Source organism: Chelonia mydas, chromosome 27, assembly GCF_015237465.2.
Source record: "Chelonia mydas isolate rCheMyd1 chromosome 27, rCheMyd1.pri.v2, whole genome shotgun sequence".
In the NCBI taxonomy this organism is placed as follows: domain Eukaryota; kingdom Metazoa; phylum Chordata; order Testudines; family Cheloniidae; genus Chelonia; species Chelonia mydas.
Window position 1 is genome coordinate 1,683,974 of NC_057860.1, and position 70,300 is coordinate 1,754,273.

Consider the following 70,300-nt stretch of genomic DNA (forward strand, 5'->3'; position numbering starts at 1 on the left):
GGGCGGAGGAGCAGTTTGGCAGAACGGCGATTGTGAAATGAGACAATGTGGCAGGGCCATGCCCAGGTGAGGGGTGCCCCTCTCCCTGACCCTGTGCGTGTGATCATAGGAAAGAAGGGAGCCTGAGCCTCAGCAGAGCCAGCTTGCCCCTGTCCAGAGCTGCGCTGTGTGGGGCAGGTCAGCAGGGGGGCACAGGGATTTTCTTGCCATGGGGCTTGTCAGCAGTGCGGTGGGAGAAGCGTGAGGTCTGTGGGGTTAATGGAGGGCAAGTGGCAGTACAGTGTTCGTGGCCATTGTGTGCAGGAGGGCAAAGGAGTAGCAGGAGGTGTCCAATGTAGCAGCTGTGGTGTGCAGGGCGGGGGCTGTAGGTAGCCCCTGTTCAATACAAAGACAGCGGGAGTATGTGTGGGTCACATTGGAGCAGATCTCAAAGCAGGCGGGGGGCTTGGGATACCAGGGCGTCAGAGGCAGGCGCAAACTGGAGATTGGAACCACAAGTCAGACACCAGGAGGCAGCCAGGTCAGGCTACCCAGAGATCAGAGCAGGAGCAGGGTCAATCCCAGCTGCAAGGACGTCTTCCTGGTCCTGTGCTGGGTTTATAGAGACGCTGCGAACCAGTCTGGCCCCCCAGCATCCTGCCAATCAGGCTCCAGGAGTGGAGTGCTCCCTCACGGTTCAGCTCCTGCTCTAGCGGCTGCTAGCAGGTCACTGGGTGGCAGGCTGGAGCTGACTGGTACTTAAGCACCCTGTGGCCTACGGTTCAAGACCTGTGGGTCCTGGCAGGAGCAGCAAAAGCTTCTTAAAAGGGGGGAAAGAGGCTACCAGCAATCAAACTGTGACCCTGCATCACCCCTGCCCTTGTACTGCCTTTATGGCAGGTAAAAAGTGGTGGGGCCGTGGCCGCTGTTCTGGCTCCTGGCATGTGGGCTGCCTGGTTTGGCCAGAGGCGTCATCCTAAATCTGGTCATTGCCAAAATTGTCCACTCAATCGCGAAGCGTCCCAAGGAAGCAAGGGGAGTTTCCGTTGAGCTGAAGAGTGGCTGAGTATTTTCTTCCCCAGCTTGCAGGGAGGGGAGGATGAGAGGGGTCAGTGACCTGGGACAAGTCTGCTAACTTCCTCTTCCTCGAATGTGCTTGTCTTGCTCTTCTCCCTTCTCATAAAGACACCAAGGGTGGAGGTGGGAGAACTGCTTCGCTGAGAGAATGGCTCTGAATCGTTTTCCTTTGCTCCTTCCCATCTCTACCATGGCAGACGGGCGGGATGGGCCCCAGAGCAGGACCTCAGATCCGAACAGCCTGCACTTTGGCACAGCTGAATCGGTGTTCAAAGTGCCCAGGCCTGCTCTGTTTGAGAGGACAGCTTCTGTCCTGCGGACAAAGGGAGGGGTTTGCCCTGGACACGTAATTCTCCTGCCTGTGTTTGTGTGTGGAAAGTTTGGAAGTAAGGAACAGGTAGGGCTCTTCGGCTTCAGGTTTTGATGATTTTTTTTTAATTGAAAATTTCCCAGGTTTTACAAAAGCTATTATTCCGGGGTGGGCGGGGGTGGCAATTTTCACCCAAATTGTGGCCCCCTGAAATACATGAAAATACTGATTGCTGAGGAAATCCAATGCATTCCATTAGGTGACGGTGTGTATGTTAATAAATTAGTCTGTCAGGGATTTCCCTAGACCCCTCCCCTGAATTCCCCCCCTGCAGTTACATGCAGTGTTGCCAATTTAGTTGTTGGTTGGAAATTTGAATTGAAATTGAAACATTAATCCACACTTTGAAAGCAGTTACAGTGTATGAGAAAATATTTGTACCTGAGACAGCAGAATGGATTTGAAAAGTGTGAACAAAGACTGGCTTCCTCACACAGCTGTTATTTACAACAATGTTGGCACACTTGTTTTGGCTATATTGGCCTACCTAATAATTTCACATTATGATTTGTAAGCAAGGTCTGAATCAGCTCTCCCGTGACAGCCGGTGATGAGCCAGTGGAGGGTGGAAAGGCTTCAGGACCAGACCGTATTTACATGAACACACCTACTCTGCCTAGGTGTCAGTGGACAGAGCTGTGCTGCCCAAGGGATCAGTTTTGGCTGGTGTTGGGTTACAAATCCCTGTAGCATTCAATGTGGGGGTCATGAACTGTTGTTCTCCTGATTGCAGGAGTAAAGGGCAGCAGACCTGGGCTTAGCCTGACGGAATGAGGGGGTCTCCCTCCATGCTTAATTTGTGCCAGGGCTTGCCAGGGCTGAACCCCGGCACCTCTAGGCTTGGCCGTTCAGAGCCCTGGGACCTCTGGACTTGTCACGTCAGTTATGAAAGTAACTTGCCTGAGCCCCGGCACCTCTTTCCTTACAGATTAAGCCCTGGTCACCCGCAACTGAACTGCACTTGCTAAGCAGGAGGTTTGGATGCCAGATCCGAGCAAAGAGAGAGAGGATGGGGACAGGTGGTTTGCTTGGTGGGCTGGGCTCTGCCTAACAGTCACAGGCACTAGTTGACCTGCCCCTCTCTCCTGTTTAGAGAGAGAGCGGATTAGGCTCCATAGAGAGTCTTTTGGTTGAAGTGACACTAGAGCTGAAATCACTGAGAATCAGGTCAAAGTGCTCAGACCTGCTGCAGGACAGTGTTTCTGTGGAAGAGACAGCCCAGCCTGCATAGCAGCGAGCTTGCCCAACTGCGAGCTGAACTCACTGAGAGCTGGGTGGAACCATGAGAGACCAACTCGCAGAGGTCACAGTGGCAGGAGAACGTGACAGTGCAGGGCCATGGGGGATGGAGTGGTAGAGTGAACAGTGGCATAACAAACCTCGGCCAGAGCATTGGACCACGTTTTAGTGGCTTTGCTACAGAATGCTAGATTTGTGACTGGGAAATTTATATAAATATATGTTTCCTAGTAGGCCAAGATTTTAAAAATGTATTATTTGCCAAGGTCGTTATTTCACATCATCGCTATCTCAAGAGGTCATTATCTTGGAGATTTTGTACTAAACTTTTTTATTATTATAAATATTTTTATGTGAGAACGGCCATATTGGGTCTTATCAATGGTCCATCTATCCCAATATCCTGTCTTCCGACAGTGACTATTCCAGAGGCTTCAGAGGGAATGAACAGAACAGGGAATTATCAAGTGATCCATCCCCTGTCACCCATTCCCAGCTTCTGGCAAACAGAAGCTAGGGACACTCAGAGCATTGTGTTGCATCCCGGGCCATCCTGGCTAATAGCCATTGATGGACCTATGCTCCATGAAGTTATCTAGTTCTTTTTTTTGAACCCTGTTTGAACCCTGTTTTGGCCTTCACAACTTCCCTGGCAAAAAGTTCCATGGGTAACCGTGTGTTGTGTGAAGAAATACTTCCTTTTGTTTGTTTTAAACTTGCTGCCTATTAATTTCATTGGGTGACCCCTGGTTCTTGTGTTAAGTGAAGGGGTAAATAACACTTCCTTATTCATTTTCTCCACACCAGTCATGATTTTATAAGCCTCTATCATATCCCCCCTTAGTCGTCTCTTTTCCCAACTGAAAAGTCCCAGTCTTTTTAATCTCTCCTCCTATGGAATCTGTTCCATACCTCTAATAATTTTTGTTGCCCTTCTCTGTACCATTTCCAATTCCAATATATCTTTTTTTGAGATGGGGTGACCAGAACTGCACGCAGTATTCAAGCTAAGCCAATTCAAGCTAAGCCGATCAACTAAGCCAATACTGGCAACCTATATGAAAAGGCTGCAAAACACCATGCCTCTGGACTCCATCAACATGCAGAAAGCCTTATAAGCTAGTCACTGTCAAAGCCAATTTTAGAAGAACGTAATGAGGCTGTTAAGAATGCTGGAGACACAACTCAGTTTATGTGAACCAACATGGCTGTTGCATTATACTTTCTATTTAAGCAAGAGATACCACACACTGCAAACTGGAGGCCAATGTTAAGTGGAAGTTGGACACTGGTTTCGAACAAGACTGGCAAATGCTCGCTATCTTTCTGAAAAAACTCAGCTGACTCTCTAGAAGCATGTGCTGCAAGAATGAAAGACTCCACAGTTGGAAAAGTGAAGAACTCTCTCACCATATTCAAAATATGTGCATACATGGCTGATGAAGCACCAATGCAATGCAAACAGGCATCAAGTATTAAGTCATTGCGTATGCTATCTTGAAGTCCGTGGTAGACCGGTAGATGCATTCTAGATGCTCAGGTTATAGAAGACACATCAGCTGCATCTTTGACATCTTAGAAGAGTTAAATACTTGTCAAATGGACCCCAAACAGATGGCTGCTTGTGCATTTGATGGAGCTATAAACTTGTGTGGAAAACATAGTGGAGTACAAGCTTTGCTCAGAGAACAGTGTAACCCTAATCTCTCCTATACACACTGCAGAAGCCATCTACTCCAGCTAGCACCAGTACAAGCTGCAGAATCTTAAAGAGACATTAAAAAGCCACACATTGAATGGCTTTTTTTATACTCTCTTTTTTCAGCAAGAGTCCAAAAGGACTGAATGTCTTGGAAACAAATAGAAGATACACTGGGATTGAAATTCAAATTAGTCCAACCTGGGAAAACCTGCTACCTTTCTCATGAGCGATTCTTGGCTGTTGTCTTAAAATTACTGCAACCATTATTACTGGCTTTGGAAAGTATCCACCAAGATAGGACGGATCTAAGTAGCGAGGCTGGTGGATTACGTATGTTACTAAGTTCAGAGAAGACTATCGCCCTTCTCTCTCTTGTAAGTCTACTGTTGAAACCACTTGGGTCATTAAACAATGTCATCTAGGCATCTGCTACAACAGTAATAGATCTTTGTCCAGCAATAGAAGCTACCCTTGGATCAATCAGAGATATCCATTGAAAATGTACTGGAAGAAGCAAAGACTTCAGTCTAGAAGTTGACTAATGAAGGTCCTTAAGTGAAGAGGGTAAGAAGTGGTTGTTAAGCCAGCTGAAAAAGTACCCAGACTTGATTCTTACAAATCTACAACAGCGATTTCTGGATTCTACTCAGCCTCCATGTAGCTTTCACAGATGCCTGTCTTGTAAAACACCGACAGTTGAGTGGAGTGAGGCACTCACTACCAGCAATGGGGCTGCCATGTGCTCAGGACAGAATAGAGAATTTTGAACACAGAGTGGAATATCAGATGATGAACGAATGAAGATTTAACTTCAGCTTCTTTATCATCGCTCGTGGTTCGACACAATTTTTGTGCTATGTTTCCTGGGATGAAAGAAGTAGGTATACATCTCTTGCTACTCCCAGTCACAACAGCTACATTTGAGCATTCTTCTTCCTCTTTGAATAGGATTTTGTGTGCTGAAAGAAGTCACCTTCTGTCTGATCATGAGCATATCATGAAGGACTGGAAGTAACGGACACACAAGAAGACACCAAAGAGTTGTGCAAAATTACAAGAAACCAAGAAGGACGTAGTTGTCGTGCTTCGTAGTAGGCTTGAGTAGCCAACTTTAATTTTTGTGATGATTTTAAAACATGAGTTAAATCTAATAAAATGATTGTGAAACATTTTTCAGTTTTTACTATGGTGCCATACATCCCACCTTCATCCTCATGGTCTCACCCCTCATCGGCCCTCATCCCCCCGATTATTCCAACACCCCCCCTAATTTCAATTCCTGGGGAAAACACTGCTCTGTGTAACTGTGAAGTGGTCCGCTAAAGTAAGGCCGGGTAGTGGAAGATGCGCATGTATGTGTACATCAATAGTCAAGGCCTCAAATAAGGTGTGTGGAGCTCCCCAGACCCGGCTCCCTGCTCCAGAAGGAGAGCTGGTGGTTCAGGAACCCAGGCAGATCTGGTTACCAAGCTGCCACCTCTCATTCCAGAGGTGGGAGCTGGGTCTGGATGCCAGGGGGATCTCCCTGGAACGGGAGTTGGTGGCTCAGGAACCTGAGCAGACCACAGGTGGACCCTCCCCCAAGACCCCGCTCCTCGCTCTGGAAGGAGAGGTGGCAGCCCAGGAAACCGAGCTGCCAGGTCTCCTTCCGGAGTCGGTCCAGAGCAGGAGAGGTGGAGGAGGCAGCATGAGGAGATGGCGCCCTCGCTTTCTCCATCTCTTCCACTTCTGAGCCCACTCCAGGAGGAGAGACGGTGGCTCAGTGAGCTGGGCCCTCCAGGTTACTGAGCCGTTTGCTCCTCCAGTGGGAGGGAGCCTTGCCTGGGTGTTAGCACCCTAACACCACCAGCCCATCAGCCCTCCAAGCCCCCTCCGCTGGGCTAGGCCAGCCCTGTCGTGAAGAAACGCACACCAGTCCCTTTGAATCGCTGCCCTGTGGTATCCCTGACACTGGCTACTCTCAGAAATCCCAGCTCCTCGGCTCCCAAAGGAGCAGTGGGCCCCAGTTGACAGCTTTACCTTGAACTCCCCCCCGCCGCTCCTACGTCACACACAGCACGTCTAAGAACACAAAAGGTGGTGTATTTATTTAAGAAAGAATGGAGAGTTAACTAGAAACAAGGAGGTGTGGTGGAAACAAATGGTTACGATACAAAACAAAATGCACTCCCACTTTTTGTGCCAAGGTCATTAATAAAAATGTTAAATAAGGTTGGTCCCAGGACTGATTCCTGAGTAACTCCACTAGTAACTACCCTCCAGCCTGACAGTTCACCTTTCAGTATGACCCACTGTAGTCTCCCCTTTAATCAGTTCCTTATCCACCTTTCAGTTCTCATATTAATCCCCATCGTCTCCAATTTAATTAATTTCCCATGTGGAACTGTATCAAACGCCTTCCTGAAATGAAGGTAGATTAGTTCTACTGCGTTTCCTTTGTCTAAAAAATCAATTATTGTCTCAAAGAAGGCGAGCCGGTTGGTCTAGCAAGATCTACCTTTTGTAAAACCCTCTTTTATTTTATCCCAATTACCGTTTACCTCTATGGCCTTAACAATTTTCTCTTTCAAAATTTGTTCCAAGACCTTGCATACAATTCAGGTCAAACTAACAAGCCTGTAATCTCCTGGATCACTTTTTTCCTTTCCCTTTCTTAAAAATAGGAACTATATTAGCAATTCTCCAGTCATAGGGTACAACCCCCAAGTTTACAGGTTCATTAAAAATCACACAATCTCAGGGTTGGAATGGACCTCAGGAGGTATCTAGTCCAACCCCTTGCTCAAAGCAGAGCCAATCCCCAATTTTTGCCCCAGATTCCTAAATGGCCCCCTCAAGGATTGAACTCACAACCCTGGGTTTAGTAGGCCAATGGTCAAACCACTGAGCTATCCCTCCTTGCTATTGGGCTTGCACTTCCATGTGCCAGGTCTGTTAGTTAATATTTTTGGGTGGCGATTATCTGGGTCCCCCAAATTTAGTCCCATTAAGCTGTTTGAGTTTGACTGCCACCTCCCATGTGGTAATTTCTACTGCCATGTCCTCGTTTCCATTACCAACCCTGCCGCTAATCCTCAGCTCCTCATTACCCTTATTAAAAACGGAGGCAAAGTATGTGTTGAGGTGTTGGGCCAGGCCTAGATTATCTTTAATCTCACTGTTTAGCAGCCCCACGTTTTCTTTCCTTGATTTCTTTTTATTTACATGGCGAAAGAACATTTTACTGTTGGTTTTAATTCCATTTGCAAGGCTCAGCTCTTCTTGGCTTTTGGCCTTTCTCATTTTTCCCTGCGCTTTCTGACAGCCAAGGGGTAGCTTTCCTTGCTGATCCCGCCCATCTTCTGTTGAGACGGATAAATACCCTGCAAGCTGTATGTGTTGTAGTGAGCGTGGCACATCGGAGATGAGTGAGTTGTTTGCAAAGACCAAGGGAGCGTCTGCTAAGGAGCCTGGGTCACAGCTGCCACCTCTCTAGCTGGGGCAGGGAGCCGGGGCAGAAGCTCTTGTACTTTTTTCGATTTGTTACTCTGTTTTTTCTGTTCTCCCATCCCCCAAGGTCAACCCTGAAATGTAGCCAGCAAACTGTGACGCTAATTTTTGCATCAATTTTCACCCTTTTTTTTAAAATGGTAATAAACACTGAGACATTCCTGAGAAAAACCAAAGCTAATGGGCCATGTGAACAGCCCATGGAGCCCTTGGGGTGTAAAGTTAATAGATCCCAAGGCCAGAAGGAACCACGGTGACCATCCAGTCTGACCCCCTGTATAACAGAGGCTGGAGCCCTGCCCCGAAATAACCCCGAGAGCAGATCTGCTAGAAAAAACATCCAGTCTGGATTTAAAAAATTGTCAGGGATGGCAAATCCACCACAATGCTTGAGAAACTGCTCCAGTGGTCTATGACTCTGTTAAAAATTTACATCTTATTTCCCGTTTGAATTTCTCAAGCTTCAGCTTCTAGCCCCTGGATCGTGTTACACTTTTTCTCCTAGACTAAAGAGCCCATTATTAAATATCTGTTCCCCACGCAGGTACTTATAGACTGGGATCGAGTTACCCCAAAATCTTCTCTTCATTAAACTGAACTGGAAATCCGGGGGGGGCTGCAGTGCGGGTCAGTGGCGGGGCGTGTGGGGTTCATGAATCCCATAGACCAGCCTGTAGCTCCCTGCTTCAGACACAGGCAGGCTGCTCGTTGCAAGGGCTGTTTGAAAGGAGCCCTGGCCCAGAAGTATTGTTCTTTCTCTGTTTCTGTCTTATTGCTGGAGCAGGCCTTGCTGGCTGGTTATGATCTCCTGGGCAGCGGGCGAGCGTAGCTGGGGGGAAGGGGAGTGAATGGTGTGACAGGCAGGGTGCTGGAACAAGCTGGACTTGACGTGTTGGCCCTAGTCACACGATGTGGGCCAGGGTGACGAGGGTTTGTCATCTGATGGGGCCAATGATTGCTGATTCCAGCGGCACTGCCAGCTCCTACAAGCATGTGACACACGGAGCGTGTCCCCGCCTCAGCTGCAGCAGGGTAGCGGTCGTGTTTTCTGCACTGAGCACTGACCCAGGCTGTTGCCTCCTGAGACAAGCATCAGAGAGGGGCAGAGGGCAGGGGACGGACTCAGAGCTGAAGGGGAAATGAGGCAAAGGGGCATGGAACCAACGGGCCCTGATTTCCACAGAGCTGGCCGAGGATCTGGCCTGTCACTCTGATGGGAGGAGGGGATGCGGGGGGGGGACGGACACTGTCCTTTAATCAGCAGCTCAGCCTGAGAGATCCAGCCAGGGAGAGAATATTTGCCCCTTCCCCCCCACCCTGAGACAGAACTGTGGGAAGACACATCCCCTGAGGCCCACCCCAAAGGGTGTGAGGAGGCTGAGAAAGGGCCAGGAGGGGGTGCTCTACTCTTCAAAGGGAAGGACACCCTTGTAGGACAGACAGCGAGAGGGGGAAATGCCCCCTCCCCCCCAGAGATGGCAATAAGAGAGCAGTGGGGGGCAAACATTCCCTAAGGGCACCATCTGCCTCTCAGCACAGGAGGCTGAGGGAGGGGGATGCCTACCGCTGAGACCCCCAGCCAGAGCTGTGTGCTGTGAGAGGGGACAATGATCCCGCAGCCCTCCCCCCCCCCCCCCGCCTGCTGGGGCCAAGAGCAACGCGCTGCAGGGAGAGCGGGGGATGGAGTGATTCTTCTCTCCCGTCGCCCCTCACTCCTGCCTGAGACGCTCACAGCAGGGAGTCGCCCTGGCAGAGGCACGTGAGCTGTTGCACCAGCAGCACCCCAGAGCCCAGCCAGCATCACCCCCCAACCCCCGCCTGCTGGAGCTGTGGGGGTCCTGGGCTCCGGGTGTGGGCGGCAGGGGCCTGGAGCCCACCCTGGGACTCAGACTGCCAAGGGAGACAGAGCCCTCCTTAGGCGGGCAGCACCAGCCCCCCACCCACTGCCTCCCCCGCTCCTGCTCCCCAGGGCACCGTGTGGGGCTGAGGGCGGGGACGGGGTGTCCTCCAGAGGGCAGCTCAGCCCTGGGGGTGTCCACGCTGCAGCTGGGAGTTCCCAGCCTGGCAGAGAGGAAGTGGAAGCAGAGAAGCTGGTCTAGGCACTTCAGGCTCGATCCTGCCGTCCTCACAGGCCAGACTCCCTGCACACTGAAATGGATTGACTGGGGATTTGCCTGTTTGGGGACTGCAGGATTGGGCCCTTCTTGTCCACTCTGTGGCTGCCTGCCATGTCCTGGCCCAGTGGGAAGCAGAGCGCAGCAAGGTTCACTCCCGGAGCCCAGCAATGCAGTTAAAAGTAACGAGGGATGAGGGAAAGAGCCAGCCTGGAAGCAAAGCGCCTCCTGTAAGCCATGCCGCCAATGCCGGGCAGAGAGCCCAGGGCCTGCTGCTCTCACGGCTGGTCAGTGCCAGGGCCCTCCTCTGCATTTGGCGTCTGCGTGTTGCTGCCTCTCTGTACAGTCAGCCTGGCACTGCATTCTGTCTGCCCTAGGGCACTGGTGGCCCTGCACACGTAGTGCCCCGTGTCCTCCACCGAGAGCCTCGCAATGGCAAGGGAGCAGCTTCCATCCTCCTCCTCCTCTATGCGGAGCCGGGGAGATTCCTGGATAGGGGCATTGTTCCAGAGCCACGTCACCTCCGGGTGGGGAAAACCTGCCAGGGAAGAAGGCCACAGTGATGGGTCAAAGGTCCACCAGGCCACCCAGAATTTTGGGACATTTATTTGACCCTACTGGGTCTCCCAAGTTGGTGTCACATCACAGCCTCTCAGGTCCCTAACCACCCTGCAAACCAGTGCCACACTGCTGTGTCCTCTACCGGGGACAGACACATTCAGCAGCATGGCGCCTAGCACCATGCCAGGTGTTAGTCCAGTACAAGATAACCACCTAGTGCATCAACGCCCCCTTTCCTAGGGTACCAAGGTATCCCAAGAAAGTCTCATCCAAGCAGCGATGCTGCTTAGCTTGTGAGAGTTCAAAGCACACAGCTGTGCAGCCCCCATTCGTGCACAAGAGTGATTTAGGCCCTGCAGAGCCTGTCCCTGAGGGTGAGCACCCTGCCAGGGGACATGCTCCAAGGTCATTCCAAGGACTTCAGTCATTGAGGGGGGGAGCAGCCTTGCAGGCTTTCATAGGAAGTTACCTTCAACGTGACACTGGAGGCAGGTACTGCTGCCTTCCGCTGCTACTTGGTCCTTCAGTGGCTCCAAGAAGCTGGGCCCCTGCTCCACCTGCTGTGGCAGGAAGGTGAAGATCTGATCCTCTTCCTGGCTGTGGCCCAGCTCTGGGGACCGGGGACGGTGGTGGGGGGAAGCGACATGTTAATAGGCGAAGGTTCATATGCAGAGCAGATGGCTGCAGCAAAATCTGAGTCTACTGATTATAAAACTAGAATGATCCAGAATGAACATGGCCCACACGGATCAAAGAGTTCACCGACTGACAAACTGATAGGTCTCAAGGGCAGAAAGGACCATGGTGATCAGCGCAATCCTATGGCGGCCTGTGTTATACAGGAGATCAGACTAGCTGAATTAATTCCCGTTTGAACTAGAGCAAGTCAACAAAACGTCCAGTCTTGTTTAAAAATCTCCAGCGATGGAGAATCCGCCACGACCCTGGGAAAGTTGTTCCAATGGTTAATTACCCTCACTGTTAATAATGTACATCTTATTTCCAGCCTGAATTTGGCCAGTTTCAACTTCCAGCCATTGGCTCTTGTCATAGCTTTGTCTGCTCGACTGAAGAGCCCGTTACCAAATATTTGTTCCCCAGGCAGGTACTTATAGGCTGCGATCAAGTCACCCCGTAACCTTCTCTGTGTTAAAACAGGTTGAGCTCCTTAAGTCTATCACTACAAGGCATGTTTTATCAATATCCTTCTTGAATTGTTGACACCAGAACTGGACACCGTATCAGCTCGACAAGCCAGTCAATTGATCAGTCAAATAATGTCAACTGACTGCCTATTATTTGACCATGGCCAAATATTACAGCAAGAATGCCCTGATGTAGGTAATGGCCTATCTTCTTTCATTGCATCATGGTGCTCTCTGTTGGCAAGCCTACTTAAAATGTCTTGACCACACACTTCAATACATGTTATTGCCCCTTTTTGGGAAAAAGCCGAACTAACTGAAAGTTGAGCATCTTGACTGGCTGGAATCTTCTAGAGCAGACACCCTAGGTCTATCTTTATTTGTATACCAGGCCATCAGTGTACATGGTGGTTAACAAAGCACATTAAATATGGAAAAAGACACGGTCCCTGCCTCGAAGAGTCTACAGTCTACCCTGACTAGACAAACACGTAGAGCTCAACTCCCAAGGGAGTGGGGGAGGGAGAGGAGGGGTCACAGTCACTAACCCTCCTCCCCCAACATAAAGAGAACAGATGCACGGCCATTAAGTAGCTTGAAGAGTCTTTTATAGCAGGGGGTTGGACTAGATGACCTCCTGAGGTCCCTTCCAACCCTGATATTCTATGATTCTAGTTGCTCTGGGTGTTTTATTTCTGTTTAATTTCATTCCTCTTTTGTAACTACAGCTGGTAATTATTTTCCTTTTTAAAGCTTCATTTCATTGTTTCACATTTTTCTGAGTTAAAAATCTTGGTTTTTGGAATTAGGTCCAAGTATCTGAGGACAGGTCTGCATGACCGCGTTACCCTGGCACACCTGCTCTGATGCAGCTGCGCCACTGTCGTGCACCTGGTGAAGACACGCTCTCCCGTCGGCTACTCCACCTCCGGGAGAGGCAGAAGCTATGTGGGCGGGAGAGCATCTCCCGCCAACATGTGGACACCGCTTTAAGTCGATGTAACTTACGTTGCTCAGGGGGGTGTCGTTTTCACACCCCTGAGTGACGTAAGTTACATCGACTTAAGCAGCAGTGGAGACCAGCCCTAAGTCTCACAGATTGGGGGCCATAAATTCTTACTCTATTTTGTTACTGTTCTAATAATTAGCGCTTTAAAATATTTTACCATTTTTGAGACTATTTGACCAATGAGTCAAACATCTAACCCTAACATCTTCCAGCAGCGGTTGTACTAAATGCAATTGAACAGGACATAGTTACCAAGCGGGTATGTTTCTCCTGGGGTTCCACAGGGATTAGTTCTTGGCCGTACACTATTTAATATTTGTATCAATGTCCTAGAAGATAAAATCCTCACTGATAAAGTTTGCATGTCACACAAAGATTGGAGGAATGGTAAATAAGGAAGAGGACAGGTCACTGAGAGCGAGATCAACAACATGCATTTCAATATAGCTAGATGAACACAGGCCACACTTACAGGACAGGGGACTGTATCCTGGGAAGGAGGGACTCTGAAAAGACTCAGAGGTCATAGTGAATAATCAGCTTAACATGGGCTCCCAGTGCGACGCTATGGCCAAAAGGGCAAATGCCATCCTGGGAAACATGAACAAGGTTATATTACCTTTGTATTTGGCACTGGTGTGATGCCACTGGTGTGTCCAGCTCTGGTGTCCCCAGTTCCAGAAGGATGTTGGTAAATTGGAGAGGGTTCAGAGAAGAACCATGAAAATGAATAAAGAATTAGAACACCTGCCTTACAGTGAGAGACTGGAGGAGCCCCATCTAGGACATGAGGGAGATTCACACACCCAAGCCATTCTTTTTAGGTGAAAAATCTAAGGAACTGTCTCAGACTGAGGGGTAAACAGAGGAAATTTTGGAACAAACGGATCAATTAGACAGTAATAAGTCACCAGGCCCAGATGGTGTCACCCAAGGGTTCTGAAGGAACTCAAATGTGAAACTGCAGAACTAGTAACTGTTGTATGTGTCCTATTGCTTAACTCAGCCTCTGCACCAGATGACTAGAGGATAGCTAATGTGATGCCAATTTTTAACAAAGGCTCCAGAGGTGATCCTGGTACTTACAGGATGGTAAGCCTGACTTCAGTACCAGGAAAATTGGCTGAAACTATACTAAAGAACAGAATTATCAGACAGGTGATGAACACGATATGTTGGGGAAGAGGCAATGTGGCTTTTGAAAAGAGAAATCATGCCTCAGTCTCTTACAATTCTTTGAGGGGGTCAACAAGCACGTGGACAAGGGTGATCCAGTGGATATAGTGTACTTGGACTTTCAGAAAGCCTTTAACAAAGTCTCTCACCGAAGACTTAAGCAGTCATGGGATAAGAAGGAAGATCTTCTCATGGATCAGTAATGGTTAAAAGATAGAAAACAAAAGGGCAGGAATAAATGTCACAGTGGAGACAGATAAATAGCAGGGTCCCCCGCAGTGTTCCCTCTAATTTTTTACATCCCTGTGTGGAATGAATTTTGTTATGTGCACCAATATGGAGGTGATGTGTGGCGGGGGTGGGGCCAAGGGGTTTGGAGTGTGAGAGGGGGCTCAGGGCTGGGGCAGAGGGCTCTGGCTGGGAGTGAGGGCTCCGCGCTGGGGCCAGGGATGAGGGGTTTTGGGTGCAGGCTGCCCTGGGGCTGCAGCGGGGAGAGAGGACTGCCCCCCAGCTCTCTCTTGCTGCAGCAGCCTGGGGCTGGGGGAGTGGTGTGTTTCCAGCCCAGGCCCTGTGGCTGCGCACCTGTGCGGCCCTTGATAGCCTGTTGTGTGGCCGCATGGCCACGCAGCTTAGAGGGATCTTAGGTCCCTCAGGAATCTGTACTGGGACCAGTGCTGTTCAACCTAGTCATAAATGATCTGGAAAAGGGGGTGAGGTGGCAACGTTTGCAGATGATCCTAAACTGCTCAAAAAAGTTAAGTCCAAAGCAGATTGCGAAGTGTTACAAAAGGATCTCACAAAACTGGGTGACTGGGCAAGAAAATGGGAGAAGAAATTTAATGCTGATAAATGCAAAGTAATACACGTTGGAAAACATAATCCCAACTCTACATATAAAATGATGGGGGCTAAATTAGCTGTTACCACTCAAAGAGATCTTGGAGTCTTTATGGAGAGCTCTCTGAAAACATCTGCTCAATGTGAAGCGGCAGTCAAAAAAGCGAACAGGATGTTAAGAACCATTAGGAAAGGAACAGCTGAGAAGATAGAAAATATCATAATGCCAAAATATACATTCATGGTCCTCCCATCTCAAAAGAGATATTAGAATTGGTAAAAATACAGAGAGGGCCCCCAAAATGATTAGGGGCCATAAATAGCTTCCATATGAGGAGAGATTAATAAGACTAGGATTTTTCAGCTTGGAAAAGAGACGACTAAGGGGGGCGGAATATAATAGAGGTCTATAAAATCATGACTGTTGTGGAGAAATTAATGGGGAAGTGTTATTTACCCCTTCACAGAACACAAGAACCAGGGGTCACCAATGAAGTTAACAGGCAGCAGGTTTAAAAACAAACATAAGGAAATATTTCTTCACACAACGGACAGTCAACCTGGGGAACTCGTTGGCAGGGGATTTTGCGAAGGCCAAAAGTATAACTGGGTTCAAAAAAGAACAAGATAAGTTCATGGAGGACAGGTCCATCAATGGCTATTAGCCAAGACGGTCAGGGATGCAACCCCATGCTCCGGGTGTCCCTAGGCCTCTGACTGCCAGATGCTGGGACTGGAGGACAGGGGATGGATCACTCAGTGAATTTCCCTATTCTGTTCATTCCCTCTAAAGCATCTGGCACTGATCACTATCAGAGACCAGATACTGGGCTAGATGGACCACGGGTCTGACCCAGCGTGGCCGTTCTTAAGTTCTTATTTACCTTATCAAAGAGAAGATTAAGGGGTGACTTGATGACAGCATGCAGGTACCTACCTAGGGAGGAGATTTCTAAATCAGAGAGGGCTCTTCAATCTAGCAGACAAAGTGCTAACAAGATCCAATGGCTGGAAGATGAAGCTGGACACAAGCACAGCATAAATAAGGCACGCATTGCTAACAGTGAAGGTAATTAACCCCTGAAACAACCGTACCGAGGGCTGTGATGGATTCTCCATCACTGCAAGTTTTTAATTAAGATTCGATACCTTTTCTGAAAGATCCGCAATGGCAGCTAGTGGACTCTAAGCGGGAATCAATTCAAGGAAGTCCTATGCTGTGTCATGCAGGGGGGCTGACTAGATGATCACAGGGGTCCCTTCTGGTCTTAAAACAAAAACCTATGAATCCATGAAAACTCAGGCAAGATGGCAGTGAAGTCAATGGGTCAAGGAAAAATCATTTTGAACAACTAGCCAGCCCCACAACATCCCCTTCCCTTGAGGGCATCTGCCTTAGCTTGCCAAGATGGACCTCCGTCCTAGAGTTCTTCCAGACTGCTCAACAAACTAGATATCTAACGAGCGACAGACAGCCCAAATGCTGCTAAACTGCCTTCTCCCAGCTCTAGCTAGCAACAGACTGAGGGATATGGGCTTGGCCCCACTGGTCCATGCACTGAGGCTGGATTACTGTGGTTCTCTATGTACCAGGAGGAAATGCAGCCATGCAAGACCTCCAGCTGGTTCTGCAGACACCAGCTCACCAGTTAAGTGGCATATGTTTAACAAACCCCATCACTCCAGGACTCCTTGTCAACAGCCTGATCCTCCAAGCCTGCAGTAGATGGGCTTGGACTGCTCCAGAGACGACCTCTCTCCATGATGAGGCTCCACCGGGATGGTGATGTTCCCCAGGCACAACGGGATTGTTAACACAGCAGGCGTTGGGCAGGACATGTCATCCAGAGCTTTCCCACAATTAAACTAAACCCAGACTGGTCGGCCTGCCTGTGGTCAGAGAACCCTGGGGGAACTAAGCCTCTTCTGTCTCTCAGCACCGAGCTGCCATTTCACAAGTGTGAATGTGGGAACGATGAAGCCAGGAGTGGAGCAGGGGTCAGCTGGGTGGGGAAATTGGGGGATCGCAGCAGGTGGGCTCTGAGGCAGAGGCTGGCATGGTGGGTGGGGGGGGGGGGGGACAGCCTGGGGGCTGGAGGAGATGGTGGGTGGGCAGGCGAGGCTGCTGGTCGCGTGGAGGTAGGAGCCGTGGTTGGGTGAGCTGGTAGATGTCACAGGGAGGGCAGGGCTAACTGAGTCAAAGGGCCCCGGGGCGCAGACCAGGAGCCTGTGCCAGTTGTGTGTGTGGGGGGGGGGGGGAGGGGGTTAACACATTCTGACAGGCTGGGCCATTACCTCCCTTCTCCTGGGCACTGGGGGTGGTCACCGGGTCATCCAGCTTGTGGGCCAGCCGGGACATTCTCCGCAGGGCCAGCACGGCGTTGCCTGTTTTCTAGAGAGGAAAGCAGTAGTGAAGGTTCCTAGAGGAAAAATCCCAGCTGGCTGGGAATGAGCGACCACTCCCCTACCCCCTCAGGTCCCAAGCACAGGCTGGCCAGTGCCGAAGGGCAGGAGACCTCTCTGCCCCCAGGGGACAGCGGCATGGGCATCCCCGGCAGAGGGGAGCTCTCTCCTGAAGCCCCTTTCCCAACCAGGCCATTGCATGGCCCCCCGCAGAGCACGGGCCACACCCTGTCCAGCAGGCAGAGTGCAGCCCCAATGCCAGCAGAGCCGGCACCAAAACCTGGCACCAAGCGCACCTGCCACTTCTGGCGGGCCAGGAATCGCCTCATCCTCTCCTTGGACAGAACCTTCCTGTCGCTCTGCTCAGTCTTCCGCAGCCAGGGGTGCGCGAGGGCCTGGTCGCTGGGCAGCCGGCAACTGGGGGCAACAGCATTGAGGGGGATTAGTGCAGCTCCGTCGCTCAGGAGATGGGCAGTGATCTCCGCATTGGGCTCCAGGCTCTGTGCCCTGGCAGGAGGTCAAGTCAGTGACAGCTCAGCCCTCACAGACCCCATTGCCTGGGCTCCAATCCTGGGAAGCAGGATGCTCTGGTCTTGGTGTGAGCTGAGGGGGCCAAAGAGCAAGGGGGTGGCAATGCCTCTTTGGCTCCTGCTCCCACAGGCATGCTGCCCTCCACAGAGGCTCCATGGGCACGGGGCCCTATGTGCCTTCTGGGATTTCCATTTATCCCAGTGTTGCCAACTCTTGATGTTCTGCAGTGACCACGGTACATGGCCATTGCAGAGCCCATTTGGAGATGCCAAGAGAAACTCTAGCCTCTCACAAAGCTCAGCAGTACCAGAAGCCAGCAGAGTTTGTCCCCTCCACTCACTGCCCCACAAGGAGGGTGGGGAGGGGAGCAAAAAGCCCAGCAGCTCAGTAAGCCCCCGCACCACTGGGAGCAATGGGGACAGGATGGTGCCTCTGCTGCTCTCTCTTGCCCCCAGCACCTGCCTGGATAGTGATAGAGCAGGGTGAGGAGCTCCTGGAGCTGCCCCCCAGGTCCTGGAAAGGGGGTGAAGAACAGGAGGAGCAGCAGAGGTGATGCTGGAGGGTGGGGGGAGGAAAGAATAATTAAAAATTGAAGTGAATTATATTTAGCTATTGGGACAATTATGAGATTTTATTAAAAACTAAAAAATTTATTGCAATTGCTAGATAATGCATATAGGTATTGTGACAAAGCTCTGTCCTTGTCTCCGTGGGTCCCGTGTTTCCTGGTGGATTTCACTGTGACCCTCCACATAGCCCTTCTCTCTCTAGAGGCAAGGGTCTCAGCTTACTGAGCCATTTTCATCATAAGCCAGCAAAGGAGATGAGGAGAAGCTACCCTCCCTTGCACAGTCTCTGTTGTCTCCCAGTCTCAGTGATTAATCGGGGGCAAAGGGGAGAGCCTGGGCCCGCCCTCTACTCCAAGACCCTAATAGTATCAGTAGCTGATTTTTAGAAACAGGATGCGTATAATTCCCTGGGCCATTTCCCCACAGCAGCCCCCACTTCCTCAAGATCCACTTCACCCTGGCCTCCTTCCTTGTGCCTGATATGGTTTGTATTTGCTCAGTCTCTCCAGCAGTGTGTCTTCCTCCTACAGCTCCTGACACGTGCACCCACCTGACTAACTGGGAGGCTTTTAACTAGTTTCAGCCAGCCCCTCATTGGCTTCAGGTGTCCCAATCAACCTAGCTGTCCTCCCTGCCTTTTGGAAAGATCTTAATTGGCCCCAAATGTCTTAATTGACCTGGAACAGCTGCCATTTGCTTAACCTGGTAACAGGGATTTGTTTAGCCTGTGGCTAATATATCTGTCTCCCACTACTCTACTATAGCCATCAGGCCTTGCCCCATCACAGAATGTAGGTGTTATCAAAATTATACAAAGAGAAGAAGGGTTTAAAGTTATTTTTGAAATATTTTGATTCTGACTGAACTGATTATTTTAAAAACTAATATTTGGGGGGTTATAAATATAGTCACTGCACTGACATACAGAAAACTCAGAGGTGGTTGGGGTTGTAAAGATATTCTTGCATGGAGAGCTCTGGGCCACTCACATAAACCTTGATTGAAAAATACTAGGAGATTGTGATACCGATGGAGAGCACTTTGTAGTTTCTCGGGTGTTCGCAACATCCTTTCTGGGGAGTGTGCGTCTCTCAGTTACCAAAGCCTAAGTCTCACCAAGTTCACTCTAAGTCCAGCCTGCTCAAAATTGTGTTCCCACTATTCAAAGTTGGTTTGCAGGGCCTCCCAATCTTCTGCACATATCATTAAGTCATCAGCAAATAGCAAATTCCAAGGCTCCCTTCATATAGTCTCACTTATCACATCCAAGACAATGGCAAACAAACCAGGGCTCAGCGCTGACCCTGATGCAGGCCAGCATTTTCTAGAAATTCTCTACAGTAGTCCCATTTGGTTTTGGCTGCGGTAGTCACGCCATTGCATGTAGCCTGGACAAGACAAACATCCTTCCAGCACACTTCTCTGACACTAACTAAACCAAACTAATTCTCTCGGTACATGATTGTACACCTTCTCGAAGACCCCAAAAACCATCTCTTTTCTCTGAACTTTTCCATAAGGATTCATAGACCATATAGAGCATCAGTTGTACTCCTTCCCAGTGTAAATCCACACTGACCTTTCCAAATTTCAACTGTCCCACAGAGATGCTTTTCAATATTCTTCTCCCATATTTTCATAGCATATGACATCAGCTTCATTGGGCGATAATTAGCACACAGTATAATATCTCCTCTATGTTTAAAACTGGGCACCGCAAAGATTTTATGCCATTCATCTGGCATTTTGTCTTTCTTAAGAATATAATTGAATAGACTTGTAAAATATGTTATGCCTTCCCTTCCCCATGACTTCAGCGCATCCACCCATATTTCACCTGGCCCAGGTGCGCTCTCATTTTCTCAAGCGCCTCTACAATCTCTTCCTCCTGCTTGCAGTCTATCACGCCCCGGTTTGACTCACATGTTCTTAGTTCCTTCAGTTCTCCTCATTCATCACTCTTTCAAAACAGTCACTCCGGACTTCAGCGATTGATTCACCATTCGTTTGCAATGTACCCCGCTCATTTCTAACAGGAGAAAACTCGTTCACATTCCCCTTTGATTTCTCTCTTGCCTTAGAGAGTTAGTAGGTGGTCTTTTCTCCCTCATATCCTCCTAGTCAGTTACCCAGCTTGTCATAAGCCACATTTGTAGCCATTAACAGCAGCATTACAATGATATTGAAATAAGTCTCATCACTTAGGACTAACCCAAATAAAACAAAGACTTAACCATTTTGCATCAGCTCCATTCTAATTCTCCTTGAGCATATCTGAACCCTCCAGAATACAGCACGTCTCCATCTGTGTACACACACACACACGAGTAGAGGGGAGTTAAAGTCAAGACAGACTAAAACTCATGGCTTGATTATGTTTTTTAAATCATGATTGGTGGGGCCAGTCTCAGGATTTTTAAGGATCTGACTCATGGTCTTTGATGTCTCGAGGTTGCCAGTACTGTTATCAGGCACACATTCGCACAACCTGTGGAATTCTTTGCCAGCAGATGTTGTGAAGGCCAAGACTATAACAGGATTCCAAAAAGAACTAGACAAGTTCATGGAGGACAGGTCCATCAATGGCTATTAGCCAGGCTGGGCAGGGGTGGTGTCCCTAGCCTCTGCTTGCCAGAAGCTGGGAATGGGCGACAGGGGATGGATCACTTGATGATTCCCTGTTCTGTTCATTCCCGCTGGGGCCACTGTCGGAAGACAGGACACTGGGCTAGATGGACCATTAGTCTGACCCAGTATGGCCGTTCTTATGTTTTTATCCAGTGTCACCCATTCTCCCAGGCATTGGCAAACCCCCTGACTCACTACCTGGGCTCCCATCCCCACCCCCAGGGAGGCCTGTCTCCCCATGGAAGGTGTCCCTCCCAACCACCTACTCAGGGATGGAGGAGGAGGTATGTGTGTTGGGAAGGGTCAACCTCACGGTCCGCAGCCACAGCTCCGCACCTGGTGCCGCTCCACCCCACCCCCTTGAAGCGCTCTTTCTGCCCCCCTCCCCGAACACTCTGGGTAGTACCGCTTCTCCCTCCCCACAACATCAGCTGTTCTACCGGCTGTCTTTCTGCAGTAGCTCGCTGATGAAGTCCTTGGCCTCCTGGGAGATCTCCGAGAAGGTCTCCTCATCAAACTCCCACTGGGCAGCCGTGACATTGTGCAGCGTCTCCATGTCACTGTTCCCCTGGAAGGGGGAGTCCCCACTCAGCCTGGGGAGCAAGAGAAGAGGCTGTTACTCGCTCAGCTGGGACCTCCGCCCCAAAGGCTGTTAACAGGCAGCAACGTACAGGATATAGCAGATCACACCGATGCTCCACATGTCCGTGGTGAATCCCACCGGCTCAAAGGCGATCACTTCTGGGGCCATGAACTCCGGGGTGCCGTGCATCACCTTCACGGGGCTCTTTGGATCTGAAGGGGCAAGATAAGAGCAGTCCAGCATCCCCATCCCTGCAGACCGTGCTTCCCCCAGCCACTGCAAGGGATCAGCACAGCCTCCCGTGTCCATGTCTCCGGGATCCCCATTGCAATGCGCTGCCACAGCGATTACCCCCACGCGCAGGGTAGCAGCACCGAGAGCCCAGAACTGATACTGGAGCCCATTGTGCAAGGTGCTGCACAGCAGGAGACAGGCCCTGCCCAAAGAGCTGACAGCCTGAATCCACAAAGGGCAGAAGGGGAAACAGAGGCACAGGGAGACTCGCCCAGGGTCACCTGGGATAGAGAGCTGGTCTACTCCAGCTCATACAGCTCTGAAGGGCCAGCCTGACACCTGAGTCAGGTGCATTGACTGACTGTGCCCGGGGAGCTGGTGTGCTGGGGAAGAAGGGACTGCAGACTAGCAGGGACTGTCCCTTGTCTAAGCCCAGCAGGAGCCGGGGAGCTGGTTTTGTGCTCTCCAGTGCCAAGGTGCATGGGCAGAACCCAGTTATTTGCATCCCAGGTGGCATGTAACTGAAATGGAGCTGGAGCTGAATTTGCAATAGAGGTGGGGAATCTACTTGGCAGGTTGACAGCACCTTGCTTCTGTGGGTCTCCAGTGCTCTGCAGTCAGTCAGAAACAAAGCCCCCCAACTCCCCTGCAAGGGCCACATCACTACCCTCACATTACAGACAGGGAGACAAAGCACAGAGGGGCTGTGACATGCCAGCAGTAGAGCTGGGAATAGACCCTGGTCCCCTGAGCACCAGCCCACTGCCCTGCCCAGTGTCTTAGCTCTACAAAAGTGGGCAGGAAATATTGCAGGAAAGTCCCTGTAGCTCCAAACGCCCCAACACCAGCCTTTCTGGGGGTTTCAGCTTCCAGCCAGAGCCAGGGAGGTGCACTGCAAAGACACAGCCACAGAAACAAGCCGAGGCTCAATGCATCCTGAAGAGACCGGCGGATTGGGCGAGCCCTCGCCACAGCTGGGGGGGGCAATCTGCCGGGACGCCGGGCACTGGCAGCTCCGACTGACTTCAGCTGCTCAGCGCCCCCAAGAGCCAGGCCCCAGGAGTGTCGAGGGGACTCCCCAGTGTGGAAGGTTTGGTTGCAGTTTTGGGCAAAGGGTCAGGCTAGTTATTTCCTGGGACCCCTCTGCCCACCCCTATTCCAGACACATGGGGAAGTCCCCACTTGCTGGCCCGGATTCAGCAAGGCGTGAAACACAAGCTCTGCTGAATAGGGACGGACTCAGGAACATACTTAAGGTTAAGCATGTGCAGCTGAATCAGGGCCTCTCCCCCTGTGGAGGCGGCGTTCGCTCCGGGACAGGGAGATCCCAGGACAGGGCTCCCCTGCCGGGCCCCTCTGGCTCACCCAGTCTCCGTGCCAGGCCAAAGTCGATGATTTTGACCCAGTGGCTGCTTGTGCTGACACAGACGATGTTCTCGGGTTTGAGGTCCAGGTGGACGATGCTCTGGCGATGGACGTACTGGATCCCCTCCAGGATCTGCCTCATGTACTGAATGCTGGTGGGCTCCGTGTGCTCGAAGTCGTCATCCACAATCCTCTCAAAGAGCTCCCCGCCCGCGACGCTGCCGGGAGCAGAGGGGCAGCCTGTCCTAGGAATTCACTCCAAGGGACGGCTTTATCTTGTGCCCAAGGCAGTGCCGGCCCAGACCCCGCTACCCAGGGACTTGGCTCAGGCACTAAACTCAACTAACAGGTACACGGAGAAGCCGCTTGGACAAAAGGAGCAGGGAGCAAAGACACCCAACCAAGTCAAATCCGGAAACCTGTGCGAACAGCCCTCCCCCACCCTGAACCCTCTCTTCCCGGTAGGGGATGGAGGCTGCAGCCCTGGGCACTGGCCCATCTGGAAATCCCATGCTTTGCAGTCCCTTCTTGACGGTGAAGGTCTCCGGTGGGAAGAGGCCAGGGCAGGGGTTCTGCTAGAGGCTAGATTCGCACCACCCACGCTGCAGCCGCCTGAACTCCTAATGCCAGAAAGTGGGGCGGGGGGCTCAGCAGACGCTGCCCACTTCGGGCTCAGCCTCCCATTCAACTTCGATCGACCGTCTGCAAGCCCCCCCGGGCACACGCACCAGAACACATGGAGCCCAGGGCAGCAGGGACGGAGCCTGCGGAGGTGGGCCACCTGCTATCCCCTACGAGGCGCAGCCAGGAATACCTGTGCACAGAGCAGTCCCCTTCGCCCCCCACCCCCACGAAGTGTCCCTGGCAGCGAGCAAGACCCCCGCTCCCACCGCCCTGTACCTGCCCAGCACGCCCCACTCACTATTCCATCACCATCACCAGCTCCACCCGGCTCTGGAAGGCCGCAAGGCACTGCACCAGCCTGGGGTGATGCAGCAGGTTCATCAGCTCCACCTCCCCGCAGGCTGCCTCCCGCTCCTTGGGTGTCCGCGTCCGGAAGTATTTCCCTGCCCGGATCTTCCCAGTGGCCTTCTCCTGCAGCTTGTAAACCATCCCGAACTTCCCACTGGGAGAGACAAGAAGGAGGGACTGTCTCCTGCTTCCCGCCCAGCAAGGCGGCTTGCACTTCCGTGCCTGGCCTGCTGGGGCAGCAGCTTGCAGTGGGAATGGGGAGCTCCAGGCCAGCTCCTAAGCGTATCCCAGCAGCACCCGGATTTGAACTAGACAGCTGGGGATCCCCAGAGAGAACTGGGCAGAACAGACCATAGCTAGTAAAGCTGGCAGACAGCGACAATGAATGTCGATTGTCAGCTCTTTGGGGCAAGGACTGTCTTTTCGTTCAGTGTCTGTACAGCGCCTGGCACGCCAGGGGCCTGAGCCAGGACTGGACCTCCTAGGTGCTATGGCAGTGGTCCCCAAACTGTGGGATGCGCCCCCCCCAGGGGGCGAGTGGAGTAATATTCAGGGGGTGCAGCGGGGCCTGGGCCAGCCCCAATGGGGGGCAGGGAGGAAGTGTCACCCAGCTCTGCCTCCAGCCCAGCTCCAGTCCTGTGCCCAGCTGTGGCCCCAGTTGTATGCTGCGTATGCCTAAGGACGGCCCTGCGGCCAGTCACGACAAAGCAAGGAGATACAGGAAAACGGAGCCCGAGGCCAGGAGCTTCAGCTATCCCATCCGTTCATACAGCCAGAAAACCCTGGTCATTTACATCGACACCTTCCTGTCCCCCAGCCAGCTCGGCCCATCACCGTGGCCTCTGAGCTCCTGCATGGCTTTACAGATTAGCTGCATTAACACTCAGAGGTCTGGTTGTGCCGCATGCTGCAGACACAGTGAGGACTGCCTCTGCCCAGAGAGTTTGTAATGTCAGTGGCCAAGGGGCGGAAGGGAAAACAGCGAGGCAGAGAAGGGAAGCGACTTGCCTGAGGTCACCCAGCAGGTCAAGGACAGGACCGGGAAGAGAACCCAGGTCCCCTGTTGCCCAGCCCTGCAGCCTCTCCATTACACTCTGCCATAAACACACACAGAACCAGAACAGGGAGGGCCCCCTTCCCTGCCCTCCCCGAGACATTTCTGCTGCGCAAGCCAGAGCCACAGGGCATCTCTGGGGACAAGACTGTCCCACCACTGCAGAGTCCGGTTGTTGCAGATGAACCCCACCATCGACTTACGCCCCAAGTTTCTCGAGCTGGGTGTAGAGGTCCGAAGCCTTCTCCATGGTGTTTATTGTAACGGTGTGGTATTCAAAAGCCTCCTTGCTTCTCCCACCTGCAGGGAGAGAGACAGGGCTGAGCGGTGACGAGCAGCTGAGTGACACATTAGCAAGGATCCCAGCCTGGTACGAGGGAAGGGCAGACAGAAGACTCCTGTGTGTGTCTCTTTCTGTCCTCCGCTACCCTCTCTTGTCCTCGCTCGCTCTTAGCTTTTCTCCTGGTCCCGAGACCAGCCGCGCCTGGCAGCACCAGCAGGATGGGAGGAGACGGCCCATCCAGCTTTGTCCTGCTTGAGCAGGACTAATGCAGGAAAAGGGACCTGCAGATATTGTCTCAGACTGAGGAAGGGAGCCAAGGTCCAGAGCAACAGCTGCTATGCTAGCCCAGAGCATCTGTCTCAGGCTGACCTGCTGCTTTGGACTCCGAAAACTTCTGTATTCTCCCAACTTTTCTCTTCTCCCCCTTTGCCTTCCTGCTTTTGACAAGACAAAGTAACCACCAATCACAGAGATCCACTCGCAGTTCAGTAGCAGAACTAGCCCTTTCCTTCCCAGGGCTGTCTGGAAGCATAAGAGGCTCTGTCCAATATCCTCTTTCTGGAGCAGGGTGTGACGAAGTGGAAATGTTCTGTTATATTTTTATGATTCCTAGGTGTGCCTCAGTTTCCCTCTGTACTTTGCTACCCAGTGGCGGTGAAAGGGTAAAAAGCTGCCCTTGGGCACAGCAGGAAACATGGGGGCGGGGTGTCAGGTGACTGCCTGGGTGGGATGAATGGGTCGTTAACGGCCTGGCTGAAATGGACCCATATCAGTGGAGGGTCCACAAAGATCATGGAAGCCCCACAACTAGAAATTGACACTTATCCCGGGGAATCTCCAGCAGGTGGAGCACGGGAGCTCAACAAGGGTGTGCAGGAGCTGGACAATGGACCGAAAGGTGTTGGGTGGCTGGAATCCCTGGGGGGGAGAGATAGCTCAGTGGTTTGAGCATTGGCCTGCTAAACCCAGGGGGGCTGTGAGTTCAATCCTTGAGGGGGCCATTTGGGATCTGGGGCAAAATTGGGGATTGGTCCTGCTTTGAGCAGGGGGTTGGCCTAGATACCTCCTGAGGTCCCTTCCAACCCTGATATTCTATGATTCTAATACAGGTGGGCTCTTGGGAGAAACGTGGCAGGTCTCAGCTGGGACTGACAGAGAGAGACCCAGAGGGGTTCCCAGGCAGCTTGGCTGCGTGCAGCACCCCAGGACTTCCCAATGCTGCGTCCAGCTGACTGACAAACCCTGCTCTGTTCTGAAAAGGCTGCCAGGCCTCACTGCAAATACTTGCTGAGGGGCTTTGGTCCCTGAAGAGTGTAAACATCTGTGAACAGGAGGCTGTCTCACTCGCTGGGCAGAGGCTCAGCCTTGGAGGTGTGGCCTTAGGGAAGAGGGGGATCCCTTGGGTGACCGGCACACTGAAGGGGCTCCTCCAAAGGACGGTTTAAAGCTGGGGAGGAGCTCAGATCCTTCTGGATCTGGGACAGAGGAACTTAGTGGAGTTTGGATTAAGTTGGTTTTGCAGAACCATTCGATTTCAACTTCAAATGCTTTAGGTTTTGTTCCTCTCTCTCTCCCCCTCCCCCCAACCTACCACATCTAGACCTGGGAAGGAAGTGTTTGGTGTGTTTGCCATGGGACTAAGCAGGCCAAGGTCTCTGTACTCAAACCAAAGCCCAACCCATGTTTAACTATTTGGTGTTGTGCAGTGGACGTGGTCATGTTAACACCTTTGACTCTCTGGGACCAATTATTCCATCCAAATGAACCCAACAGAGACTAGGTTGGGTTTGTGTTGGGCAGGGTCTAAATCCTGGGTCACGAGCACATGGAGGCTGGGACCATGTCTGTGCGGTCCGTACAGCACCTAGCACAAACCGGGTCCCTAGGCACTGCGGCAACGTGAGAAACAGGGTGGGATGGAGCTGGAGGGGAGTGAGAGGATGAGGGTGACCATGGAGACAGGGGAGATCCAGGGACAGGAGGAGATGGGGGCAGGGAGACAAGAAACCTTATCGGCGCCATGGGAGAGGGAGGGCAGGGAGCCAGCACTGCTCACTGGTAGTCACAGGCCCTGCAACCCCCCCGGTCTGGGGCAATTCTCTGTTAGCTCAGTAGGGCCCGGGACGTTTGGGTCCCACTGGCTCAGCATGGCCATGGCGTGCTCCATCGCGACGGCTCTGCCATTCCCATCACCCACAGATTTGTTACGTTCAAACCAGAGTTCATTTAGTTCCAATCCTGTTACACTTTGCAAAATAAACTCTAAACACTGGGCTCAGGTGCCCTGGCTGGGCAGAGCCCCCCCGATCTGGGTCTGGCTTGGCCTGCCCATTGAGCAAATAGCTAACGACCTCCCCTTGTCAAAGGCGTCATAGCTGCTTGAAGGGTTTGAAAGTTCATTTCCCCAATGGCAGTGGTGGTGGCTGCCCCAGGCAGTGGCAGGGGACATGGTGGGAGGGACTGAAAGGTGTCAGCCCGCTCATTCAGCACCTTACCTTCTCCTTGGGACATCCTAACCACTCCTGGCTGGGGGCGCTGAGCCCGTAGGTGCTGGCAGCTCAGACCTGGCACTGGTTCTCCCCTCAGGACTCCAGACAGCTCTGCCCCTGCTAGGGGGCAAGTCCTGCTCAGCGTGTGCCACTCCTACGTCCTGACCCACTGGGCTTCCACCAGGTAGTCTGGACCGCGCTCCCTGTCGTAACACGGGCTGGCCCAGGGCAGGCTGAGCGACTGGACAGACAGTGGGGATGCAGAGGGCTTCCCGGCTGGTGGCTTGGACTGCCTGAAACCCACAGGGGAAGGAAGGAGGATGTTACTGGAACGGGACAGGAAGACTGGGCCCAAGCAGAACATGGAGGGATCCAGACTCTGGTACCTCCCACTCATCCCCACCCAGGAGGCCAGGGTCCGAGGTATGTGGGGCTCTCTCGTCCACCCTCTGCAGCCTGGCAGGTGGCAAGGAGCCACGACATGAAATACATACACTAGGGGGGCTGGCTGTCATACCACTGTCCCTTCTGAGAGGGGACCCCTGCGAGAGGGGGACACACAGCCTGGCTCCCCGCCACCCAGCGCCTTGTGCCTTGAGCCATCCCCTGCAAAGTGACCCACTCTGATCCGGCAGCGCCTCACACCCACACTGCACAGGGGAGTGATGGCACCAAGAATCAGCTTTCTGGGGAGCAGAACTCCCTGAGAACAGCCTGACCACCTCCCTCGTCCCCTAGGCAGGCACTTCAGGCTCCAGGGCCCCTGCCAGCTGGGTCCAGTTGCCCAGAGTGCCCTGTGGGGCTACCTGCTGTAACCAGGGTGTCACCTGGAACCCAGCCTGGGCCCTTTCCAGGATAAGGTGTGTGAGCGGGACCCTTATGGGAAATCTGCGAGGAGCCACTCCCTGCCTGTCCGGGCAGAACAGGACAGCCAGCCACAGGAGCACAGTGCCCCTGACTGTGCGAACAGCCTGCCATTTGGTTAGCACTTGTTCCGCTCGCTGCACGGCACCGGCAGAGCTCTGCGCCCTTCTCTGCTCCTTTACAAGGTACAAAGATGGCTGGGAAGTTTGTTTAAACTCTCTCTTCCCCTCGCTCATTAGAAATTCAGGTCTTGTCTGCCCTGGAAGATCCTATGGGCAACTGGAGAACTGGCAGGACCATGACATTTCAGATACCAAAGATGTGACACTTGTTTTGAGATAAGAAGCAATTTTAAGAACACCTATTTCTCCCCAACCTCTTTGAGCTCATCAGCAGAAGCGAACTCCCCACAGACCAGGACGCAGCAACTCAAGCACCGCCAGGCCCGGCCAGAACAACGGAGGCCAAACCTGCAGCCATATCTCCACAGCTACGATGATCAGCCCCCTCCCCTCCCCACACACCCCTTTCATAATCCACGGGTCCTACACATGCCTATCACACATGTGACGTACCTCATCCAGTGCGCTAAATGCCCCAGTGACAACTGCGTGGGTGAAACCAGACAAGCACGACGCTCTGGAATGAACTCACACAGGAAAACAATAAAAAACGAAAACACCCTGTCACCTGTGGGTGGGCACTTTTCACAAAGCGATCACTCATCCTCAGAGGAAACCTGCACAACACTCACTGCTAGACACTGAAAACCCGGGACTGAACAGAGACACTGCATGAAAAACACTCCTTGTTCAGAATCACCGGCCCTTCCAACTAAGGACAAAGGGAACTTCCAGGCCCCACCTCAGAGCCTCCAAAGAGTCCTCTGCCAGCGCCATATTGCTCAGGTATTTAAAAAGAAAAGAAAAGCAGCAGCAGAATAGCAAAACCTCTAGCAAAAGCTAGACTCCTTCCAGGCCTCCCTGCACCAGAGAGAAGCCAGGAAGGGCCATCCCCCTTCTAGAGGCCAACATTAATCCACTCCCCAGACCAATGCAGCAGCCTCACAATCAATGAGAAGGTCTCTTCTCCAGGCCAGCCCAGGACAGGTGGAGCTCAGGAAGAGCCGCCATAAGCCTGGCACCTGCCCATGACAGCAAGGCCGATGTGATGGTGCTCGCTCCCCGTCCTGTCCAAACAGCATTTGGCAGCCAGAGCTGGCCGCATGCGTGTCCCGGTGCTGCCTGACTCTGTGGTGTCCAGCGGGGAGCTGGAGTCACTGGTGATCAGTCAGAAACGAAGACGAAGAAGGGGGAGGCACTCAGTGCCAGGGCATCCACATCAGCCACTGATGCAACTGGCAGTGGGCCCCCTTCCTGGCAGAACGGGCACGGACAGCAACTGGGCTCCTCTCAGCTCGAGAGCTGGTTCATCTGCTGAGATCCATTGGCTGCTGACTCGCATCCCAGGGGGGCCTCCTGGACAGTCAAGAGCCCTGTAAGAGCCTGGCTTGCCCTGAGGGCAGAGAGCCTGGGGCTGAGCTCCACCCAGGGGGAATCGGGCACTGCCCCATAAAGGGCAGGAGGTGGGGCAGTAAAGTGGGAGGGCCAGGCTTAAGTGGTGACAAAGTCTGGCTGGGAAAAGCCCCAAGCAGGGATAGTGTGGAAATCCCTCCAAGCAGGGAGGCTGGGAGAGAGCCCGACTAAGCAGGGAGGAGAGAGAGACCGCGAGGGGAAGGTGGGAGCTTAGGCTGTAGGGAGGCAGCCCAAGAAGCCTCAGGGTTGGAAATGGCCCAGGACAAAGTACAGCCCAGGCCAAGGAGCAGACTGGGCTCTGGCCCAGAACCCAGCGCAGAGGGTGGGGCTGGGTTCCCCTGCTGGCTCCAGGGAAGTGGGGGTACAAGTCCAGTGCAGGGATTATTGGGCCCAGTGGGGGTGCTGCAGGCTGAGGGAGGGGCCAAGAGAACATGGAAGGATTTTCTTTGTGTTCAAGGCATTTAGGAACTTCTAGTTTGTAGAGCCGTGACCCAGGAGTGGGTGGACTTAAGAGGGCGACGCCCAGCCCAAGAGCCAAGTTACTGGGAGAGATACTGCCACAGTGCCGGAGCCCGTCGGCAGGGGGCGCTAGACGAGCTGCGAGAGCTGTTATGCCAAATCGGCCAATGTGGGGCTGCCAAGCGGTGAGTGAACTGGTTCACACCCCCCCACGGGGCCAGAGAGTGGGGTGCAGTCCTGTCAAGTGCCCAGGGCCTTGGAAGCTTGCGAAATCCACCCCCAGGCCAGGGTGCAAGGCAGGGAGCGGCTCCTCGCAGATTTCCCATCAGGGCCCCGCTCCATCCCAGTCCACCCTCCCCTCAGCACGGAGGCAGCCCTTCATTGCTGCTGCTCTGGGGACTAGACTCCGGCCCATAACACACTGAACAACATGCACAGCGAGCAGCCGGCGTAAAGACCCCACGTGCCATGCTCTGGACACTGCACTGTCCCACTAGAGCCAAGAGTTTGGTAGGAAGAGGCCGAGGTGAGATACCAGCGATGGTGGTTACCAGTCGTCCTGGTTAAAGGAAATACCTCAATTGTGCCCCTGAGGCCTAAGCACCAACCCCCCCAGCAGTACCCCGGCTGGTCATCGATGGGGACTAAGCCCAGGACCGTGACCCTCTGTGCTGCTTGATCGAAGGGAGCAGCGCTGCTGGTGCAGTAGCAGGCTCATAACCCTCTTTGTTTCTCCCCACGGGAGGGGACGAGAGCTGGGCTGCCTTGGCCCGGGGTGCACAGGGGAAGCAGGGCACTTTGCAGGAGAGCGGCTGGTCACGCCCAGCAGGGACTCCGGCAGGGCAGATCCCACGCTGTGGCCATTCTGTCTGGATCCAACCACCACCAACTGCTGGACCTGTCAAATCTGGCTCCAAACTCTGTGCCTGGGGTCCCAGCTCTGATCCCGCCACACTCCATGGGGCCCGTGCCCCACACATGCCAGAGCAGAGCAGAGTAGCTGCTGGTACTGGGGAAATCAGCTGTGTTATTAGAACGCAGCTCACCTGTCTCCTCTCTTACCCAGGAGGCAGCGATGGGTGGGGTTCTCCCAATGTAGTTGCACCTGCCCCGCCCTCCCCCCACGTGGGGGCCAGCAGTCTCAGGCGATCACCTGGAGCAAACCACGATATGCTATGCATCTGATGAAGTGAGCTGTAGCTCACGAAAGCTCATGCTCAAATAAACTGGTTAGTCTCTAAGGTGCCACAAGTCCTCCTTTTCTTTTTACGAATACAGACTAACACGGCTGTTACTCTGAAACCTAACAGTGATGTCTGTTAGCCCCACTGTGATGATGTGACGCAGCAGGGAGGGGGGAGTGTTGACTTGGGAATGTGCCCTGGGGACGGGAGACCTGAGAGCCTGTAACCTTAGCCAGGAGGGGGAGGGGGAGGTAACACCTCTGCCCAGGAATGTGAACAGAGGCTGCAGCAGGGAACCTGCTGGGTGGGTTTAGTTTCAGTTTGGGGCTGGGTGGAGGAACACAGGGAACCCCAGGGCTGGGGTCTAAGCTCCCTGCTCCCCCAGAAGGACTTGACTGAGGGGTCCTGGGTGTACCCACAAGCTCTGTTTTGGACTGTGTTCCTGTTGTCCAATAAACCTTCTGTTTTACTGGCTGGCTGAGAGTCTCAGTGAATCCCTGGAAGAGGGGTGCAGGGCCTGGACTCCCCCACACTCCGTGACACCCATTCAAGCTCCCTCCGCTACAGCAAGGTCCCTGCACTCAGGGAGAGTGGGGAGCTTCTCCAAAAGCTGGCTGGGGATGATGGGTTTGGGGTGCAGGAGGGGACTCCGGGATAGGGGGTGGGGCCAAGAGGTTCAGAGTGTGCAAGGGGGCTCCAGGCTGGAACAGGGAGTTGGGGTGCAGGAGGGGGTAGGGACTCTGGGCTGGGGGTGTGGGCTCCAGGGTGGGGCCAGGGATGAGGGGTTTGGGGTGCTGGAGGAGCTCAGGAATAGGGCAGGAGGTGCAGGCTCCAGGAGGGACTTTGGGGTGGGAGGGGGCTCAGGGCTGTAGGAGGGGGTTGGAGTGTGGGAGGTGCAGGCTCTGGGCAGTGCTGACCTCCCTCTGGCTCCTAGGCGGAGGCTCTGTGCGCTGCCCGTGCCCCCGCAGCTCCCATTGGCTGTGGTTCCTGGCCAATGGGCACTGTGGAGCCAGCACGCAGAGCCCTTGGGGCTGCCCCCGAGCTGGAGGGACATGCCGTCCGCTTCCCAGGAGCCACGTGGAGCAGGGCAGGGAGCCTGCCTGCGCCACACCAACTGGACTTCTAAGGGCCCGGTCAGCTGTGCTGTCTGGAGCCACCAGGGTCCCTTTTCGACCAGGTCGAAGACCAGACACCTGGCAACCCTGCCGTGCCCCCCCACCTCCCTAGGAAGGTGCACCCCACAGTTTGGGGACCACTGCAGCAAGGATACTGACCTTCCCCCCTGTAAAGCACTTTGGGATCTGTGGATGAAGCACTCTGTGCAAGAGGGAGCAAACGGGGCCTGACCCTCTTTGGGCAGCCCTCCCACTGGCTTGCAGGATTGAACCCCAGGATAGAGCACAAACCTCTCAGGCGGTCAAGGGAGTGAGCAGGCCCTTTGTTACCCGGGGCATCTGATCCAGAAGCAGACTGGGTGCCCAGCAGTTCGTCTGAGCGCTGAGAAGGAAGGGCTCTCCTTTGGCTTCTGTATTAGGGAGCAGCTGGCTCTCCTCAGCGGCTGTCAGAACCGGGTGAGGAGTGAGTCTTGGACTAGCGGATTCAAAGACAAGGGGCCCGAATCTCCGCTGACCCCTGCCCTGTGCAACCAGTCAGAGCAGCATGGGGACACTTTGCACTGGTCAGGGAGAGGGCAGGGAACAGAGGGTACAGTCGTGCGACTGGAGCGTGGGTGGGCGCACGGACGCTAGCTTTAATCTACATAGTGCGGTAAGGAGTATGGTGACGATGGGGGGCACAGGCTATCCACCCCAGTCCAAGCCTACCAGGTAGCTTGGGTACGTACTCTGTTGGCTCACCTAGGCGGGGGTCTGTGCCACCCCTGTTCACCGCTATTGTTACCTCTGCTCGCTCAATTACAGCTCGCCCAGGCGTGCCCAGAGCAGCAGGCCCTGGGGTGCCTGGTCCACACAGGTCCTGCGGGCAGCATTAGCTCTGCCTGCCACCCCTCAGGCCCATGATCACCCTGGCAGCGGGGTGCAAGAAGAGCAGGGCTCTTTGTACCCACAACAAAGGGCAGCGCCCAGGAATGGGAGCAGCTCCTGATAAGGCTCCTCGCCGGCTGAGGTGCCCGCTGAGAACTCGGGCTGGGATTCCTTCTCGCCGCTGGAGCAGGGGCCTCACCCAGAGCCCGGGCCCCGGAGCAGAGAGAAGGCACCCAGCCCCGTCCAGCCCCGGCGCGCTCGGGGAACGCGGCTTGCTCCCCAACGGAAAGGCAGCAAGGAGACAACAGGGCCTAGCAGCTAAAGCAATGGGCAGGCGCAGGGCAGGGCTGAGGTGCCTCTCAGCTGTGCCGCTGACTTGCTCTGTGAGCTTGGGGGGTGCCAGGAGCTCTCTGTGCCTCACCCCCTTCAAGGGGCCAGTGAGGTTCCCCCCCACACTACGAGACCCCGAATGGGGGGCCCAACGCGTTCTCGCCCCTCCCTGCTGTCAAATGCCACCGACCTGCTGCTGAGTCTGCGTGCTGGGGAGGCCGCTGGCTCCAGGCAGGGAAAACAGCTCCTGCCTCTGCTGTGCCACTACCAAGCCGCACACGAACAATGGCTTAATTAGCCCCCAGCGACCTGGCCAAGCAGCCTCCCTCCCCTTTGTGCAGCTGGCATCCCAGCAGCCACACCCAGGGGAGGGAGCAGGGGCTAGCGGATAAAGCCCAGGCCTGGAAATCAGGGCAGCTGAGTGCTGCTATCCGGCTGTGTCACTGATTAACTGTGTGACCTTGGGAGAGTCACACCCCATCCCTGAGCCTCAGCTTCCCCCTCTCCACAACAAAGCTCTGCTATGCACCCGCCAGAGCTGGGGCCTCAGTGTCTCTAATTCCCACAGACCTCCCCTGCTGGGCAGGGCTGCAGGAGAGGTGCGTATTCCCCTGGCCAGCAGGCTGGCCTGGGACATGAGTAATGGGATACGAACCTTTCCTCTCTCCAGGCCTGGTCAAGGAGCCACCTCCTAAGTGACGGAGTGAAATAACAGCAGCTGTCCTCAGGCCCAGCAAGTGGGACTTTCCTGGGGGCACATTGTGCCTGAGATTATCACTACTGTGTGTATCATGGCTGGTCCTGGACTCTGCCTGGCTGTGGCAGGGGGACTGTGACTTTAAGGGCTGAGCTTCCTGGGCAGGGGCTGCAGAAGTGCATGTTGTTCTGTGCCCTCAGCTGGGACTGCTCACAGACTAGAGCTCCTGAAGCACGGAGGGTGGGATTCATAAGTGGGACTTGGGCACCTGCTGCCTAGTGGGATCCACAGCCCCCTGTGCAATGCCTAGGGAGAGGCGGGCACCTTGGAATGGGCGTGGCAGAAGCCTGGCCCATGGGAAATGGTTAGACCCTGCCCCCTCCCCCCCAGTCTGGGTCCAAGGGAGGCACCAGTCTCCACTTGCGATTCCCAGCCATGAACCTTCTCCTGCATTGGGCACCTGCACCTCAGCCCCTTTCCAAGCAACCAGGTCAATATTCCCCCCTCTACCTGCTGTGGAGAAGGGATTGGCACTTGTGTCTCCCCCCGCCCCCGAGCAAGCGTCCTGCCCCATGGGCTCTGGGGGATTGTGGGACAGGGCTCTCCCCTGCTAGGGCTGTCCCATGGGGTATGAATAATTAGTCATTGGGCCAGAGAGCTAACTGAAGTGACACTAGCCCAGTGGTTAGGCCCTCACCTAGGAGGCTGGAGACCCAAGGTCCCATTCCTTTGCTCGCAGGAATATTTAATTATTGATACCTGGAGGAACAGCTTGGGCGAGGGGGCAGCCCCAGAGTACCAGAAGTCTAGGGGGACTGTTAGGATATAGATATTCAGGCCTGTCGGTAAAGGCCTGTACTCTAAGAATTTAGGTCTATTCTTATCACTTGGCTAGTTATAGAGGTCTAAAAGAAAGAATCAAAATCACTGTCTGCCGGTGTAAGGGCCTTCTCTCATTGTGACAGTCTGAGGCCCTGTGCTTAGGCTAAGGCCTTTGGCTAAGCAACAGAGGCAGCCATAAGCTGGGAAGCGAACAGTCACATCCTCACATTCCAACCTAGTCACATTGAAAGAAGGTACTATTCGGCTGTTAGGATACAATCCTGTCCTGATAATGCCGATCGCCTCCAGAGAAAGGGAAGGGCCTAGAAAATGTAAAAGGAAACTTAGTTTGAGAGCATCCTGTCTGGCAAGAACTCACTTATCAATAGCTGGGATGTGAAATCCTCACTTCTGTGTTGTTTTGTCATTATAGTTCCCACTTTGCTATTGTTTATCTGTATAATCTCTGTCTGGTTCTGTGATTGTTTCTGTCTGCTGTATAATTAATTTTGCTGGGTGTAAACTAATTAAGGTGGTGGTATATAATTGGTTACATAATCATGTTACAATACTTTAGGATTGGTTCGTTAAATTTCAGGAAAATGATTGGTTAAGGTATAGCTAAGCAGAACTCAAGTTTTACTATATAGTCTGCAGTCAATCAGGAAGGGAGTGGGTGGGTGTGGGGAGGGGAAATGGGAACAGGGAATGGGGGTGGGGAAATTGGAATCATGTTTGGGTAAGGGCAGAAATGGGAACAGGGACACAGGTGTAAGGCTCTGTGGTGTCAGAGCTGGGAAGGGGGACACTAAGGAAGGAAACTGGAATCATGCTTGCTGGAAGTTCACCCCAATAAACATCGAATTGTTTGCACCTTTGGACTTCGAGTATTGTTGCTCTCTGTTCATGCAAGAAGGACCAGGGAAGTAAGTGGGTGAATGAATAAGCCCCCTAACAGGGACCTGCCCCAGGGTACCCAGAAGTCCAGTGGTGTGGGCACATGCCTGCAAGATGGGAGATAAGTTCAAAGCCCGTCTCCACATCAGCCCGAGGGGGGATTGAACCCAGGTTTTCTGTATCTGAGGCAAATGCCCTAACCACTGGGTTAGGGGTCATAAAGGGAGGGGGGGGCACTGCCTCCTTTGGCTATTTGGGATGGGTTTAGAAATACTCTGAACACACCTATTGGCTCAGGTCACAAAGTCAAGGCAGCAGGGCAGGGAAGGCCCCGGGGGCCTGAGCGTGAGTCAGGGCTGCGTGGCCGTGTCGGGACGTAGGGGCTGAGCGCATGACCACTCACCGGAACCAAAGTACTGGGAGACTTTAAGGGCAGAAACCTAGGTGCCTCCAGGGTTTGGGGCAGCTGACTGGGGGTTTGTGAATCCCCCCGAGCGATCACTGAACACCAGAGAGAGCTCACCTGAGACCCCGGGTGTGCCCAGACAGAGCAAGAGACAGGCCCTGCCCCAAGGAGCTCCCCGTCTGATCAGACAGGGCAGGCGCAGGGTGGGAGAGAGGGGGTGTTGTTCTCCCCGTGTTACAGGTGGGGATCAGAGACAATGGGGCAGGTTCTGCATTGCCCATGCGCCGTCATTCTCACTAGAGCAGAACACGCCTGACCCAGAACGGGGACGGTTTTCCCAGGCCTTGGGGACCACACCTGGGCAGGGCAGTGACAACCTGGGTGTCTGGCACTGCAGGGCCTTAGCCACAGGGCCAGCCACCCTCCAGTGGACAGGAAGCACCGTGGCGGGAGCAGGGCTGGCTGGAGCAGACTGAAAGCCCACAGCTGCACGGATTCCTGACGCTCCCGGTGCTCTTTACACAGAGGGGCAGGAGAGAATCAGGGCTCAGCGGGTTACTTCCTTCCCCACAGGCCCCTTGCCCCACGTACCCGTCCTAACTCCTGTGGAACTCCCCACCCCGCCCCCCTCCTCCCCAATGGTGCTCCAGGACTCTGCAGCAGCTTCAGATCAGTGAGTGACAAAATGGAGCGTGTTGCTGAATCCCAGAGGAGAATGACTGAAGCTCGGCACAGCCTCCCCTTCCGTCAACCCCACTGCACACCCCATTCCCTGCAGGCTGCCCTCGGAGCCTTGTGCTCCCTGTGCACCGCGTAGTGACCGCGCACAGCCGAGGGGGGAAGCTGCTGTCAGCTGGGGAGGGGACAGGTGGGAGCTTTGACACCTGGACGGGGATTTGGGGTTCTGGTGCTTTGGGCTTTGTCTCCACTGCAGCGTTTAACTTGGGAACTAGCAGCAGGGCACTAGTGGGACACCAGAACACGCCAGCTGGTGGGTCCCCTTGGGGCCCAGCCTCCCCCGGCTTCAGGCCACCAGCTCCAATGCCCTGGTGGGTCTCTGCGGCGGGCAAGGCTCCTGCTGCCCTTCCCTCCCCACCCTCGGGCACATCGCCTGCTCTGCATAGTTGGCTTCTGCCTGATGGATTCACAGAGCCACGCGTACTGTGTGGGGGCCACTTACAGCCCCATGGCCACCAACGAGCCTGGGACGGTTGTGTAAGAACTCTGTGAAATAAGAAATTAGAGGTGAATATTGCTCTGCCCTGGGCCCCAGTGGAGCACTGGAGTAAGAGCCTGGAGGATGCAGAGCTGAGCCCCCAGGGGCTCCATGGGTAGGGCTGGTTGGGGCAGGGCAGGGGTGCAGCAGAAGCAGATCCTCTCCCCTCTTCCCTGCCCCGGAACGGGTGTTAGGGCTTATTGCAGCCTCCTGGACGCAATCAGAATTTTGCTAAGGAGGGGACCCAGGTTACCTGCCTGGCTGCCCAAATTTGAGTGGTGATGTGACCCCATGTACCAGGTCGTGACCCCACTCACTGGAATTTGGCCTGGCCATCCATCCATCATCCAGTCAGGGGGGCCACCGAGGAACCTGGGCTCCCTGCCCCCCTTGCGCCCCTGTCTGCAGCAGGAGCTGAGGCAGCCTGGGGACATGGGGGGAGGAGCCCAGCGCTCAGCCCACCTAACACAGCAGCAGATTGTGCCCTTCGTGCTGGCCCCTCAGGCAGACGCTCACAGCCAGACCCAGCTAGGGAGCGGCAGGGCAGTGGGAGCCCATTGCAGCAAAGACACCCAGAGATCCCCTCTTGGGGCACCGCCCCTCGCTTTGCTCGCTCCTCTTGCAGCCTCCCCCCCAGCTGCCTCCAGTGCTAGCTGCCTGGCCCTGGGTGCAGAACGCTGCTGCTTTGCTTTGTCCTCTGGCTGGCTCCCACTGGCTGTGCATACCCATAAGAGTGTCACAGAGAGCGCCCCGCCAGGCTGGCTGCCACCCCCCATATCACCCACCTCGCTTGCCTCCACCTCTTTGTGCCAGGTTCCCCTCAGCCCTCTGCTCACATAGCCCCAGTCTCCCCACGGCTGGTTCGAGAGCCAGCTTCTCTGCAGCTCCTGCGTATAGATGGGCCAGAAGAGACCAGTGCAATCATCCAGTCTGACCCCCTGCACCACAGTCACTCCTATGGGGCAGCCTCCCTCTGTGTCCTGACCCCAGTGCGTCCCCCTGTCACAGCCGGCTCCTCTGGAAGCTGTTCTTTCTCGCTCTGGCTCATTGCAGGGGGCGGATTACTCGTGTATTCTCTCCCCATGCAGTGAGCTAAATCCCCGGGAGCTGCCATATGGGGGCTCCAGAAGTCCCATCTGGAGGACACAGCAGCTCTTGCTAACCAGGGATGGCGCAAGGCAAGGGGGTGGAGAGAAATGGGGCAGGGGAGACGAGGCAGAGAGCTGTCCAGGTTAAAGTGGTGTGGTGTAACCTGGGGGTCACTCCATCCCCTTAGTGCACAGATGGTCTTAGGATCCGTCATGTCCAGCCTGCTGCCCTCATCAGCATCAATGTGAAAGGGACCAGGTCTTCAGGGACTCACCTGCCAGCCCCCCGAGGAGAGAGGTCTGGTGCAGGCCGCTCTGTCTCCTCCCTAGCTCCATCCTGCTGCTGCCCAGCCCGCACGGAGGGTCTTTCTAGGGACCCCCCAGGGCGGGAAGGGAGGAGCTCATTTCAGCCTGGCAGCTCAGGGTGCGCCCCAGCCTCCTCCACCTCCTCAGCTTTATCCCAGCTCCCAGGGTTCAGGGAGCTCTCCAGGGCAGGAAATGCGGGCGTTGAACTGGCAGCTGGCATGTGGCCAGAGCAGGCCCTGGCAGGTTAAGCCAGCAGTGGGGGGAATAGGGAGTTGGACCTATTATGGGGGCTAACCACTGGGTGTCTCTGTATTTATGGCCAAGGCTCCCCTCACAGCTCTGTAGTCAGGGAGCAGTTCTGGACCCCTGTTTCCTGCAGCCACTGCTGCCCGGCCTCCCACGTGGGCCCAGCCTCCCGGGGCGGGAAGCTTTTCCCTGCAGGGGTGGCGAGAGGAAACCAGCCTGCAGCTCGTTCCCAGTGCTGCGGGACCAGTTCAGGGGTTGGGAGCACTTAGGGTTTAGAGTGCACTAATGCCCAAAGGGCGGAGGTGATGGGTGTCTGGGGCGGGGGCACTGTAGTTATTCCAGCTCAGCACCTTCCGGAGCAGGAGGGAGCTGCACGTAGTGGTTAGACCAAGGGCCAGGGCGCCTGGGTTCTATTCCTGTCTCCGCTCTCCTGCTCACTCTGGGCCCTTGGGCCAGTCCCTGTCCCCGGGCGGGCGGGGGCAGCTTCATTAGAACGAGAGAATATCAGGGTGGGCAGGGACCTCAGGAGGTATCTAGTCCAACCCCCTGCTCAAAGCCGGACCAATCCCCAACTAAATCATCCCAGCCAGGGCTTTGTCAAGCCGGGCCTGAAAAACCAGTGGGGACCAGCGGCTCCCACCACACAGGCGATGACAGGCCTGGGCGTTCTCAGCCCATGTCCCCCCATTTTTAGAGCTGGCCCCCTAAGGGCTTCAAACCAGCAACCTCAGGCAGCGCCTGGCCAACTCCCTGGCAGGCACGCTGGGGCCTGGGCAGCAGCTGCCATGGCTCTGCCTGGGAGAGAGCGAGCGAGTCCGGGGCAGATTGGCCAGGCCTTGCAATGCGCCTCCAAGCAAACGAAGACACTGCCCTGCCCCTGCCCCTTGCGTGGGACAGAGAAGCCACATGAAGGGAGCAAGGTGGGGTGTCACTGTTGGTAAAACACACACGCAGCCAGATCAAAGGGAGCCAGAGCCGCCCAAGCCCACAGAGGGGGGTTAGCCCTAGGGCAGGGTTTTCAATGGCATCTTTGGACACCCCAGCATGGGCGCCGAGCAGCAGTTCCCAGAACCCACCCTGCGTCTGAGGTGGCCCGTGGATGCCCACGAGGGGGCCCTGGGCAGGGCGGAAGGGGGACCGCCAAGGAGGGAAGGACGTCTGAGGATGCCCATGCCCCCCTCAGTACCCCCACGCTGCCCCCCCCATCCCCCCGGTCCACGGGAAGCCCAGGACGGAGAGGGGCTACCCTGCCTCCCTCTCTGCGTTGGGGCTGAAAGGCCGGGGCCCGTCTTGCCTCTCCTCCCCCTCCACCCTCCACCCACCCGGACTCCCACCCCATGCTCTGCGCAGGGAGGGCGGACGGTATCTGATCATCTTCGAACCTCCGACTTTCGTTCTTGATTAATGAAAACCTTCTTGGCAAATGCTTTCGCTTTGATCCGGTGCCCTGCTGTCATCACTGAGAGGGGGGCTTTGCCGGCGCCCAGCAGTGAGCGGAACTGGCCAAACCCGCACATCCAGGTCACGTGAGCCAGGTGAGGGTCGTAACCAGAGCAGTCCATGGGGCGGGCGCTGCGGAGACAGGCCCCACCCGAGGAGTGCAGTCTGAGCAGACAACTGGCGGGAGGAGAATCCGTCACGGGAAGAGCTGGGTCATGGTCACACAGCAGGAGGAGACCCCAGCTCTCCTGGCTCCCAGCCCCATGCCCTACCCCTGGGCCGCACTGGCAATAAGTGTTTTGGCTCTCCCAGGACCCTAATACTCCTCTGGCTTCCCCACGCCCAGCAGACCCTACCCCCCAGCCACCAGAGCCGATGCCCCCCGCTCCATCTCCCCCCAGTGGCTGGGCTGGGGCGGGAGGGGGCGCCGAGGAAGGCAGCTCAGAACTGTTGTCCCATGGAAGACGGAGGGGGAGGGTTTCAATGAAATAAATTCTTTCACGGAACGGCTCTGCTCCCTGGGGGATTTAGATTTTTCGGTTGAAAAAACAAGTGTCAAAAGCCCAGAAGGTTTCGGTGTGGGGCTGATTTTGCTTGTGAGCCAGTGGGAGCTGTGGCTTGGGAGCCTCCTTCTCCCTTACGGGCCAGGTCCCCACTGGCCTTCGGCCCCCCACCACGCAGCATCATGGGTAAAGGCTACGGTTTTCTTATGACGGTTACAGAAACCATGAATTTGCCTGAAGCCCGTGAAATCATGGCATGGCAGCCAACACACGTCTGGCAGGTCGCAGCACTGCTCAGATGCGGCCCGTCCGCCCTGGGCAGGAGCCGGACCCGGACCCAGCCCCACGGGACAGGAGGCAATGCTGCAGGGTGAGGGGGCGGGGGGTGGACTCGCTCTCCAACCCCGAGATCGTTGTTTCCTCCCCCCCCTGCTGTGAATTTCACTGAACATTTCGTGCACAGCACAGCCTTCCTCCTGGGAGACGGCATCTGACCAGGGAGCTCCGCCGCGGGGCACCCCAACTGCAGCTCCCAGGAGGCACTGCAGCACCTCTCACAGTGAATTAGTCGGACTGGGGATTTTTTTCACCAATTAACCAACATTTTCCGTGGAACATTTCAATGAAAATGATTTTCTTAAAAAAAGTGTCGACATTTTTCCATGGAAACCCCCCTCATGTTGTGCCCAGCTCCAGCAGCCATGTGGGCCCTGCAGAGCAGCGAGAATCCCTCCCCAGCCTCTCGCCCCCGGGCCACAGGCCTCAGTGCCCCAGCTTCCTAGCGGGGGACCTGTGAGGAGGCCTCTCTGGGGGGTGGGCAAAGCTCTCCTGCTGCCCTGCACCCCAGGGCCCTTCCAGCTGAGGGGCAGGGTCCCAGTGAGGTTGTTTATTGTAGAACAGGCTTTGCATGTACAAAGTCTCTGGCGACACGTCTCCAGCGGCTGGTGTGATGGCAGGGTGTTTACAGGATAAATAAGGTCACACTTTCTATTACGGTTCCATCTCTAAAGAGTCAATACATGATTCATGGATGTTTTAATCAACGGTTAGAGAATCCAGCTGGTCTCTGGGATGTTTAGAACCAGGGCTTATCACCAGCTCTAATGCCCCTTCTAGCAACATGCACATGGGAGAGCAGCACCCCCGCCCCAGGCAGGGCAGCCAGGAATTGAACCAGGGACCTGAATTAGGACAACATGAGTCCAAGCACATAGCTAAGGCTGTATCAGCCTCTCTTCCCCTGCAGCTCAGCACCGTCCGAGTGAGACTCTGTAACACATTAACAAGCGGGTTACACCTCTACCCCATGCAACTCGTGTTCTGCAATGGGCTTATGACAGCTCCGGATCATGTATTACCCCTTCAACACTGTTTATAAATGGAACCATACGACAAAGTGTGACCACAGAGAAATATGTAGTCACCTGGAAACCAGGGGCCAGACTCCCACGTGCTCAGCACCCCACATGCCCCTGCACCGAGCTCCTTGGTGACTCTGGCACACCCAGGTTAGCTCTGGATTAAAGGCAGAACCACGGTTTTATTAAATCTCATTGTTTCACTCCTGCCATTTTCTGTGTGTTCTCTCTAGCTCTCATCTCATGTCGTATGCTAAACCTGCAAGCTCGCTGGGGCAGGGACTAGCTCGTTTATTACACGTGTCTAGCGTGTAATAGCGCCTAGCACAACGGGGCCCTGAGCCTTGCTTGGGATGGCCGTAAGTAATAAGGACCAAGGTCCCATACACACAGAGCCTGATTTGCCTCTCCCTTTGCACCGATGTAAGTCCCCAGAGTCAGCAGGGGTGTAACGCTGGTGAGAGAAGAGTGCCAGTGTGAACTCCCCATGCTTGTGATTGCTGCCTGGCAGCGCTCTGCTCTCTGCTGATGGCAGTAGCTCTATGCCCCGGAGCAGCGCTGTGGCCCCGGAGCAGCAAAGCACTTAGCATGTGCCTAAGTCCCTTGACAGGCTGAAGTGCCTTGCTGAATTGGACCCTGGGATTCCAAGGTGATGGCACTCAGGAATGCCACAGACAGACAGATCAGAGGGACTCACACCACACATAAGGGTCCCCCTGCCTGGCACCAATTTTGTCTGCAACCCCCATGTCTTTTGGCAGGAAATGCAAACTGGCTGCAGCACCCAAGGGGCAGCCGTTCATCCCGCTGCTGAGCTCAGGGCGCCCCACACACCGTGCGGTCCTGACACAGAGAGTGGCAGCACCACCTACTTCCCAGAGTGCCCTGGGGTTTCCTGGCCTCCCAACCAAGCCAAAGGCTCATTAGCTTGGTCACAGCCTGGCATGGTTTGGCTTGAGCCTGAGGAGCTAGTTCAGGGGTGGGCAAACCATGGCCCACGGGCTGAATCATAGAATCATAGAATATCAGGGTTGGAAGGGACCTCAGGAGGTCATCTAGTCCAACCCCCTGCTCAAAGCAGGACCAATCCCCAATTAAATCATCCCAGCCAGGGCTTTGTCAAGCCTGACCTTAAAAACTTCTAAGGAAGGAGATTCCACCACCTCCCTAGGTAACGCATTCCAGTGTTTCACCACCCTCCTAGTGAAAAAGTTTTTCCTAATATCCAACCTAAACCTCCCCCACTGCAACTTGAGACCATTACTCCTTGTCCTGTCCTCTTCTACCACTGAGAATAGTCTAGAACCATCCTCTCTGGAACCCCCTTTCAGGTAGTTGAAAGCAGCTATCAAATCCCCCCTCATTCTTCTCTTCTGCAGACTAAACAATCCCAGTTCCCTCAGCCTCTCCTCATAACTCATGTGTTCCAGACCCCTAATCATTTTTGTTGCCCTTCGCTGGACTCTCTCCAGTTTATCCACATCCTTCTTGCAGTGTGGCGCCCAAAACTGGACACAGTACTCCAGATGAGGCCTCAACAATGTCGAATAGAGGGGAACGATCACGTCCCTCAATCTGCTGGCTATGCCCCTACTTATACATCCCAAAATGCCATTGGCCTTCTTGGCAACAAGGGCACACTGTTGACTCATATCCAGCTTCTCGTCCACTGTCACCCCTAGGTCCTTTTCCGCAGAACTGCTGCCTAGCCATTCAGTCCCTAGTCTGTCGCGGTGCATTGGGTTCTTCCGTCCTAAGTGCAGGACCCTGCACTTATCCTTATTGAACCTCATCAGATTTCTTTTGGCCCAATCCTCCAATTTGTCAAGGTCCCTCTGTATCCTATCCCTCCCCTCCAGCGTATCTACCACTCCTCCTAGTTTAGTATCATCCGCAAATTTGCAGAATTTGCGGAATCCGGCCCATGAGCCATTTTAAGCCACCCAGCGAGCTCCCACTGGGAAGTGGAGTCCAGGGCTTGCCCTGCTCCGGCGCTCCAGCTGGGGCGCAGGGTCAGGGGACCGCACCACGCGGCTCCCGGAAGCCACAGCATGGCCCCACTCCAGCTCCTACATGCTCCCCCCTCCGGCACTCCAAAGGGAGCTGCAGGGGCGGTGCCTGCGGACAGAGCAGTGTGCAGAGCTGCCTGGCCATACCTCTGCTTAGGAGCCAGAGGAGGGACATGCCACTGCTTCCAGGAGCTCTCCCCACAGTCCAACCCCCTGCCCCAGCCCTGATCCCAGCCCAGAGCACCGTCCTGCACCCCAAATCTCTCATCCCCAGACCCACCCGAGAGCCCGCACCCCCAGCCAGAACCTGCACCCCTTCCTGCACCCCTGCCCCAGCCCTGATCCCCCTCCAGCCCTCCGAAGCCCTCGGTCCCAGCCCAGAGCATCCTCCTACACCTCAAACTCCTCATCCCCAGCCCCACTCCAGAGCCCGCACCCTGCAGCCGGAGTCCTCACCCGCACTCCACACCCCCACCCCAGCCTGGAGCCCCCTCTTGCACCCTGAACTCCTCATTTATATCCCCGTCCTGGAGATGCACCCCCAACCAGAGCCCTCACCCCCTCCGGCACCCCAACCCCAATTTGTGAGCATTCACAGCCCGCCATACAATTTCTATTCCCAGATGTGGCTCTTGGGCCAAAAAGTTTGCCCACCCCTGAGCTAGTTCTTGGTTCCCTCTCCAAGCTCCTGAGGGGAGGAGTGAGAGCCCGCCCCAGGGGTGGATGGTGCAGACGGGCAGGGAACGGGCACATCTGTATGGAGAGGCTACAGCAAAGGATGCGGTGACAGCTACAACCCCAAGGCAACCAGCTTCAAGTGAACTTCCCCATGTGACTGCCTCGCATCCCAAAAACTCCTCCAGACCTACTGGGTGGGAGCCGGTATCTGGCTAGGGGCCACCCCACACAGGCTTTGTGCCCCAAGGAGCTGGTCCCCATCCCAGCCATGCCAGGTGGCAGGGAAGAGCACTCAATTTTTGGGTTGCCACTTGGGGCAAGGGCTCCCGAGGCAGCTCCGGAGTGCAGGCCATCCAGTGTACAGGGCTCGCAGCCCAGGTGCTCAGCTCCCCTGGCAACCATACGCCCCACAAGGGCGAAGCCTCTGCCCCCTTCTCCAGGGTGATAGCTGGGATGGGGAAGGGTGCATCAGCCCTGCCACACCCCGTGCACACACACAGCCCATGCAGCACCGTCCCAGCTGCACAGAGGTAAATCGATGCAGTCTGGGGCCGGACTGGACAATGGGTATGTGCTCTACACTGCACCTTGAGATAGGAGCTGGGGCAGCTCCCTGCTGGATGGCAATGCTGTGGGGCAAAAATGGACAAAGAGGGGCGAATCGCGCTGCAAAACTGCACCCTCTTCGGGGCTCTCATTGCTCCCTGCAGCAGGATGAGACAAGGCCCAGGGACATTTGGCAGGAATCTCAGGGGAGCGTGTCCTGGCACTGAGCTCTACCAGGCCCCAAGGGGGTGAGAGCCCCATGACTCAGAGTGATTGGGCAAGGCCCTGGGGAACACGCTGGAGAAGGATGGTCTGGGGCATGGACTCTTGTGCCCTTTCCCCAGGCACCAGGTGTCTGGACTGAGCCTGGCCCCGTGTACATCGGTCAGCGGAGCTAGCCCAGCGTGGAGAGTGGTGTTAGCTGATCTATGGGAGTGTGCGGGGAGCTGCCAGGGCACTGCCCAGGCCCCCAGCCTAGCTTCTGGCAGAGTCAGCCACAGACATGGCCTTGCCCCACACCCCTCTGCCCACTCACTGCACCCCCCAGCCCCTGCTCTGTTCCTCGAGGCTCTTTCAAAGCTACAGCAGACAGGTGCAGATCTTGGCGATGAGGCGGCTTCACTTATGCCAAAGCATGTTCTTCTGCCTTCCCTGACCCCAGGGCAGCGGGGAGCACCATGGCTAGCAGCGAGACTCCCATAGGGCGTGGTGGAAGCCCTGTCATCCCAGTCCTGGTAGGCAGAGGTGAAACCCGTGTGGGGCTATGCCCACGGTGGTATGGCCTTGCGTTTGCCCAGCCTGGGGATGGGCTCAGTGTGCCATGGGCGAGTCAGGGCTGGAGGACGCACAGTAGCAAAGTCTTGCATGGAGAAGCGGTGAGGTGGGAATGCACGGCTTAGAAGGCCTGTTCCAGCACCTGGCCCAAGGACAACGCAGCCCTCCCTTGTGAACTGGGCTGGCCAAGCGGGCTGCTTTAACGGCTGCTCGTTGCACTAATGGCCTACTCAACCAACGTCAACATTAAATCCCTGCCAAGAGCAGAGCCCACCACAGAACTAAGGTTGCTCTTTGGCTTTTTCCCTGCAGCCTGCTCTGCACGGCCTGGAATGGACACATCAGATTCATGTGATGCTCCACCTGCTGCAGTCTAGTTAGCACAGTGTGGAATTCGGGCCAGCCCCACCAAGCAGCTAGTGTGTGACACACAGAGCAGGGACTGCAGTGACAGCTGCTATCCTGGCAGACGTACTGGGGATTGGACCAGGGACCTCCAGAGCTAATGTTCCCCAGCGAGGACTGCAACAGATTCACATCTTCTGTGGGTTGGGCACAGAGGGGACCTGGGGGCCCACCAATGGGTTACACAAAGACAGATAAATAAGTAAAACCAAGAGGAGTGTCCGTAATGCAGTGGAAACAAGAATAATGAACAATCATAGAAGAAGCTGGCGTCAGGACAGTGCAACATTGCAGAGGCAGGCTCCAGGAATCACCTGCCAGCTGAAAGCTGGAATCTGCCCCAGCTGCTGGAAGGTAAGTGTCACTAGAACTGGATTCATTTAACAGCAGACACATTTAACTGTCCATCAGCTCAGAAAGGACTTTGCTCCACAGGCCTCCAGGCAGAGCAGAGCTGCCATCTCAAGCAAACTCATCAAGGATTCAGTTGTAAGGCAGTTCGTCTCTGCTGCTTTATTGCCTTGTTGTTCTAATTGTGGATCCCACGTGCTCCAGCAGCAAGGACCGACTGCCCCCAGGTTGCCTGCATTAGACACAGGACACCCTGCTCTACGGCTCGAGCTGCAGAGAGTACCGACTGATTTCCATCCTCCTAGACCAGGTCCTAGTGGAGGACAAAGACCTGGAGCCAGCCCGTGCGTGGGTCAGCTCGGGGTAGGCCGCATTTGGATGGGCTCAGGAAGTGTTGTGTAGCAGCGGGAGTCTTTGAACTCTTATTGAACCAGTGCCCCAGCGTTGTGACGCTGAGCCCCCGCAGCAGTCCCGCTCGTTACAGATCCCAGGGCCCTTTTCACAGGGCACCCTCACCATTCCATTCTGCCCCCTAAATTCCCTTTGCAGGTCCAGGTGTGCACAGAACTCTTCTCAGCTTCCTACCTGCCACTCTTTTGTGGCATGGCTGTGTGCTCCTCAACAGCTGCTGTGCTCCACCCCAGAGGGGGTGCATTTCAGTGCTTGGTAAGCCACTCCTGTGCAGCACTGTTGTGTGGCTGTTAAACATGTGGTGCACCCCCTCACCTAGCAGTGGCTCCATTTCAGCGGTGGGTGAAGCAGAATGTAAAGGAGACAAGGTGCTGTATAAATGCTGGCTATTAAATGTAAGTTCCCTGAAAATAGCCCAGCCCCATTCTCCACTTTCCTTTTCCAGGGAAAGACAAATGGTCTTGAAGCTGTTACTGTCTGACGCAGTCCCGGGGGGAGAGATGGGGAGCCTGCAGCTACCGAGGTCAGGGCCAATTTCAAGTCCAGTGGCTGACCACGGCCCTGCTCTCTATCCAGAGGAGGAACAGGGATGCACACTTGTGATGGATTGAAATGGCCACCAGATGTCACTGTTGTCCTGATGCTAAAACTGATCTCACAGGGCATTTGGATACGCTGGTTCCAGAGAGCCCCGTGGAAACGCAAAGCTAGCTCTGCCCTGGGCACAGAGGGCAGCTCCAGGGTTTTATTCTTGCTCTCCCATGATAATAAAACTCTGCATTTCTGTAGGACTTTCATCAGAGGATCTCAAAGTGCTCTACACACTTATTTACACTCCCCAGCCCCACTGTAAAACAGGTGCCATTACCCCCCTCATTTAACAGATGGGGAAACTGAGGCACAAACAGGGGACATGACCTGCCACAGTTACACTATGAGTCAAGGTGGGCTGGGAACAGAAGCCAGGCACCCTGACTGCACAGCAGGAAGCAATGAATCCCACACTGCTCACCCAAGAGTCCAGGCTTCCAGTTCCCTGCTCGAATCCCTAGACTAGACTCACATCTGAGTTTTGGGACCAGAACCCAGCAGTCCTGACTCCCAGCCACTGCTCTAACCACTGGACCACTTTGCCTATAAGTTACAACTGGGGAAGCAATTTTCCCAGCCATAGGACTCTTGCATGGAGAAGTTTGTGGTCCACACTCCTTTTACATCTTTCCCATGGGGACAAAGCCATGGCATCCCCATGGCATCCTCATGGCATGAGGGCTCCATCACTTGGTTATGACAATGTGACTCAGCACCTTCCAGACATTTCAGGTCATTCTCAGGCCCGGAAGTCCAGCTAAGATGTTGGATGATCACAGCAAAAGAGCCCAGGTGGCTACTTGTAGAACTTGGTTCCCCAGGTACTTCCAGGGGGCAATACAGGCAGCTCCAAATCTTCCACGGAAGCACCACTAGCCCTCTGGGGCTACTTAGTTATTGTAATAAATAACGGGGAACCTCACAGCCTCCATTGCCACTCAGAATGTCCTGGAGACAGCTCCTCCAGCTTCACAAGCCTGAGGCCCCCACTACTAGATCTGAAAGGGACTCTCCCTTAGCTGACAGCAGTATAGCCTGGGACACACAGCTGAGCAGTTCTGATTCCAGCCTCCTCAATGGCCCTGGTGACACACTACTCTCCACTATTATTATAACGTTACATTATATTATTATAACATTCATAGATTTGAAGACCAATAAACATCATTATGGTCCTCTAGTCCGACCCCCTGCTTGGGGATTCCTGCGTCAGGCCCAGAATTTCTGGATGGGCTGGAGCATAAGTATTAAGAAAAGATCCAGTCTTGATCTGAAGACAACAAGGGATGGAGAATCTGCCACATCACAGGTAAGTTTCCCCAGTGGCTAATTACCCCCACTTCAGAATTGTGCCTTATTTCAGCTTCCAGCCACTGTTTCGCCACTGTCCCCTCTGCTCTCAGAAACCCTCTCCCAGGGTTGGGCACTCACAGATGGCTGCACTGGGGTGCACTGACCCTTGAAGGAAAAGTGGAATTGGGAGGATGGGGTCCCAGTTATCCTGTTCCAAAGAGACTCACTTGAATGAAGACCCTGGGGACCACAGGGGCAGAGGTGGGAAAAGAAGAAATGGCCCAAAGGCCAGACTTGGGTCTGGTCTATACTCAAAAGTTAGGCTGACCTAGCTGCAGCTGGTGTAGTTAAGCCAAGCTAACCCCCAGCATGGATGTGGCTGGGTCAATGGAAGAATTCTTCTGTTGACCTGGTGCTGTCACTCGGCGAGGTAGATTCCCGACCCACATCCATGGGAAGCTCCCTGTCACTGCTGTAGGAAGCAGCTGCCCGAGGGTGCTACAGGGGCTGCAGAGCTGGACCTGTGTGGCTGTAGCATGGGAGCATAGCCTTGGGGAGAAGAGGTGACTGTTTCTTTCCAAACCCAGGGCCCTGTACTGTGTCGTGGAGGGTGGGACGAGGCTCCACTCTCTCCGAATCACTCTAAGAGAAAAACTTTGGCAGGAAAACCACACATAAAGCTCCTGTTCTTGCTTCGGGGGGCAGGAGGGGGGCGAGTTGCAGGGTCTGTTTGCTAGTGGACCTTCGACCCTGGGATGGAAAGGGGTGACCTGGAGTCCCCCTGCCAGGGTGTGGATGGAACCCTTGCCCCCAGAACACACTAGGTGGAAGGACTTTTGCTCCCAAGGGTTTGTGTTTGTGGGGATTTTATTTTGAAAGACTTTTGTGGCCAGCCCCGGTGGGGATGGACCAGTGAGATGTAAAGGGCCTGCTGAGGGGGAACGAGTGTCTCAGGGCAGCAAGCCCACCACAGCCATCACCACCTCAGCCCTTCAGCGTCTCTTGGGCTAATGAAATAGATTGAACTTTTCTCGTTTTTCTCTGTGAGGCAGGTTTTCCAGACCCGGAGTCACCTCGTAGCTCCCTTTGGAACCCTTTCCACATGGATGTCCATTTTGAAGTGGGAGCACCAGAACTGACCACAGGATCCAGGAATGGTCTCACCAGAGCTGCCGTAACAACAACCCCTCCTTCTCCCCTGCTCGGTTAGCCACATGTCGCACCAGGAGCTCATGTTCAGTTGGTTTCCCTATGACTGCAAAGTAGGGTGATCAGATAGCAAGTGTGAAAAATAGGGACAGGGAGTGGGGGGTAATAGGAGCCTATATAAGATAGAGCCCCAAATATCGGGACTGTCCCTATAAAATCGGGACATCTGGTCACTCTACCCCAAAGTCCTTTTCTGAGTGATTACTTTCCAAAATAGAGCCCCCATCCTCTATGTGGACCTACATTCTTTGTCTCTAGCTGGATGTTGATAAACTGGGGAAGGTTCAGAGAAGAGCCATGAGAATGGATTAAAGGATTAGAAAACCTGCCTTATAGTGACAGACTTGAGGAGACCAATTAACTTAGTTTAACAAAGAGAAAATTAAGGGATGACTTGATCATGGTTTATAGGTACCTATGGAAGGGAACAGCACTTGATATGGGCGCTTCAGTCTAGCAGACAAAGGTCTAACACGATCCAGTGGCTGGAAGTTAACGCTCAACAAATCCAGACTGGAAATTGAAATAATTTTTTTTAACAGTGAGGTAATTAACCTTTGGAACAACTTCCCAAGGGGCATAGAGGATTCTCCATCACTGGCCAGTTTTGAATCAACACTGGAGGTTTTTCCTGCTCTAGGGATTATTTTAGGGAAGGTTTGCAGCCTGGGTTATGAAGGAGCTCAGACTAGACGATCATAATGGCCTTGGAATCTCTGAATCTAGGAATGACCTTCTATTTAACTGTATTGAAACACAGGTTGTTCAGGTGAGCCCAGCTTACCATGTGATCCTGATCCCTTTACATAACTGACCAGTCTCTATCTTTATTTACCACTCCACCTATCTTCGTGTTGTTTACAAATTTTACCAGCAATGATTTGATATTTTCTTCCAACTCCTTGAGAAAGATACTGTGGCCATGAACAGATCCCTGTGGGGCCTACTAGAAACCGTATCTATGGGATGACAATTCCTCATTGACAATTACTTTTTGAGATCCATCAGATAGCCAGCTTTTCATCCAGCTAATATGGGCTGCATTAATGCTGCACAATGCTCATGTTTACATCAGAATGCCTTGCAGGACTTATCACTTACCGGCAGGGGCGCCATTTCAGATTTTCAGGGTGGGATTCCAGGGGCTACTTAGGCACTTGAAAACTCTAGGGTTTTTTTGGCAGATAACTTAGCAATTAGCAGACAGGAGCATGTCTCGAATTCCTATATAAAAGAAAGAAAATTCAATAAATATTAGACCCACTCAGTTCTAATACTAACATGTTCTGACATCTTGTGGCAAGTCACTTAAGCAATACTGGTTAGGTTTAAAATTGTAATGTATATTCTTACTTTGTTACTAAGTCTGCAGAGAGAGCAACCCCTTCAGGACTCCTGGGTTCTATCTCAGCTCTGGGAGGGAAGTGGGATCTTGTGGGTTACAGTGGGGGGCAGATACATCTGGGTTCTATATAAGAACATCAGAATGGCCATACTGGATAAGACCAAGACAGGCCAGTATCCTGTCTTTCAACAGGTTTCAGAGTAACAGCCATGTTAGTCTGTATTCGCAAAAAGAAAAGGAGTACTTGTGGCACCTTAGAGACTAACCAATTTATTTGAGCATAAGCTTTCGTGAGCTACAGCTCACTTCATCGGATGCATACTGTGGAAACTGCAGAAGACATTATATACAGAGACCATGAAACAATACCTCCTCCCACCCCACTCTCCTGCTGGTAATAGCTTATCTAAAGTGATCACTCTCCTTACAATCTGTATGATAATCAAGTTGGGCCATTTCCAGCACAAATCCAGGTTTTCTCACCCTCCGCCCCCCCCACCCCACAAACTCACTCTCACTCTACTATCTTTCAACAGTAGCCAATGCCAGGTGTTTCAGAGGGAATGAACCACACAGGCAAGTGATTCAATCTCTGTTGCCCACTCCCAGCTTCCAGCAAACAAAGGCTAGGGACATGCAGAACATGGTTTTGCATCCCTGCCCATATGGCTAATAGCCATTGATGGACCTATCCTCCATGAACTTGTCTAGTTCTTATTGGAACCCTGTTATAGTTTTGGCCTTCACAACATCCCCGCAATGAGTTCCACAGGTTGACTGTGAAGAAAAACTTTATTTTGTTTGTTTTAAATCTGCTGCTTATTAATTTCATTGGGTGACACCTAGTTCTTGTATTATGTGAAGGAGTAAATAACTTTTTCTTATTCAATTTTTCCACACCATTCATGATTTTATAGACCTCTATCATATCCCCCCTTAGTCATCTCTTTTCCAAGCTGAAAAGTTCAAGTCTTTTTAATCTCTCCTCATATGAAACCTGTTCCATACCCCTAGTCATTTCTGTTGCTCTTCTCTCTATCTTTTCCAAACCCCAACATACGTTTTTTGAGATGGGGTGACTAAATCTGCATGCAGTATTCAATATGTGGGCATGCCATGGATATTTTCTGTCTTATATCTATCTCTAGCCTAATGATTCCCAATATTCTGTTTGCTTTTTTGATTGCCACTGCACATTGAGCAGATGTTTTCAGCAAACTATCCAGAATGACTCCAAGATCTCTTTCTTGATGGGTAACAGCTAATTTAAACCCCATCATTTTATATGTACACTTGGGTTTATATTTTCCAACGTGCATTACTTTGCATTTATCAACACTGAATTTCATCTGCCATTTTGTTGCCCAGTCACCCAGTTTTGTGAGATCCTTTTGTAGCTCTTCGCCGTCTGCCTGGGACTTCACTATCTTGAGTAGTTTTGTATCATCTGCAAATTTTGCCACCTCACTGTTCACCCCTTTTTCCAGCTCTTTTATGAATATGTTGAATAGGTCTGGGCCCAGAACAGACCTTTGGGGGACACCACCATTTACCTCTCTCCATTCTCACCATTTTTTCCTATCTTTTAACTGGAGTGTCCCTGCCTCGGTTTATAAACAAACTCCCTGCCCCAAAGGGGGAAGCTGGGAGCAGCGCAGAACACATCACATATCACACTCAAGCTGTGTTGCCGTTAAGAGCTCTATCTGGGGCTAGGGTGTGCACCGTGAGCAGACCTCAGGTACGAAACTCGGGTGGACCTAGAGCCCCCCTCCCCCCATGCCCCATCTAAATGGCATCCCTGCTTACAGGAAGTCTAAGTAAATGATGTCAACACAGTTAACTCTAACCACCAACCTTAAAATCTCATCAAAAAATCTCTGTCAAGTTTGTTTGACACACCTATTTTCCATTATACCATGCTGACTGGCGTTAATTATGCTGCCATCCTTTAATTTTTTACTGATTGCATTCAGTATAAGCCTTTCCATGATTTTACAGGGAATCAAGGTCAAGCTAACTGGTCTACAGTTACCACTTGCTCTAAATATTGGCACAATATTAGTTTTATTCCCCAGCTCTCTATAACTTTCCCAGTACTTCAGTATTTGTTAAACAACATTAACAGCTCAGTGAGCTCCTTGGCCAATTCTTCTAAAACTCCTGGGTGCGAGTTTTATCTGGTCCTACAGATTTTAAATGTTTACCTTTAGTAGTTGCTGTTTAACATCCTGCCTACTTGCTGTGGGAATAGGAAGTATTTCATAATCAATGAAGCATGTGAATACATCATCTACCTTCTTTCCAAATACCCAACAGCAATATTCGTTCAACACTTTTGCCTTTTATGTATCATTATTGACAACTGTAAGATCCCAACCCACCCATAAGAGCGAGAGATCCCCCCAGGATGCTACATTGCAGCCCCCACCGGGTAGCTCCTGATCTGTTACCCTGGGGACAATCTGCAACATGGCACTGATTCACTGCAGTCACTCCATTTATTTTGTTCCTAGTATATTAAAATGTTCCTTCTTATTTTCTTAACCCTACTGGTATATAGTTTTCACTGATACCTTTAGCTTCTATTTTCAACTGTCTGTTTTTAATGATTGCTAATTTATAGCCTTTGTTGTCAGCTTCCTCCTTTTTCATTTGTTTTATTTGTGTATGTGTGTGTATTTTACTTTATTTTATGTTGCTGGTTTCACTTTTGTTGTTAACCAGGATGGTGTTTTAACCAATTTCATAATTGTGGTTTTTTGACACACAGTAAAGTTTTACACAACTCCCAACTGTCATTCCTATTGATTTGTTTAAATTTTTCCTTTCAATCAACATTGCTCATAATTGTTTTCAGCTTTGGGAAACTGGCCCTTTTAAAGAGTGAAGTGGTATATTATTTGTCAGGGCTGTATTTTGTTTGCACATTAAAAATATAATTAGATTATGATCACTTGTACCAGAGAACCACTAATTTTTAGCTCAGTGGTCAGTTCATCTTCATCTGTCAGGAGATCAAATGTAGACTTGTTCCAAGTAGGGTGTACTCCTGTTTGTGTTAGAAAATTATCACCAGTAGTAACTCTTCTACCAGATGGAGTCGGCAGCAACAAGGCCGGGTTCAATATTTAGGGTTTCCTCATAACGATACAAAACAGAACCGGCTCGAGCCCCCACCCAGTAATCTGGGAAAACTCAACACCACCCTGGGTGCCTCTAAGAGACAATGCTTCCCTTCTCACAAGCACTGAGTCTGTGTATAACAAAAGAGAACTTTTAATAAAAGGGAAAGGGATCCAGGCATTAGTTCGGGACACCAGAGCCACATTCAAAAGCAGGCAAAACCCAACCTCCCAGTGCACCATCCCGTGCCTCAGGTTCCCACCTTGTGGTGGGAAAGTCCAACGAACGAACGTTCCTTTAGCACCTTCCTTCCCCCTCCCTCTGCTGGACCCACTCACATTTGGCTGGTCTTGGCCAGCGAAGACCCAGAGTCAGAGGTGTGTTCGCAGGGGTCACCTCCCACCCTAGAAACGGGGGGGGGGGGACATGAACAATCTCTGTGTGGTCGCTGTGCACTTCTGCAACTGGCTGTTTGCTGCTGCAGACACTGCTTTTCTCTGCTGACTTCGAACACTCACTGCCATTCTGCGATGCCATGTTCTGAGCGTCCACCCCTTAACTCAGGTCTTTATTGATTTCAGCTCTTAGTGATTTCACTGGGCAGCAGGGACCCTCCCTGCAGTACAGCCTCTGCATTGTCTTTCCTTCCACTACCATCCCAACCCCAGGTCAAAAGCAGAGCCCCCAGACCTGCACTGAGGCTGCTCTAGTAATCACTGAATAGAAACATGACTCCCAATTAAGTCTAATTAGCTGTGTCTTTAAACACTGGGGAGAAAGTCAAATGCCCTCTTTGAGCAGCACCCACAGCCCCCAATAGAAACACTATTACTTCCTCTTCCTCCTCTTCCTCCCCCCTCTTTTCTCTTTCATTGGGATTTCGCATCTCTACTGCCTGCTTACTGAGTGAGGTTCAGCGGAGGGTGACCCCCTCACTTGGGGCAGGTGAGGCACAGTTCTGCTGCCCTTTACTCACACAATCAGGATAACACCACTCCGTCACCCCTGCACTCAGTGCTAGAGGGATTTGTGAACCAATACTGCACTGATGGGATTACTCTGGCATAGCGATGGCCCCATATCCATGTAAGCATAGTCCCTGTGGTGTAGACATGGCCTCTGTGAGGCAGTTAAAATAGGGTGACCAGATGTCCCGATTTTAGAGGGACAGTCCTGATATTCAGGACTGTGTCTTATATAGGTGCCTATTACCTCCCTCCCCGCCCCCCCCGTCCTGATTTTTCACACTTGCTATCTGGTCACCCTAAGAGTAAATAGTTTGCTCTTTGTCTTAACCTCTCAAACTGGAATCAGCGCTTGGTTCAGACCTGTCCCCTGGGCATGGAGCCCTGGGGTCTGGGCTGAGATTTCTGAAAGATCATTTCGGCAAAGCAGCTCCATCATGCTGCAAACTAGGCAGAAGGGGCGTGTCTATGCAAACGCGGTCTGCTCATTCAGAGAGCTCATTCAGATCCTGCTTACATCTAATTTTACAAACTCCAAGGTGGTTTAATCGGTGGCAGCACGAGACCTCTACCACGTGTTCCCCAGGTCAAAATCCCCTATGATAACAGTTTTTCCTTCTACTCATTATTGATAGATGTTTAACGAGCTTATCACCCTGTTCTCTAGTCTCATTTGGTGTCTATGACAGAGTCACACCCCATCGTGTGATTTGTCCGTCCACAACCCCTGAGCTGGGCCCCCAAGCCCCTGTACTATCAGTGCGGGGAGAGAGAGACCTTAGAGTGGGATTTACAGAGCCCCCGTGCTAGGCAGGGAGCCGCCTCAGCTACCCAATGGGAGATGCTGACAAAATGGTGAGGCCTAAATCCCACCTGGGGCCAAATTAATCTTTTATGTGCCCCACCCGCTACCCTGAGGCCCCGCCCCCACTCAGCCTCTTCCCCCGAGGCCCTGCCCACCCCTCGCGTGGGGAAGGAGTGCGGAGAGGAGTGAACAAGGGGGAGAGGAGCGAGTGGGGCCTTGGGGGGAAGAGGTCGAGTGGCCCGGGGCCTCGGGGCAGAGCACGGGCGGAGCAGGGGAGCAGGGCCTCGGTCTGGGCACCAGGGCCCCTTCTGAGTGTGGGCCCGGTGCCAGGGCCCCATTGTAAACCCGGTACTGGTCCCGCCCCTCTCGGAGAGTTTGGCCCATAAATCCGAGAGAGCCCAGGGAGGCACCTGGCGATCTGCAGCCGGGGACTCTCTCCCGGCATCACGGGCTTAGGTACCCAAGTCATTTCCCAGGAGAACAGTTTAGGCACCGACCCAACTCCACACAACACAGCCAGGGGGTGGCAGGGAGGAGGAGGTGCCATCTTGCGTGGAGGTACCCGTGCTCGGAGCTCCCCTGCCAGATCCCCTGCAGGCAAGACAGGCATTGCCATACCTCCCGTCCCCTGGTTCCCCACGCGCTGGGACGTAGGCGTGAGAGAGGCCCAAGGCAAACAGGCACCTATGGAAATCTGACAGCAAAAGGGTAGGTGCTGAGTGCATTAGGCACCACAGGATTAGGTGGGGTTTGGGGAACCACGGTGGTGCCTAAATCTGGAATACAGGCACCCGAGTACCTTTGTGGCTCTGGCTCAGCAGCTCTTCCTGAGGCCACGTCTACACAGCGGGATGCCGGCAGCACAGCTCTGCCCGTGTAACCTCCCCAGGCTACCACGATGGACGGGTGTCCCGCGGCTGGAGGGACGCCACCTCCCCAAGCGCCGCTGGCTTGGTCGATGGAACCATTCTTCCATCACCCGAGCTGCACCGAGCTGGGGGCATCACTCCGGCGCTCAGGACAGTCCCTGGAGTGGAGACCTGGCCTTTGTCGGGGAGCTAAAATAGTCTGTCTTTGCCTCAGTCACTCCTTGGTTCGGACCTGTCCGCTGGGCGCCGCGCACGGGGTCTGGGCTGAGATTTCTGCAGCAGGAGATTGGCCGCGTGCAGCCTGTGACACCTCTGTTGGTGAGCTGCTCACGGAGACCTTCCCTCAGCCTGATGGCCTTTCGCTGCCGGCCTGTCGTGCGATAACTTCTGAACGCCGCATCTGAGCAGTTCCCAGGCTTCAGGGAACGTTCCAGGCCTCTGTGGGCAAAACCCTGTTGGATCTTGGTAGAAACTGGAAGGGGAAACGGGGGACACCTGGAGCCCCTGGCATCTGATAAGCCGGACCACACAGCACCTCGGTAAGTGTCTGTAGATTAAGGAGCTGGTTGATTATTGCCATTCACATGTGCCGGCATAGCACCCCCCGTGCAGCTCTGCCGTTCCTGCCGATAGATTTTAAATCGTGACACCCTAAAAGAATGAAAGGAAAAGGGGGGCGATCATGTCCCCCTCCTCCATAGACTGAACATGCCCAAGTCTTTCAACTTTCCTGGGAGCTCAGAGGCATGTGCCCCATTCAGCCCTGCTCACTCCAACCTGCCACGGAGCTGGGACAAACCCAGTTGGATTTCCAAGTGGAATTAGAGCAGATTCAGAGTTGGCAGCATGTTATTGACAGAGCCAGGAAAAGAAGCCAGGAGTCCTGGCTTCTAGACTGTTGCTTTAACCACTAGACCAGCCTCCTCTCCCAGAGCTGAAAACAGAATCCAGGAATCCTGACTCCCAGGCTCCTGCTCTGACCACTCGGCCACATTAATCAGTGCAGCTATAGCTGAGCTCTCGAGCTGACAAGCTAGTACCATAAACCAGGACACGGCATTTTACAAGCTGTATGAAAACATGCCGGCTTCTCTGCCTTCCTCCGCCATCTAGCTGTGAGCGCTTCCCTCCAGCCCCTGCTCTCCCCCTCACACAGAGCAGGGAAGGCCTGAGCCTTGCTAACCACCAAGCAGCAGTGCTGATTCCCAGGGTTCATGTTGAAAGAGAGAGTTCTGCAAGCAGCTGAGACTGCATGGGGACCCCAGGGCCCCTCCAGCAGCAGGCAGGATCTCCCCTGTTCCCCACCCACAGGGGGCTTTATTTGCGTTTGCAGCGGATGAGCTGACTCAGCAGCGAAGCTTGTCAACAAATGGGGGGTGGCGCTGGTGTTCCTAGGGCCGGCCATCTCACCAGCATTTCCCCTGGGGGCCTGCAGGTGGCGTACAAAGAACCCCCCAGCTGCAGAATGGGAGGTGCTGTGCGTGCACCTGGGGGTCTGTAAGCAGACATGAACTGTGGCCGGGGGCTGCGGGGCTGGGCGACGCGCCACCCCTGCCAAGGGGGCAGCTCTGCCAGTCCCTGGGCATGCAGAAGTTTCCCTAATGTTGCTCGCAGCGGTGGAGGGTGAGAAGTGCTCCTGGGGCTGCCAGTGCACCTGACAGCTCTAGCCAGACTCAGAGCGGCAGACGGAGGAACCCCTGCGCCCTGCGGGGGGCCCTGGGGGCCCTTCCACAGCAGTGCCTGGAGGCCTTGCACTGGATCAGGCCCATGCTGTGCAAACACACCAAGCTTATAGCAGGGCAGAGTCCTGTATCTGCGGGCGCTCGGTCCAATCCTGCCCCAGGACAGGGGAGGGGATATGGAGACTTTTGCCTCCAGGGAACCGGTTCCCCTCTATGCCAGGTCAGGAAGTACTCAGCTCCCCACCCTCTGCTAAGTGTATAGAGGCTGGGGGGGCACGTGCTTTCCCCTCCCAGGGACCAGGGGCAGGGGCACTCTGCTCCGCTCAGTGGCAGCCCTGAGGCTGAGAAAAAGAGATTTGGCCTTGGTGTGCCTTGAGGGGGATGAGATTGAGGGGATGAAGGCAGAGGGCGAAGCTGGGGAGTGAGGGAGTGCCATGTAGTTTCGGGGAGCCCTGAACAAAGGCAGCACCTGGAACTGATTCCCGTCCTGCTCCATGTCCCAGGACCTTGTTCTGGGGTGCAAATCTGCAGTGGAGCAGCGCTGGCTCCAGAGCAGTGCTAGGTTCGTGCCCCTCCTCCACCTGCTCTCCTGTTACAACACTGACCAGCGCACATTGGTTCTGGGGTAGGGGCCAGTGGCAGTGCCCGCACCCCACTGCACTCCTGTAATACATTTACCAAGCCCAGCAAAACAAACAGCAAAGCAGCCCCGGACGGACGATGCTCAATGTCCAAACAATTACAACATGCTGACCTGTTTGGAAAAGACTTTCACTGAAGTTTAGTGGTGTCCTTTGGTGGGGAAAGTGTCATTATTGCTAAGGAACTGCGGCGAGGGTCCTGTCGTGCCAGGAGCTGCACAGACACAGCGAGAGCCAGGCCCTGCCCAGAAGAGCGTGCTCACCGTCTGAGGAGACAGGACAGACACGGGAGGAGAAAGGAACAATTGTCATCCCCATTTTACAGTTTGTGCACTCTGGACCCAACCCTGCCGCAAACACATGTGGGCTCATGCTTAACTTTAAGCATGGGAGTCGTCCCTTTGAAGTCAATGGGATAATTCATGTACTTAAAGTTAAGTGTGTGCTTAAGATCTTTGGCTGGATTGGGGCCAGCATGCTCAGAACTGGGCCCTTATAATGTCCCAAGTTCCCCTTGGTCACAGTCTGAAAAGATTTCAAAGGACTTTAAAAGGAAATCCCTCTTCGGTCTGATTCTGTAGTAACTATCATTGTTGCATGTAGCTCCTGAGGTCACTGTAAGGAAAACAGACTTCTCCATTTTGGGTTTGGCTGCTCTGGGCGTTTGACCAGTTCAGGGTTTGCCCCACCCTGCCAGTCCCTTTCGCCGGTGTGGGGGGACTCCCGAGGAGCAACTGGGAAAGTGCACAGGGGGCTGCAGGGCAGGGGCAGCACCTGAAGTTCCCTTTAACTCACACGGGAAACCACCTCTGCTTCCAGCGGATGGTTCTGGCGACTGGTTACAGCAGGATTCTGCAGGGCTCTCCTCCAGGCACAGGCACCTAGTGGGAGGAAGCGAGTTCACCACCCCTTCCGGGCAGGGAGCAGGGGGGCGAAGCTCTGGGAGGTGAGGTTCAGTGGGGTTTCCAAGCGCAGGATTTTAACCCACTGTGTAGGAAATGGAGCAAGTTTGTGCAGCAGCCAACATGGATGTCAGGGCTTGTTCTGCTGTGGGAGGGAAATGGGCCAGGACGCAGGGCTCCACCCTGAACATTGTCAACATACAGACACTAGAGGCCTGGGACAGCCCTGGGACCCCTCAGTGCCAGCTCTGGAATCCGCCCCGTCAGGGGCTTCCGTACTGCCACTGCAGCAGCCCTGGGGCAGGGGGTGTCCCGGGGTGGGCTGGGTGTAGCTGGCCCAGGGTGGACTTACCCCACAGGAGTGAAGTGGGGGCACAACCCTGGGCAGTGCCAGCTTGCCAGCCCAGCCCCCACAGCCACTGAATAAGGGGGGCATGAGCTGCCTCCCTGCTGTCCCTGCACCAAAGCAGGGGTGGATCTGCCCTTTCACATGCAGAGACCTGGAGAATTGTGGGGGCTAACAGGCCATCACTCCTCCCAGGCCCAATCCACCTTCAACCCCCCACAGGACGCAGCAGCTAAGAAACCCCAGGGACTCCCTGACTCCTGGGTGCAGGGTGGCCTTGACAGGCTGGGAAGATGCTCCCTTCCCCACCCTGGCACCCTCTGACCAAATGCAGCCTGATCTGCCCCGGCCCATCCCCCAACAGGGAGGTTGGCAGGTTGGTGTTTAAAGTCCGCCTGCCGTGGGCATTCCCCTGCCTGGGTGGTGGAGAGTTCTGCCTCCCACTCAGCTTGAGAAGCCACCCCTAGGAAGGGGTTTGCTGCCAAGCGCAGTCCAGGCAGCCATGGCCTGTGATTGCAGAAGGGCACCCAGACACCGTGGTGATGGGCACCTTCAGCCTGGCCAGCCAGGAGCTACCCACAGGTCTGTGCGTAGTTCAGTGCTTACTGCCTGAGTTCTGGGGAGCCTTCACACGGGGGGACAGTGCGACCGGGGAGACCACGGGTAGCGGGCCAAAACATTCCACCTTAAGCCAGCTCTGGGTGCACCTTAAGTGTGGCGGTGAGCGCTGGAGGGCGAGGGGAGGGTGTGCGGGGCTCCCACCCACGCTGTCAGGCTGGCAGCTGCTGGCGCCTGCTCCCTGCGAGCTGAACAAGCTGAATGTGTGGCTGGGAGGCTGCCAAACCCAGTGCAACCAGCAGCCTCCTGGCCTGGCACCACCACTTAAAGGGCCAGCTCTGCTCCTCTGTACCCTTCCTTCTGCAGCTCGCTTGCCCAGGCACTCACACAGGCCTGGACGCACCCGCCTTCCCGCAGGCCCCTCCTCGCACACACACGAGCCCGTTTGTGCAGCTTTTGTGCATTGAGATGCGCACACAGAGCCAATGCTCACTGCCCGCACGCACCCAGCACGGAGGGCTAGCGCCCAGCCCTGCCGGCGGGGGCAAGTCCTGTGCTGGGCTTGGATGAGGTGCCCTGCTCTGGCTCATTCCACCCATTCTCCCCATGGCCCCATCAGCCATCCTGCCCCCTTGCCAGCACCTTGCCAGCCCCTAGAGCCCCTGACCCAGATCAGGGGTGCATTCTGCTGCGTGCAGCACAGACCTCCGGAGGTGTCTTCCAATCCTAATCTTCTAGGATTCATGACAACCCCTGCCCCAAACAGCTCACAGTCAGGGGCGGCGAGTTGTATAGGCCTGTGGTGCCCATGCTCCACCCATACGAGAGCACAGGGGCCCAACTCCACCAAAGTTCGGGACCGGGTCTCTCCCACGGCTCTGCCTGCCGCCCCCATGTGCCTCCCGCAGAGCGCCCCCCCCCAGCCCCCCTGCTGCCCCAGGCAATGCAGTGGGGCTAAGGCATCTTCCTGCGCACCCACTCCTTTCTGAAGCAGCCGGCATGTCCCTGCAGCCCCTGGCAGGGAGCGTGTCTCCGTGCGCTGCCCCTGCCCTGAATGCCAGCTCTGCCAACTGCGCCCAATGGGAGCTGCGGTGACGGTGCCTGCGGGCGATGGCAGTGCCTATGGGCAGCGGCATGTGGAGACCCCTATGGACCCCCAGCCTAGGAGCTGCTGCCAGAGGAGGGTGTGGGTCACTTCTGGGAGCCACCCAAGGAAAGCACTGCAGCCCAACCTCCTGCCCCGGCCCAGAGCCCACACCCAAACTCCCTCCCAGAGCCTGCACCCTGCACCTCCTCCCACACCTCGACCCCCTGCCCCGGCCCAGAGCCCGCACCCCACACCCAAACTCCCTCGCAGAGCCCCCTTCCTCCAGCCCCAGCCCAGAGGCTCAACCCCCTCCTGCACTCAAACTCCCTCCCAGAGCCTCAGGCAGGTGCGGGGGTCAGGGCGGGGAGGAGAGGGGCTTGGGCCTGTTCTGGGCACCACCAAAAATTATACAAACCTGCTGCCCCTGCTCACTGGGCAAACAAAGGGTTCTAGACCCCATTATACCACGGGGGTGGGGGGAACTGTGGCACAGAGAGGGGCAGTGACTTGCCCACAGTCACCCAGGGAGTCTGTGGCCAAACCAGGAAATGAATCCAGATCTCCCAGGTCCCAGCCCAGCACATTAATCACAAGAGCATCCCTGATCTCCCGTCATCTTTCCACTGTGCAGCTCCCTGGGCTTTCAATGTGCATCCCAGCTCCCCACCGCACAGACCCTGACGCACACTGCCCCACCTCACCCTGGGGGACTCGCTCCCCCCCTTTCCCCCCCCAGTGCCCTTGCTGGTGTTAGAGGGAGGAGGAGGAAGAGCAAACCGAGGCCTTCCCCAGCCTGCAGAGCCTTCAACACACCCGTAAGAGTGAGAGACGACCTCAGGGTGCTACATCGCAACCCCAGACAGCTCCTGATCTGTGACCCTGGGGACAATCCACGGCCGGGCACTGATTCACTAGTGCCAGTGAGCTCAGCTTCCAGCCACAGCTGGGCCCCATCTGGAGAGATGGGAAACACCAGGTCACCCGCAGCTACACCCAATGGGCCACACTGGGCTGTGATTTATACAGGGGTAGGGGCAGGGCTGACTCACCCCTCAGTCTCTGCCTCACCCATCCCATCCAAAGGGGACGGGGGACCCTCCGCTGCCCCAGCCCAGCCCAGCCCAGCCCAGCCCAGCCCAGCTCTGCCACGCCACGCCACGCCACGGGCACAATCAGGGCCCCCCGGGGGAGGAGGAGGAGGAGGAACTGGTCAATAGCTTTCCAGTTTTGTAATATTGACATTTCAGCTGCTGAAAACTAAAGGGGAGAAATTTCAACATTTTCTCAGCCCCTCCCCCAGCCCCATTTTCACCCAGCTCCAGCCAGGGGGAAATTTTGAAAAAACAGATTTTTTTTTTTTTTTAATTCAGGATTTTTTTCTCCTTTTTTCTACCCAGCTCAGCGACACAGCGGCCCCTTGTGGTCACACTAGCAAATTGCTCCACCCCTGCAGCCGGCAGCTCCCGGGCTGGCCTGACCGGGGCCCCCAAGACATTGCACTTGTGTAAAGAATGCCAGCTGCTTCCTTGGGGCAGTAGCATGGCCCCCGGCCCAAGCAGCCTGTGTGCTACGGCAGGCACGGAGGGGAGGGGAGATTTTCCAAAGAGCTCAGCACCAATGTGCTTCGGGAGAGCTGCCCCGGGCGGTGGGCGCTGACCACTTGCAGATTCTGGCCTCACAGCCCATCAGGTGTCAGCAAGAGCTCAAGCCGGCCCTGGGGCCATTGACTAGCCCCAGCTTTTGCCACTGCCGGCCTCTGCTGGGTTGGAAGCAGCAGCCATCAGGGGCCAGGCTCCCGCCCCTGCTGTTAGCCCCCTGAGCCATCCAGTCGCCCTCGTGCCTTAGCTTGTGGGAACTTCCTCGTGCTGTTGATCTTGTGGCAGGGAGCCTGGCAGCGGGCACAATATCAATGGCCCCTGACCCCCTGGTGCGACACCTCCAGCAGGAGGCCGGTTTGTGAGGGATCCCGATGGGTGTGCAGACTAGACAAGGAAAGAAGCAGCATGGGGGTGGGGGTAGGATGGAGCTGAGGCAGCGTAATGAGATGAGTAATGAGCCCTCGAGGGATCGCCGCAGAGCGTGGCTCTGAAGCCAGCCAGCAAAGGGGAATGGATGGCGGCGAGAGGGGGCTGCTTACAAGGAGTGGCTTTCAGCTAGGCATTGGCAGCTGCGTGGAGGAAGAAACAGCAGCTTCTGCTGTGCTGTGCGGTGGGAGAGTGAGTGAGTGTGCCAGGACGAAAGGGGAGGGATAAAAGAAAGTGAGCGTGGAAGAGAAAGAAGGAGGGCGGGCGTGGGGGAAAGGAGTCATTGCTCTGTGGGGATATTTACAGCCAGAGTCACCATCAGCAAGACCCTGCGTGTGGCCCTGCCAGTGACCCCTGCTGGCAAGGCTGGCGGTGACCAGGTGGTGGGCTCCTGAGGGTGTTTCCTGAAAGTGGCCGGAAGTTTTGAAAACTCATAATTTCAACCCTTTTTTGTTGTTGAAATCTCAAATTCCAACTGAAAAAAAAGGCATGAAATTCTCAGGACCACGTTTGCTAAAACAACCAGCCCAGTGCCTGAGTTCACGTGAGTCTGTACAAGGGACACTGTGGCTCTCCGTGTTGATCTTCTCCCTTCCAAACCCAACGGGATCAACTGGCAAATCCAAACATGTTTCTATCTGTGGAGCAAGGAAGAATTTCTAACTTAGCCCCGCTGGGGATCCGCTCCTGCCCTGCAACAAGATCAACAGCCTTTGTCACTTTGATCCTAGCACTTGGTATTCTTCTATAAACAGTTTTGGCGATGACTAAGCTCTGTGCCTCACTATCCTGCAGAAGTGAGTTCCGCAGGTTAGTTGTATTTTGTGTGAAAAGATAATCACTTGTAATTGTGTTGCCTTTGAATTTCAGCTGTTGTGCCCTTGGTTCAGGAAGGAGAGGAGCAGCTTAACAACAAATATCATAGACTTCAGCTGGAATCTGATTTTCTGTCTCTGGCATCATCACTTGCTAATTAGGATTCTCACATCAGGAATCAGCTGATGCTCCTGGTGGGACAGACTCCAGCTTCTGCTCCCAGGGCTGGATCAGCTCCGGCCGGGCTGACAGGAGGAACGACTTCCTTGGGTCAATAAAGGCAGCTGATGTGACTCAAAGACATGCTGGGAGCAGAGATGGTGACTAAGACGAGGCCATTCGTTCTTCCTCATTCTTGTCAATCCCATCCCAGGAGCCAGTCCCCCAGACAGGGGGTCAATCCAATCCAATCTCTCCTTGCAGCCAGTCAGGCTGGGGTTGGGATACATGTCTTGAACCCCCCACCCCCCCATGTTCCTCACCTGGCCAAAGCAGTGGCTGGGGCTGGAGCTGAGCAGGAGCTGGGGAGTGGCTGGTGACTGGGAAGTGACGCACGGAGGTCGACGCCAAGGGAGCCCACATGCAGCATGGGCACAGTGTGACGCTGGGGCTCAGGAAGCAGCTGGCCTGTGGGCACAGGGACCCTGCAGAACGGGCAGGGAGTTACATAGCCATCAAGGGCTTCCACAGGCCAGGGGCTGATTTAAAGTCACTCCTCCCCCCGGCAGCCCAGATAGAGACCCGGGGCAGGTGCAGTGTGATCACAGATGCTCAGACCTGTGAGCCCCCGTGCCGCTCCAGCCCGTGGGCTACAAGTGCGGGCGAGGCCCCACTGGGAGGGACCGAGCCCCCAGTCCACAAGGTCTGTGCTGTTATTGTCTGGTCGTCCTGGGCCAATGCGGGGGACACCTGTGAACTGCACCAGGCAGCTGGGAGCTTGCTGAGGGCTTGTTCAAACGGGACATGAGACCCCCGACCTGACTGTGCCTCCGCCCATGGCCCGGTCTGAGAGCATCCTCATACCAGCGACCCCGACCCACCAGCAAAATCCCCAGGCCCTGAGGCAGGACACAAGGGAGTCCCATCTGGTAAGAGCTCAGCAGTACGCAGCAAACAGGTCCTGCCTTCTCCTGAGCAGCTCCCCTGGGCCTCAACACCGGCCCTCTCCTCTCTGGCACTGGCATCAGGCAGGCATGGCGCCAGCTCCTCTGGGATGCCAGGTCCCATTGCCCCACTGGTGTGAGACAGCTCAGCCTGGCAGGAGGAGCAGCTCCCTCCTCCCCAGAAAGGATCTCCGAGGCAGCTCAGCCGAGCACTGGCTCTGAGTCAGGCGGGCACTGGAATTACTCAGCTGAGCTTTGGCTCCAGCTTCCCCAGCTCAGCCAGGCCTGAGGGTCGGCCGGGATCTGGTTCTCAGCCACACTAAGGCCACTAGTGGCTGCTCTGGCCGTGTGAAGGGGCCTGAAAGTGACTGGAGCAGCACCCTGAGAACACTCGCGCAGGGGCCAGAGTCGTGTAAGGGTTCCCAGCCCCTGGTGTAAGTGGGGTGGGGTGGGGCAAAGTGTGGCATGCCCTGGCCTGTGGGTCCCCGCTTCCTAGAGCCCAGAGGGGGCCATGGGAGGCACTGTGTAAGTTAGAGTAGCCATGAGGGTGCTCTAACTTACACGGGGGAGTGGGCAGAGCTGTGCCCAGCCCAAGGATACAAAGGGGCAAAGGCAACTGAAAGCTAGCATTGCCTCACCCCCACGGCTGCCCCGTGGGCAGGGCTGCAGTGACTGAGATTCAATCTTAGCACAAATTCAGACCCACACTACTAATGCCTCAGCTACATGCACGAGCGCTTCGAGCCCTGCCAACATCTTGCTCACCAGAGAGAGAGGAAGCCTGGTAGCTCCTCTGACAGCACGTAGTGACTTGCACCCCCCTCCCTGCCAATCATCTGGGGGTTCCACCAGAAAGTCTGGGTGCTTAGCTGAAACTCCAAAGACTGGAGAATCCAGCTGGAAATCCAACTGGTTCTTCCTGCTTCAGGTTAGATCAGCACTGGAAGGGCAGCAACAGCAGCAAAGAAGAGCAATAACAGAGAAGGGAAATGACCCCAACACTCTTGAAGTCCAGGCAGCATGTGGCTTGAGTTTTGGTTGGGTTCATATTTGATTCTAGGTGGTTTGTCCCGCCCTAGTGTCCAGCTCCTACCGGCAGGGACTGGAGGCAGAAATGGTGAGGAATGGATGGAGAATTACCAGCTAGAGACGGGGGCCCCAATCCTCCATCGCCCTGCACCTCACACATTCGTTCACCCCTGTGGAAAGTGGGCACAGATCAGCGCCATTCTGACTTAGCAGCATTTCACACCCACTTTGCACTGGTGGAAATGACGCACAAGGAGAATCCAGAGCAATTGCCAGAGGTGTCCCTTTGAGCCTCGGGCTCAAGGACTAGCCAGTTACTGAGTGACTCAACTGCTTTACCAGAGCAAACCTCTGCAGAAAGCAAGGGCAGCTGCCAGGAGAGCAGAACCTTGATCATCAAGGAACAGGAGATACGGCAGCGTAGAGAAAACGCTGACCACGCACTGCGGCTAGGCTGGACAGAAAGCACCGGCAAAGCAGCTGGCCTGAATGGCTCAGAGACATTTCACTGCTGGTGGGTGCGGAGGTTGGTACCAAACAGGGGCTATTGGGTAGTCGCTCTCCCATTCCAAATAGACAGGTGACCTGCACCAAACCTTTTGCAGTGACTGGCCCCTGGAGGGAGTTTTAGCAGAGCGAAGAAGGGTTAAATGAAGCAGGGTTACACTACCCTCTGCCTTCCTGGGGGTGGTCCCTCCCTGTCAGGGGGTGGTGGGGAAGCGAGATAAGGAACTCTGTCTTCCTGGCTCTCTCAAGCTGGTATTAAAAGATAATAGAAGAGAAAGACAGCAACCTCTGGGGCCTCCTGTGCAGCCCAGCGGCCTCCTGGGGAGCCTGCCACCACAGGGTAGGGCCCTTTAGGCAGCCCAGGGCACCAGTCTCCTCCCCCAGATTGGCGCTATCCAGGTGGGGCAGGATGACACAATTGCCACGCCGTGTGTGAAATGTTCCAGCGAACAATTACTAGCTCGTCTCCATTGCGAGCAGGTGACTCTTTGTCCATTGGGCAATAGCCAGCCCCGAGGTGATCCCAGCTGTGTTCTTCATCCTCGACTTCTCTGTACAGTGTCACCTCCCAGTGTGAGCTACGCAGAGCTAATTATGGCCAGTACTTGGATGGTGGAGCCCCACGGAACAGCCTTACGCAACGAGAGTTCATCCTTCCGAGTTAGTACTGAACTAATCAATGGGTTCGCTGGGCTACCCGAGGTCCTGCCTTGCAGATGAGATATGAACACTGAGGTCTGGGTACCACAAAGATGTAACTCTGGCCTTTGTGCATGTGCAATAAAGATCTCTTTCCTACAACTCTGCCGGCTACATTCCTTATTGCTAGGGAAACAGCCTGTCCTGTTTGTAATGCCATGGCTTATTTCTCCAGCACTGGGGTGTGAACCCTATTGTCCTGGCCAAATTCCATGGTGGGTCACTACATACTTCCTTCCCATATTCCCCTTGGCGTTTGATCTGGGTCCAGGGCGGGTCTGCACACACTCTTAAACAGCTGCTGTTCCACCTGAGAGGTGGTTGCATTTCACTGACAGGGAATGGGATTCCTGGGTGTGAAGTCACTACAAGTGCAAGGACTTGTCC

The 70,300-nt window shown here is 54.4% G+C and overlaps 1 protein-coding gene across 4 annotated transcripts; it reads right to left on the reverse strand.

The window, feature by feature from the left end:
* Positions 1-6,429: 6,429 nt before the first annotated feature.
* Positions 6,430-34,602, reverse strand: LOC102943755 (myosin light chain kinase, smooth muscle). 4 transcript variants are annotated; one of them, XM_043536970.1, is made up of 12 exons: positions 34,354-34,602; positions 31,714-31,820; positions 27,816-28,102; positions 25,241-25,337; positions 23,934-24,137; positions 23,012-23,229; positions 21,501-21,624; positions 21,270-21,422; positions 17,398-17,518; positions 16,994-17,090; positions 11,001-11,141; positions 6,430-10,508 (listed from the first exon to the last, which is right to left on the reverse strand). In XM_043536970.1, exons 3-12 carry the CDS (start codon positions 27,829-27,831, stop codon positions 10,249-10,251), a joined length of 1,431 nt encoding a protein of 476 aa, XP_043392905.1. In that variant the 5' UTR covers positions 27,832-28,102; positions 31,714-31,820; positions 34,354-34,602; the 3' UTR covers positions 6,430-10,248. The 4 variants fall into 4 exon arrangements, with proteins under 4 accessions (XP_043392905.1, XP_043392907.1, XP_043392906.1 ...); XM_043536972.1 differs by lacking the exon at positions 31,714-31,820 and adding an exon at positions 33,258-33,409 and having other exon boundaries at positions 27,816-27,929; XM_043536971.1 differs by lacking the exon at positions 31,714-31,820 and adding an exon at positions 33,258-33,409.
* Between the last annotated feature and the right edge of the window lie 35,698 nt (positions 34,603-70,300).

Bases quoted from the DNA above. Each gene is read 5' to 3' on its own strand.
- LOC102943755 (XM_043536969.1), bottom strand. The intron at 21,423-21,500 runs GTACGTTGCTGC...CTTGCTCCCCAG, and splicing joins GGTGTGATCTGCTATATCCT to GCTGAGTGGGGACTCCCCCT. The intron at 17,519-21,269 runs GTAGAACAGCTG...TGTTGCCCCCAG, and splicing joins CTACTGCAGAAAGACAGCCG to TTGCCGGCTGCCCAGCGACC.